Source organism: Microchirus variegatus (genome assembly GCF_963457635.1).
Source record: "Microchirus variegatus genome assembly, chromosome: 12".
In the NCBI taxonomy this organism is placed as follows: domain Eukaryota; kingdom Metazoa; phylum Chordata; class Actinopteri; order Pleuronectiformes; family Soleidae; genus Microchirus; species Microchirus variegatus.
This window is the reverse complement of record NC_139813.1, coordinates 8811802-8870315: the sequence shown is the minus strand read 5'-3', so window position 1 is coordinate 8870315 and position 58514 is coordinate 8811802. Positions and strand designations below refer to the sequence as shown.

The window sequence follows — 58514 nt, the reverse complement described above, 5'->3', positions numbered from 1 at the left end:
TCCTCTTCTGACCTGGGGCAGACAGGTTCGTCTGCAAAGTGGAAAGAGATGTTCAATTACACAGTGATTGAATTTTCAATTTAACAGTCACTTTAGGTCCCATCAAGGCAAAGGTAGTGATTTGATTATTTCGGAAACCACTTACATGATCCAGGATGTAGTTTCTCTTCTTGCGGGCGGCAATCTCAATGAACTTGCCCAGGAAAAGTGGTGCTCGCTGGGAGATGGCAGTCAGTTTAGTGATGTCCTTCGACTGCCGTTTCAGGCTGTTGATCTGTGTCAAATTAAAGGATAAAATATGCAACTTTTACGCAACTGTTCTTAATTCTGTGACCACCCGTCATAGAACTATTGGTTCAGTACTGACCATCATCTTGTCCACAATCGTGTCACTGCTCAGGATGTAGTATTTCCCAGGGTTCTCCTGGATGTGGTTCTTCACCCATGTCGTCTTACCCGAGCCTGGCAGACCCACCATCACGATGATCTATACGGCAAAAAGACAAAAAGTGGAATTAATTATGAACATCAATGACACATTTTATGATGAATTAGTGATATCTGGAGCTATACTTGCCTCACAGTCCGCCTTGGTCTGTGGCCCCTTGAGGCCACGGACACGCTCATCAACGGGGATCTGCTGCAGGAAGGTGTAGTCCTGGGGCTGAGGGAAATATGGAGTCTCCATCTGACCAAAGTTGAACTCCACGGCACAGTTGTGGCAGATGACGTGGGGGAAAAGAGCCTGGCCGTTCAGAGTGTCCTTGCTGACCTGGAAGGCGACCTGAGGGTCCGCACCGTTCTTTGAGAAGGACATCACAACCTCTTCGCCCTCAAAGTCCTGAGCAAAGACAGCAAAAATGGAAGGTTGTCATTTGTCTGATAGAAAACAAAGAAGACTTCAGAAAAACGCTATCAAAATGAATACAATTTAGACGTGGTCGTATCTGATGGAGAAAAAGGGAGAAATGCACATTCTGCTACTCTACATTTCTTTAAGATATGCAATTATGATGTAGACTTGGCTGGTAGAACTGTTGTAAAATGTATATAAATTGTAAAAGACCACAATACAAACACTATATATATATATATAAGTCATTGCTTACAATAAGGCAGCAGATGACATCGTTCTCCTCATAAGTCTCGCCAAAGTCCTCTGTCACACAGTTGACCGTCTTCTTTCCTTTCCCAGAGTAGGCATAAGAATGTTGCTCTTCACCTGGACATTGACAGGAAAACCAATGTTAAATGATTAATTAATGGTGTAAACAGTGGTCACATGACGCTCCTGTATCGCAACACAGAGTCTCTCGGAATAGAGAGCATTGTCCGTGTTGGCACGACGCCAGACACCATTACAATGTTGCAGCCAGAGTTGGAGCCATTTTATACCAACGCGTCATGCCGCGTTTGCACCACTAGAGGGCTCTCTTGGGATAGACGACCTTTCAGAGCACAGCTGCAGGTTTAGAACCATTTTGCAAACAGACAGTGCAGTGTGTTTTGCCCAAGTTCTAAGTAAAAAGTAGCAACTTGCCAACATTAAGTCAACCTGTAAGAAAATGTATTTTGAGGACCCCGCATGAATGAATAATAGCAAATAAGAAGTGAAACATTGATGACTGAAAATGGCGGCTCAAAACAGAATGACCACCATGTTGAATTTGACTGAATAAATGACAATTACATCAGCAAAACAAAGGTTTTCTGCTGGCCATTTTATACCACTAATATGGAATAACAGTACAATATGTTCAGAGCTTAAGTATGTATAAAGAAACTGACCCAAAAGGAGACTGCCAGTAGACAAGGACCAGCCAACCTGCACATCATGGATCTCCATGTTCTTGCTGGAAATGTGCTTCACAGGAATTTTCTCTGTTATCTGGTAAAAGGTAAGTAAAATGCATGAATGAAGAGAGGTAAGGATTGCTGTCAAATGTTCCCAATAGTTTCTCTATTTTGAATTTAATAACATTAACATTGCTGGGACAAGGAAGCTCAGTGTGCAGGAACCGGAATTGTTGATACTGTACCTTCATCTCAAAACAGGCTTTGCCTTGGTTAACACCATAGGTGCCCTTGCCTCCGGACCACAGGTAAGCAAAACTCTCCATTGTGAGAGAAGAAGCACTGTAGCGGTCCCTTGACACCTTAAAGTGCAGGTCGCAGTTGTCTGAAGCACAAAGGAAATGCACATTCAATAGAATGTTAACATGAATAAGTCTGGGCTAAAGCAAACATTCAAGTGTGGTGAATATTCCTTAAGAGTCATCAAAGTCTTTGTAAATACAGTTTTTGACCTTTGAATTCTGTTAACTTACAGGTATCAAGACAGACTTTTGTGTCATCAAACTCTTCATCTTCCTCCTCCAGAGGTGGCACAGGAGACTTAAATGAGGCCCTGAAAAGAGACATCAACAACAGTGAGTGGATTGCTATGTCAATGCAGCTGCATGGAACATTTAAAAGTCTTGGGTATCACTCCCTGAAAAAACATTGAAGGAAAGAATTGGAAAGACAGACTAGGGGAAAACACAAAATAAACAGGCAAACAAGCCTCCAGAATTATGATAATTTGCTGTATAGAGGGCCTCAGCAGTAAACACTTACCTTGAAGAGTCCAGTGAAATCTAAAATGTGAAAGATACATGGAAAGAAAGCAGCTCCGCAATTCTGATTGGTAAAAATAATTAAATTAAAATCTCCCTTTAATTTAGTGTGTTTATGATGTCCATGTTTACTGTGGGGTCAGTCACAGCAATGGAACGTGCAGTTATATTTAACTTCCTATGTGTGGTATTCCAAATGAAAAGGTCATAACTAACTCTGTTGAACTACATAACTATGCAAGACACGTTGCCATCATGCCCAGATGCTTCTAACGGTGTCCTGAAAACTATAGCAACTCGATCATTAGTAGCTTGTGTTTATGTATACACATTTATAATAGGACATAAGAAACTCTAAAAAGGAACACGATGTTCCACCCGAAGAAGATCTGGTGGAACAGAGTAAATTTAAAAGAAAAATACATTAGAGAGTGTTGTAGATATGGCTGCAGCAGGAAGAGTGATAGCTCTGGTAAATAAGTTGGAGCCAATGGTCACTATAGTAAATGTGTGGTGGGCCATACATTGGTAGCTCCACTGTGGGCATGTGGATGAGCAGGGGTAGCCATTTTAAAATGGGGTAGATTAAGCACCAACATTCTAATTAGGATTTGTCTTTTGTCAGACAATAGGAAGGGGGGGAAGAATGCTGCAATATTGTATTCCATTCACTGTGGCACCTTGAACATTGAAGAGAGCTCTAGACTTTGCCCAAAATATTAAAATATCTTTAAAAAAGGATTCCATCTTCTTCTTGATTGTTGCAGTATGTGAACAGCGCAATGGAAACAAAACACTGACCAGTAAGTTGGTAAATGTATGCACACACACACACACACACACTCGCCAACACACGCACACCATGCATCAAGTCACCTGTGCGGAGGTAGAAAATAGCCCTGCAAATACATACACCCATACCATCACACCATGATAAACACTCACAAGACATGATACACGAGACAGATATAGCATTTAAGTCATACAACTAGTGAAAAAAAAACAGAACGGAAAACGAACAAAAGAAACAAAAACAATAAAAGACCATTGCGAGGTAAAACGATGGACGGTCGAGAACGAGCTCCTCCTTGGAAGTTCCAAACAATTAAGGAATTTTGCTACATCTGTGTGTGCTACCTTTGCAGCAATGGAACCCTGCTCCCACAACTCTCAGCTATTCCTCCCCGCCCACCCTCCACTCAAAAGTGCACATCTGCTACTTCCCTCTGGGTTCTCTTTGAGCAGCTGTGATTCACCTTGAGGACACAACGGGCTTTCAAAAACAATAAGTGGCAGAAGGAACAGGTGTGAAAGTTCAGAGACTTGATAGATGCACTTCTGCTACAGAATGCAGTCCATTAAAGACATTGTGAGTGGGCACTGTAAAAGGTTAATGGTAAGGCTCTTTAAGTGCTCAGGAATGACCCTCAAAAACATGTGTGTGAGAGTAAGGATATTGACAGATAGTATGATTAAAAGTGAGGGTTTTCCTCTTTTGCTAGTTATGTGCATTGGCCCTTAAAGCCAATACAGTTCAACAAAGCTATGGATGGCGCTTCAGGGATGCCGAAGGCCATTTTTGCTCTGTCCCATCCTTACCAGCTGTATTTGTTCTCTTCAATAAATTCAAAGTAGCCCCTTCCATGTTCCTCCCGGCGTCTCTTAACACCCTTCTTATTCTTCTGATCAGCATTCGTGTCTTTGTCCGCATCCCCTTTGAAAATAGAACAAAGATATAGAATGAGGTGCTCCTTTTTGTAAGAGAGAGAGGTCGGACTGGCAGTGGGGTTTATGGCCCACATAGCCCGTTCATTAGTTACATTGTGTCGACCATAATCATCATTGTTATAGATAACTAAAGAGGCAACACCTCAAGGTTAGACTGAAACAATACAATCATATTTCATAAAATGTAATGACCAGATAATAATTACAAATGTAAGCTGGTCCAAATGAGCATTATCAACAGTATTTGATGGGGCTGGAAAGACAAGTCTCTGCAAAGTAAATGGGACATTAACCCTGCAAAGGGGATTATTGTTTAATATTTATAATACATTAAGACTAAGAACTGTTGATTGGGACAAATGCATCATCATGCAAGGAAATAGGGGCCAACTTAGCCCTGTATAGACTCCCACCCTCAGTTTACCATGGACTACGTTAGTAGCTATTCAGTGGTTATCTATAGTTTCTTAAATGACCCAACAACAATACACGTTCTACTCAAACCATTGACAACCTAACCATGTGCTAGCTAACAAGTAGTTCCGCGCCTACGAAATATTTCGCACAGCTTATGGTTAGCAACTTCAATTGTTCCCAGTCACTATGGTCAAACACAGTCAGTACTCTAATTGCAAATGTTCCTAAAGGCTTCAGTTTCTCTTTGGATCAACCCACTGCCCTAAGAGAGCTCATGCTACTTAATTTGTCGCATTTGGATGTGGAGCGAACAAACGAACAAACGACTGATGATTTCCAACCGACACAATTTCGCGTTAAATTAACAACATATACGGAGAGCTTTTCGAAAACTACCCCTATCCAATGTTCAAACGTTAACATGGGAACAATTGAACTAGCTAAACGGACGACGAGCTAGTTAGCAATGCAACAAGGACACAAAGAAAATGACGTTAGCTTACAAGCTAACACGCTAACCAAACGAAACGAAAAGCCAGGATAAGCTCGTTTATTAGCCGTTACACACGTCCCTTCACAATGTAAGCGTGTAGAACTACATTCAGTGGTGTACATGGAGACTAAAGGCCTACGTTTGTGGGTAACGTCAATAGTAAACGTTGCTTAACGGTTAACTTTAACTATACCACCGGTGGCGGATGCTACGTTAGCGGGCTAATCGTTTATGCTAGCGTAGTGAGGTCACGCTACCCACAGCTAGCTAACATGGTGGTAACGCATTGAACTGTAGTCCAGCGGGCTCCCTCCCGCGGTAGCATTAACGCTAACGTGATAGCAGAAATCGACATCCAGCCATAGCCCATCCAGCCAATCTCATTTCTAAAACATCAATTCGGTAGACTCACCCTCAGCAGCCTGGTCCCCGGGCTCACCATCCTCTGTGTCTATTTTCTCCATGTCGTCGACATCTGCCTTAAGCATGGGGTCCATGTCGTCGTCTTCATCTCCGTCCTCCTCCCCTTCACCCATTTCTTCGTCCTCGGCGACGCGATCGCCCTCGTTCTCGTCTCCTTCCTCCGTCGTCGCCACCGCCGTCGTCTCCGCTGCCTCTGCTTCTGCCTCTGCCTCCTCTGCCTCCACAGCCTCTTCCTCCTCCTCCTCCTCTTCTTCGTTGGCCTCCATGCTTTCTTCTACCGGGCCCTCGCCCTCTTCTTCCTCGCCCATGCACTCCTGTTCGGCGGCCTGGTCAAAACCCTCGTCGGTTCCTGCCGCTTCTTCTTGCCCCAGCGGGGAGTCACCGGCAAAAACCTCCTCGTCCAGCGCAGCCTGCAGGCGGTCCATCAGGTCGGCCTTCAGCCCCTTGTCCGAAAGATTACGCTTTTTCAGCTCGTCCTTCAGCTCGTTGACTTTCAGCTTCTTAACGTTGATTGAGCTCATCGTGAATGTTTAACGGCAAAGTGTGTCAAGTAAAATGAACAAATACGAGAATATATAAATAAATTGTCGCGCTTTGATCCTGGATGTGGCTCAATTCTGCGCCAAATGGCAGCCGCTCTCCGAGAAATCCGTCGCCGGCTAAAGAGCTGAGCAGTCTGTGCTGTGGGGGAGGAGAATGACGCTACCGTAATTACCCAGAAAGCAGCACGGCCTGCTTTTGTAGCAGACGCGCCATCTGTCGCTGCTTTAACAAGGGCCAAGGATGCTTTGTTGTGGAAAAAGTGGGGCATAAAAACACACACACACAGCTCGTACAAAGAAAAATGGTGGATATTACCTTGCTTATATAAAATAAAAATGTTTTAGGCAAGAGGAAACATATATGGTACATATAAGGACAATTAAATAAGAAGAGCTAAACACTGACAAGAACCCTCACTAATGATACAAACACCATAATGCACCAAGTGCATACTCTACACTAACTAAAGTGAAGTATTACAAAGTATGATATAATATGCCTAACATTTTGTTAAATAAATATGTTCTTAGGTTACACAGGAGTATGGGTATTTGAAGTTAAAATAACCAGCTATTTCACTGTAAAATACTGGTGTGTGGTTTGGTGCAGTTCAATAAAACTGAAAAATGCAGGAATAAATGAGTCTTCTCTTTTATTCACATTTTGTAACTCTTAAATAACTATGCCCACTGTTGAACATGGCAACATTTATTTAATTGTGCTGCCTTTGCAGAGACATGTCCACCCCCACAACCATATGGTCTTATTTGTATTATTTATATAAAAATAATAATAATAATTGATACACCCCATTAAGCTGCTTTGTGTGCAAAGGAAGAGCCAAGAAGATCAAATTATGTCAATTTTCAAAGTGATGCAACTCTGTAAGTGAAAGGCACTCAAAGCTCTCGCTTCTCTGGGAAATACACTTATACCCATTTGATGTTTTTTATTCATCAGCTTTTCTTTCTAAAATAATTCAATTAGGTAAGATTTACTCCCATGGAAGAAACTATATTTTGCAAAACATCACAATGAAATCATCAGTTGTAGAAATGTAGAAAAATGTATGTATGTTTTAAAGTTAAAGTCATGATATTTCCTGTTTTGCACACATTAAAGGATAACAAAAATTATCCTTGATAAAATAATCTTGCCTTTCAACTTTACACTTCTTATTTATTTATCAGGATGCTATCACTGCATGTATGTGATATAGTGCCATCATAAAAGTCACAACATCACAGGGCTTATACTGATATTAGGAACCTGCATGCATTGTGAAAGCAGTCGTATTTAATTGTTCTGTTGCAAGAATCTTCACTGAACAGTTTATTTCTACATAGTTATTTCAAAAGATCCCTTTCCTCTTCCTTTCTATACATAATTTACATTGACTTATCGAGTTCACTCCTTATAACCTGCATGGGTGCAAGAAAACATTGCATTTGTCCAAGTCGGTACAAAATATGAACTCCTCTTCCTATACATTAATAAAAAAATAGTATCCACAGAAATTTAAAAGAGCACTACTGTATGATCACTTATTTAACAGACCCTTACCCCCCTTGTATTAAGTATGATCACCTTTTATATAGTGTATAAAAAATAATGTACTGTAATTGTATGACACCCTTGATTATAAAATTCAGTAGACAGACAGACAGACAGATACCTTTCAGTTGCATTATCAGTAACCATACATCCATCCATCTTCTACTGCTTTAAATACTACTATAGAGTATCTGTCAGCAGCATGCTCCTTGACCACAAACATTCATTAAATGTGGGATAAAGAAAGCCAACAAACCAACCCCAACCATAACCAAGCACATTTCAAATCCGAGCTTGAAACTTAAGTTCCTCAGAAAAGGCTCACGAGGACCAGATGTTGGTCACTTAGACCATCTGGTCACAGTACAGATCAGAGTTTATGCCAGAAAAGATCCTAAAGATCCTAAAGAGGTAACAAATACCAACCAGAGAGAACAACAACAAAACAATAATTGCAGATTACAACAAAGTAAACATACAGCTGATTACTGATTAACTGTGTGTAACTGTTTTTTTAAATTTTTTATTAAACAAACACTGCAAAACTATGTTTTTATTGTGCATTATAATTATGAGACACAGTAGAGCAGTTTTTCAACCTTTTTTGAGCCAAGGTACATTTTTTTCATTGAAAAAATCACGAGGCACACCACCAAACAAAAATGTAGTCATTCTTATCGAAGTGTCTTGAATATGAGTCAAATAAACACAAAGAAAAAAATAATTAATCATCTTTTATATCTCTTCTTTCAAACAAAAAGTGCACTTAACATTTCCACTTTAAAAATACAGCTTGAACAATGTGGTGTTAAAGGTAGTAGAAAACCTCAATAGTATTACATGATTACGCTGCCAGTCACTACTACAGTGCAGACACTTGACAATGGCATTATTTGCGGATAATTAATTATTTGTTTAAAAAAATGTTTTTAGACCAATTAGATGAAATTGGATAATTGCCCACGGCACACTAGTGCACTGCAGTAGAGGCTGTTTACCTGTTTTTCTATTGAGCATTTGGAGGGATATTCTCCCTCACACTGCCTCTTGTGTATTGCATATTTGTTTTTATTCATTTTATATGTGCAAAAAAAAAACCCCCATAAAACTGTTGAACGTCTTGTCCAACCTGCTGACTGTGCTTGCAGGCTCTTTATCGCCCCCCTGAGGACAAGTGGATGAATGCAGGGTATACTTCTCCGGCGCGCTCGCTGCCTGTCTCCGTCTCCACTTGTGCCACTGTCACCGCGCCATCCTCTCAGTCTCCTCACAGGCAGCCTCTGAGTTTTTTCTCATCACTGTCCACCTCTGATCATCATGATGACTGAAATGGTTTTGCTTCACACCCACGGAGCTTTGGCGAAATTAAATAAAAGCGCAGCCCGCCTTTGTTCCGGAAATCTTTTTAAATATTAACAAGTTGTCATGTCATCTCTGACTGGAAGAGGAGCGAGCTCGGTCAGAGGAGCGCACTGGGTAAGTGGCACATTTATTCTTTATCCTCAACATCTTCACGTTTTTAGAACCATGTGTGTTTTGTTCAGACTTTTATAAAAATAACTAGGTTGTTGCTCTGTTGGGAAGAAAAGAAGACAAACACTTGGGTGTGGTTACAATACAGACAGTTGTGCTTGTCGATTAATATCTAATTATCCACAGCTAAAAAGGCAACACGCATCATCCTCTTTATTATGATGATTTATTCCTCAGAGCTGTGAAGTGCAGCATCACTGTGAGACCACTGCTTTTCCTACAAGTGTTAAAGGAACAGACCGTTTAAAAGCCAACAGGGAGCGCCCTGCTCCTGAGGGCGCCGGAGGCTCCAGACAGGGAGACCCACACCGGAATATGTACCAGGGATCGGACGCTGTCCCGGGCTCGTACATGTCCCTGCCCGGGTCCGTGGGGGACCGCATCAGGACTACTATGTGGTTTGGTGCCGGGAGTATGTGCAGAGGCTCCAAAGCGAAGAAACCCGGCTTCGGGAGGTCCGAGGGGAAAGTTGCGTGTTGTGAGAAGTGCTCAGCGACCCTCGTTGCTCTGAAGAAACAGGCTCTGAGTCTGGCTGTTCACCATCACTTCTCCTGCAAGGTCAGTCACAGGCAGGACCGTGAACGCACCATCACACATGGTTTCCAATTGTTGTTAAAATCATCATGGGGTTGGCATGGGCTGAAATAATTATTAATAATAATAATAATAATAATAATAATAATAATAATAATAATAAAAGTAAACACATCACATGATTCTCAGCAGGTGGTGTATGGTAATAAATTAGTAAAATATATAATTGAACAAAATTGGAAATAATATATATGTATATATATATATATATATATATATATTATTATATAAATATAATAATCACATTCATATGCACAATAATTCTCCTCTGTCTCCCCAAACACATTATGTATTGGCAATAAAATCTGGTGATATGATACATTTCAGGTGTGATCATGCACTGTGATATAGTTGGATATTATAGATGATATATTGTGATTTTTCCACCATAATAGTCTATTTTATGAAAAACTACTATAATAGGAAAAATATCAATAAATACAGTTTTCTTTGTCCAGTGAGGCGAGTGTGGAAGAGAGTGAAATGGCTGAAATCCTGCTTCCAACCAGTAGCCACAGAGGATTAAATACACAAGCACTGTCAATAATATTTCCCATTATTTGATACATTATCATGTTTATCCATAATGTTTTAGTGCATCAACATTTTCTTGCACCCCTGCATAGAAATCCACTTAAAATCACATTTACATTTTCATCCTCCACTTCCTCACATATACTTCACACACTGGCATAGTGGAATTAGAAGGGAGATGAGGTGATTATTATTTCATGTAAATAAATAAATAAATAAATAAATAAATAAATAAAAATATTGTATACTGTATATTCAGTCACCGGATAGGCAAATTGAGATTAAAATTTCTTTTAAATGAGCCTTAACACAGACGACGGAGAACATCGCATATAGGACAGCAATATTTAGGCATAATTAAAGCAACTTAATTTTCCGTTCTAGATATAGCATATAGGAAGCTTAAGTTCTGAAAATGTGTAATATTTGGTATTAAATCTTAAAAAAAAATACAAACTAATCAGGAAAAACATTGGAATGATAAAATAATGAGTCATACAGTATAATCTCAAAACTAAAACCATGTACTTCTTTTCAACATGCTTAAAGACACTATAGGCACATTAATGTGGAGCATCAGTGTTTCTGTGCTGTTCATAAGAGGAATGCACATGCCCGCACACTTCTGCATCCATCTGTACATTTGTCACCATTGACATCCATCAAACACTCCAATCGACAGAGTAAACCAGTGTTGCTTCAGTGTGAGCGGTTTCAAATGGGCATGAATATTTCATCTCTACATGCCTGCGTCATCTTCACAGTCCTCTCCAAGGAGGGAAGGCCATTTATTTCCGTCCTCCTTCGAGTGGGTTGGGGCGCATGCAGTTAGCGTTGTGTTTTTAGAGAGAGATGAGATTGTATCCTGTGGCCACAGACATGGTCAGTCGAAATCTGATGAGCCAGTCAGTTTGTCGCAGGTTTATTGATCTAACTAAGCGTGGTTTCTCAAAAACATCATGGCTCTGTAATTTCATCTTTTAGAGGTTATTTAAGTGTTTGCAATCTCACTAAGATGGGAAGTCCTGTCTCTGACTATGTGTCTGTCTTTAAACCTTTTAATGAGTTGCAACCTGAAAACTGACAGTGGCACGTGGTATTTTATATCAGCTCTTTCAGAATATGAATGACTTTGTTTCTATGGAACAGTTGAGAGCTCCTTCACTGCTCCTCTGGGGGAATATGGGTCATTGGTGATGTGCTGGCAGGATGGATGGAGTGGATGGGAGGGGCTAGAGGGTGACCGAGTCCATTGGACGTTGGTGGGTGTCAAGGACAGAACAAACAGGAAGTGACTGCACTGCAGGAGTGTCCAAGATCATGGTTTGGAGGTTGGACATTCATGTTTGTTTGATTTGAAAGCCTCTCTTTTGGCTGGGAATGCAGTGAGGAAAAATACACAAACGCAAAGCAGTATTAGTTTGACAAGACAACATGGATACAGGGTGACAGCAACAGGCTATAAGCAAAGCAGGCAACTCCCTGGGGCCCTGAGATGAGAGTGTCCCCAAAGAAAGGGTACCGCCTTTTAACAGGCCACTAACACTGCTGCCAAAAGCTTCATCATTTCTGTAAGGTATAAACCATGAAGTGTACCAGCGCTTCAGGGACTCCAGGCAAGTGGAGAAGGAAAATAAATTAATGAATAATTTATGACAAGGTTTAATATTATAGCAGCAAAAATGAGTTGGGTTTTCAATTCAGTGCTAAAACAGCTGGGTCTTTAGTGGACGAGCTTCTGTCCAAGTTGTTAATACACAAAAAACAGATGTAATTCACGATTGCTTTCAGTTTGTGGTTTGATATCATGTGGTCTGGGGTTGGTTTGATTCGATCAAAGGGCCCCAAAGTCCTTAGAAACGCACCTGCAGAGCAATTGTATGTAATGTATGTTTTTAAAGTGGACCTAGTCCGGAAGTTCCAATTAACACTGTTTTTTAGTGTGTATCTGCATCATTACCTTGTTTAAGAAGCCCTGAAGGTCCTAAACAACAGCAGATCGTCCTGCTCCGGGCACTAGTCCGGGTACATCCGGTTGTGCACATTGAACCACAGAAGAAGAATAACGTCCGTTGTGGAGGTCTTTCACGAGCGACAGTGTCTTCTGACTCTGGGTCTGACTCCGGGTCAAAGTCATAAAATGGACTGCGGCGGGGAGTCGTGAAGAAGCTATTTTTTTTGTTAAAACAATGTTTTGATAATGAGTAGCAGTGCATCCACCGCTCCAGAGGGGGGAGCTGTGCTTCTGAGAGCGGGTGTGCTGAATATGTCACTTCCGGGTACTGGCCAATCACAAGACAGTTGGGAAGCCTCTACGCTGGCTGGCCAATCACAACACACTCTGTCTTCTGGGTGTGAGAGTTGAGTCTGAAATATCGCGGCTGGGGAACAGCGACAGAAAAGAGGATTTCTATCAGCTCGTTTACAGCAACTAGGAGGTTTTTGACCATAAAAACAAGTTAATGTTTGTAAGTAGACCTCCATAACTAACATACATGTGCAACAGGACCACTCTATGTGAGCTTTAAGTGTTAGTGGAAAGAAGACGTTGTTAAAAGAGATGGATTTGTATTGTGAAAGTGACACATGATCATTGAATCATGACACTTTTCACAATAAAACATTGATTTATATAACACCTTTCAAAAAACAAAGTTGAATTTTAAACAGATAAGTAAGACGTAAAACAAAAGCTTTATAGTACAGTAATATGTTAAAGTAAGAACTAATAGGAATGATATCTGACACATACGACAGCAACAATTTAAACTTGTAAAAACATGTTTATAAGGACAGAAATATAGCTTCCCAGAGCAGTGGGGCCCTAAAAGTGCCAGAAATGCATAATTACCTCCAGTTTTCAAATGAGATCTTTGGATTTTTTTTAATGGGACCCAGTGGAGCATTTAGAATACGTAATTAAATATTATTTGAGGTAAGGCACTGGAACAAGGATGGCAGAGAACTGCAAAGCTCTCATTCATAGAAAGTACCCTTATCCTTATGCTCCCGTTTATATTTTATATTTCTTGCAGCCAGGGAAAAAATTCTCAGATTTCAAACAAGTTGTGGGAAAAAAGATCCTGTTACTATGGCTGCGTGATGATGTGTCACTGTGTCATTCTCCATGAATTAGTTGTTAACTGCAGATTTCTGATTCATGACATGTTTCATGTGCTTGAATGGTGCAGTCGATTCATTTTTTTTGCTTACTGCACTAATAAAGATGACGAGGGTTGTATCAATACTACCGACACAGTGATTACTCTGCTAAGTGCCCAGACCGCCCCCACAGTGCCTTCCCCGGGCTCAATTTTAATATGCACAGTAATCTCAATCCTGATACAGCACATTAGCTCAGTGTGGCTTCATAATCTTTGGTGCAAACTCTGCAAAAATATAGGAAATCAAGTCAGAAGGTTCCAACACTTATAAGTGTAGTGTACCATATGTAAGAATGTGGCCAAAAACGGTTACTACATTCAAATTCAAAATACAGAGGTCTTTTAGGTTTCGTTTTCTGACATAACTGGCAACCCGTGGTTGCTCGGCAGCTGAGACTGTACTGACTGCAATGATTGGTAGACGGTGGTAGGTGGCGCCACATGCCAAAACATGATTTCAAAACATAAACATGATATGCAGTCTGCAAAAAAATGTTTTTAATGCAAATATTTTGTCTGTACTGTTGTTGTTGGTGAGTTCAGTTTGTTATATGAACATTATTCCTGAGTCTCTGTGACATATTAGGAGGATTTCATGGCCAGTTGCTTTAGATTTATTACATAATGCACCTTTAAAATATCAACTAATGATTGAATGAACAATTTGTCACATAAGTTCACACAACTCTTTGTGTTTTTTGTATAGCAGCATCGGGATCCCATGTTGTCCCAGCCAACATTACTGTGCTGCACATAAGTAATTGATTTTATGTCAAGACAGACAGAGCAACAACAATTGTAAGAGTAAAATGAGACGACTGCCGACAGTTTGGATAATGACTGAAAACACAAAGAAGTGCCCAAGAAGTGAATTCTACTGCTTAGAAAACCCAGTTCTTCAACAATACAAAAAGAATAAACATGTTATTGTCCCTGCCTGTTCCTGCACTGCTGCTGCATACACACAAACTGGTCTGATAGTAATGCTCGACAGACCAGAGTTTCTGTTCAGGAAGACAAAAAAGAGGCAGAATGATAACCACACTCAGCTTTAAGTCAAATTCCTGTTTGAAATACACTAATTCTGTCTTCTTTTCTGCTCCTGCAGGACTCAAGTGACCTATCAATATTCCTCAGTGATAACCTCCGCGTGCACAGTCGCTCCACCACTGAATGCAGGGACAGAGACAGGGAGCAGGGTCAGTGTGCAGCCTGTGGTACGAACCTGAACCAGCTCAAACACGAGGCCATCCACCTGGCTCTGAACAGGGGTCAGACGCTGGCTAAGCCTCTGCCTGAGCCGAACCTCAGCAGCAGCAGCACACTGCTGGGACTAAGTGAGACAAGATATGGGGAGCGGGGTCTGAGAGAAGCTGACGTGGCTGCACATCAACCACCTGGTCAAAGCTACAGTCCACAGAGCCCCAGAACACCTCAGAGAACCCCTCAAACCCTCAGACGCAGGGGGCTCAAACTCCCCAACCAGGATATGGACCGCTGGGTGGAGGAGCAGCAGCAGCTCGTCACTTGTAAATCTGTGTCCAATCCTGATGGTGTCACCATCTATCGTTACCATAAGGTAGGCTACCCCTAAAAGCTTTCTCCTGTCAATAAATCTCACACCACACAATCCCCAGCGAGCGTCCCCCTTTAAATGAGCAGTGTGGGTGAAGTATGTTCTTACGGGTACTTGTGTCAGCAATGCAATGATTTACAGAGACTAATCAGAGCCTATTTAGATCCTTTGGCTTCGGCCGTTGTTTAAAAGGACTTTTGCTAATGGAATGGAATGGAATCGGGTCATGATTTAACCCCATCATAAAAGCCAGTGAGTCAAAATGCATTTGTGATCAATAGGGGGATGGTCATATTTAACAGGGTGGTTGGTGATATGCATTACTGTGATGGAAGTCAAAGCAGATTGAGCGCACACTGCTTTCCAGCTCCCAATGAAAAAGCTTTCAAAGTCTGAACTGTTTTATACTGTGTGATGTCGTTAGCTGAGTTTTTGTGGAGTTTTCATTTTACTTCGAAGGACAAAGGCAAAATCTAAATATCTCAACATTGATGTACTATTTGCCCTTTGACCCGCTTCATAAAATATTCATAGACGTGACAACAAACCATTTGCTAAACCACTTCCTTGAGCAGCATGTTTTCAGTCACTAGAAGCTTTGCCTTTCACCATGAAATGAAATAGTGAATTTTTACATAAAAGGTTTGAAGAGTGTTTGTTTAAAATGTTTCTAAGAGAAAAAACATGCACGTTTTAACACTGTGTTACTATGCTCTGGAGTAAGCTCAGCATATTAGCATGTGTGGCTAACAACTCTATTACCTCCATTAACCTAAGTAACCCAACACTGTTCTTTAGTACATTTGTGAAGTGTTACATTAAAATGTGCTCATGACAAAACACAACAAGCTAACCTGAGCTAGGCTAATGTTAGCAGCTCTGTCCTGCTCCTTATGAATTTACATTAGCCAAAATGTGAATGTTATTTTTTTTTCTTAAACTTAAAGAGGCAAGAGAATACTTGTAGGTGTGTTATTGTTTAAGACACAGCAGTGGGTAACAAGGGTATTTTTCCCCACAATAAATACCTGTGAAAGCTATTTTCTTCATTATCTTGGATACAGAATTATGCACCTCCTTTGAGCTGTAAATTAAGTTCTTCTTTTTCCATGAAAAATGTGTCACCATTGCCAAGATAGTCATTTTGAAAGCAGGGATTTGAGGGGAACAATATAAGTACACCGTGCTATTATTTATACAACATGGTGAGTTTGAGCAAAAAACTTTGTCTTTTTTTTTTTACAGCTGGTAAACAGTCACATTTGGTTTATGTATAAAATGACATGTTTACACTTTCTTGATATTTTTGGCCTCCCTTGATTTATTTTATTTTTTTAACTTAAATTTTATGTTAAAAGAAAAATATAAATAAATGAATTACAGTTGTTAGTTTTAATCCAGGAGCTACTAAGCTTGTTAAATGTTTATTGGACATTACAGACCAATAAGTGTAAACCGTAGAACTGCAATCTGGTCATTAAAAGTATTACAAATGGGATTTCTTTCTTTTTTTCCCCCCCTTTTTTTCCTTTGGCGGCCCTCAGTCCAATGTCTGGTTCCTAAATTGGCCCTCAGGTATCAAAACTTTGAGAACCCCTGATTACAGTATATAAACATGTTTGCACACAAACAATATAATGCCTTTATTTTGAAGGGTGTATATTAATATATATTTATATATATAATGTATATTAATTGTCATCCGGACTAAAATGGCCTTTAGGGCAATGTTGTAATTACCCTGTAATGTCTGGTCAAATTCAACAATGCAACACTTTTACACGTCCTGTATCAGAGCAGATCAATACAGGTTTATGCAGCTGAGATGAAATAGTAGTAGAGTAGGGAAAATAGTAAGCAGACAAAAGAAGCAGATGAGGAGAAAGGGAAATTAAGTGTTTAAGATGCACGCTGGAAAAAGTCAGATGATTGAGTGGAGAGTGGGAAAGAAGAAAACAAGATAATAAATGACCACAAGAGCAAATCAGAACAGGAGGAAGGGAGGAGGAATTATAACCCTTATAGTGTTTGCATTTCTTTTACATTCAGTATTTACTTCACTTCAGTCTCGTTCAAAATTAGGACTGTATTTCATCTGCCATGGCATTAATTGACATTGTTGGACATTATTATCAAGGAAAAAAATTTCCTGAAAATGTCTGAGACACCGACGGGAAACTGACGAGTTTTGGAGCGAAGCAGAAGAACAATGTCATACAACAACAGTGACTTTGAGGCCTGTGGCGAGGTTCTGTGACTTGTTGAGCAGCAGCAGATGCATGCTGAATAAGTCATGTTCTGGACACACGCACACACACACTGTGAAACAACTGCGAAAGTGTTGGAGTGACTTGGAACATGACTGCAGGTTTGCGTGCCTGTGTCATGTTTGATTCATGTTTTTAACTCGAGGGCAGTCACCTTTGCCATCACAAGTGCCACCTCTCTCTCCACGCGCAGCGAGCCACATGGCTGTAATATGACTTAATGATTCATGTTTAACCCAGTGATCCCTCAGCCTAGATGCCCTACTTCAGCACACACACACACACACACACTCAGCGTTTCTCCCCAGAGTATTTCCCAAGATAATATCATCTCCTGGAGCGGGTAATGGTGTGCAATTACAAATTTGGATTTCTATAATGAGCGCTATCTCCTGATAGTCTGCAGGTGATGCAACCCAGGGCTGTGGTGATGCTGGGCCTGTCCAGACGAGCTCAAAGATCCCTCACATCTCCAAAGTGGTCAACATCGCCAACACTGCTGCCATGTCCTTTCTGGCAAAGTATATATATCTTCTCTATATGTGAAATATAACAGCACATGTCTTTATCTGCATCCTGACTGTACCGGTTACATTAGAGGTTTCACTGGCATGTCATGCTGCCTCCTCCTCTCCTCCTGCAGAGCGGCCGAGAAGCTCAGCCTGACACTGAGGAAAAAAGGCCAGGCTTCTGATCCAGCTCCCGCGCATCTCTCCACCTGCTTCAGGGAGATGGTCCAGAAAAACCCACCATCGGTTCCCTCCTGCCTGCTCCAAGCTGCCACCAGGACCAGAGACTCACCCAATGTTGGCAAGGTAGATCCTGCAGCTTCACATTCCAGTAGACTTACAGAAGATTGTTATGTTTTTACATGGACCACATTTGTTTGGATTTAACTGGTTGTAAAGCCAGTTATCCTTTTGCAGCTACCTGACTTTATTTTTTAATTAGTCAAATTGAAGATTTTCTAAAGGCAAAAAGCAAATCATTAAACTTGGGTTGGTCATGCTTTTTAATAACTATGATGTGAACAAAAGACAACTGAACTTCCATGTAGATGAAACTAAAATCAACCTCATTATAGGAAGTGGCTCGTAGCCAGTCATGTTCCCTATAATGAGCCTCCAACTGAATAACGTTTCTGTAACAAAACCAAAACAGATTTGATTAGAAATGGTGATCATTCATCATATGTCATCAGAAACACACCTTATTTATTTAACCTTTAACGTAATTACAGTATCAGGGGCAGCCCTCAGCCATTATCTGTGCTCACAAAGGTCAGTGCAGCTAGTATTAAAGGTTCAACTGATTCAGACTCTTGACTTTGCACAGCAAGTCATATATCAAGTCAAGACAGCCACACAAAGAACATCACATATATTACATCTATTAATATTAAAATTCTATGAAATGTATACTGTTTAGCCCAGTGTACATTGTACAATTTTAGGCTTGGTTCTAATGGAAGATTCTCAAATGTAGAACAATTCTATAAAAGACAGCTGTTTCATGCTCTTACGACAAAAGAAGCCTGTGAAAAAACCTGCTATATTCAATTTCTACTGACCAGCCAGTGAAAACATGAAGCAGCACATGGGGGCAAAATGTAAACTGAATGCATGTGGGATGTAATGAGTATGTGGGATGTGTTGCCCCTTATTTGGATTTTTCTCCGTGCACATCACAGAGATTGCTAATACAAGTTAATGCTTGTTGTCGTCTACCATTCAGTATGTGTCAGCATTGTAGCGTCTGCATGCTTTATACTTGATTACTTTGCCAAGTTTATTAGATCCATAATGGTCTTATAAGATTGATGAAATCTCACAGTCTGTAGGAGGCATTAAGCTGCTTTCAGACATGCACTGAAGTCCGAACATATTCCTGGAATTGTATAGAGTGGATTTATATGTGAACGCCAAGACCCTCAAAAGTCACTTTGGACGTTCTGCGGCTCTCCTCCCGCCAGCTTCCTCACCAAATCCCTGGATAACGTCCATGTAAGCTCATGTGTGAACGCAGCAGGAGAAACTTTGGATTATACACAGTGAGTGAGTTTGCAAGTGTCCTGCCTCTTTTCCTGCTCAGACCAGGCACCACCTCCTCGCCTGAATGTTCCAGAGATTCTCCTGCTGTCGTGAACACCTCTGAGCCCGACAATCTCCAGCTCTGGGAAATGTTTGGACCCAATTTTTCGGCACATTTTTCTAAGATTACGCTTGAAAATTGGTCCAGTTTACTCCTGAGACAAAAATAACAAGCCTGGAATAGTGGCGTGAATGTGAAAGAATAATCCATTCTTGCACCACCTTGGAAGTGTTTTCACCACCCGTGTTGCAGAGTAACAAGCTCACAGTCACTTTGGAGGAGATCCTATATCAATCCTCTTTCATGATACACTGTAATGTGGTGCTAATGTCTCCATCTTGTTCCTCCCCTCCCCTCCTCGGGGAGAAACTGGGGGATCAATATGGCTGCCTGCCCTTCCCTTGTCTCATAGATGGACTCTTGGGTTTAGTCTAGAGTTACAGATAAGGGCTTGGATAGACCCCGCTGCAAGCCGCACCGGCCCGAGCACTCAGCTATGTGTGCGTGCAAGAATATACATGTGTGCGGGAGTGGAGCAAGATTTTCCCTGCTTTTAAATTGATCTCTTGAATAATTTAATCCTCATAAATAGAGTTTGACACATGTTCAATAGGGTTGCATAAGGTATAAAAATTATGAGGGGGAGAGAGGGAAAAATCCTTCACTGGAAACTTATGTGGCAGATGGAAAATGGCTGTCTGGTTTTTACATCGTCAATGGCGGATGATGTCATGGTGTAATGTCATCCTGTTTTATCTGGCCTACGCACAATCTTGCAGACCTGAATCCCGATTATGAATAACTTAATAACGGGTTTACATACTATAATACAGCATATTGTCCTTTCTGAGGTAAATGCTGCCTTGACTTCCTGCAGACTGAGACGTATGAGCCTTGTTAAGCGCTGTCAGAGTCAGGGTCTAACTTAATTTAAGACCTTAAAGCCTCTAAATTCTAGGGCTTCCCGAACACAGCTGCATTAAGGAATTAATGTCATGACATGCTGAAATATAAAGCAGGTGGTATGCCTCGCTATGTACTTAAGTACATGCAGTTTCTGCATTCACTGGATCAACTGGCTGTTCAATGCAATCAAAAAGGAAACCGGTTTTTTATCTCACCGAAAAATATACGTCTTTTTATTGTATTTGTGCAAATCAGTTGAAGGCTCTTCAATCAAACTTTGAAAGCTCTTAACAAACAAGCAAAGCCCTCTTTTCACTGTCAGATATCAGAAAAAATAATCTACTCTGATTTAAAATCTCTCGATTTTCAAATTATAAATAGTTTTGCCCCATACCCACTATGTGATTTTGCATACACACACAAGGTAAATTCCATGAGCTCCTTTAGACTGTCATTTATACAGTATGCACTGGACTATACGATTTAATCTGGGCTGTTGGCTTTTTCTGCTGCTGCAATTAAGTGGAACAACCTATTTGATGATGTGAAAATCTGCAGGTGTTTCCGCACTTTTAATGACTTTTAAAGTGGGTTAAAAGCTGCACTCATTTTGTGACTCAAGATGTTCCAATTACACTCAACAAAAATATAAACACACAAAGAAAAACTTGTAGTTATTGGCTTTAATTTGCGAGCATTAAGATCAATTTCAAAACAAAAGTCCTGGAGTAATGGCAGGAAGAACACAATGGGCGTCGATGATCCAAGTTCACAAACTTCAATAACGTGTGTGTCCACCATTAGCCTCACGCAGAGCAGTACACCGGCGACGCATTGACATCACCAGGTTGTCGACCGTGGCCTGGGGGATGTTGTCCCATTCCTCCTGCAGAGCCACTTTGTTGGCGGCCGTTCTGGGAAACTGGAACTGGAACCCGCTGGTGGACACGCCTATCCAGAACATCACAAAGGTGTTCGATAGGTGACATGTCTGGTGAATACGGCGTCATTCAGTTGTGTTGCCACAGCTGTAAACGCTCAACCCAGCACTCAGCATGCCAATGGCACGCTCCCTCATGATTTGTGACATCTGTGGCATATTGACAAGTGACAAAAGTCCACATTTTGGTGTGCCCTTTTATTGACCAGACCATAAGGAGTGTCTGTGTACTGGTCACGCATATTGACCACCACTCTGCCATGCTCCATGACTCTCATGATTTGAAATACTCAATCTGAGATTGTAGTCAATAGGAGAGGCCAAGTGACACTGGACTACTATAAATCATTCCATAAACAAATGCACTATTTTTTAGTATAACTTGTTTTTATTTTTGGTCAAGGATACATCTGAGATGTACTTTATATTTTGTGTGCTAAATGTCACAAGCAACTGCACATGTACATTAGTTGTAAGCTCTAGTCTGGTACAGTGCATCACATGGTAACATTTATGTTTTAACTTTACGCTCTTCCTGAAATAAATGAATAAAAACACGTGTTAAAAAGTGATGTCATTTGCAAACATACTGCAAGTAACAGTTGAATGCGGCATCATTAGCTCACCACACCCAGTGCTTAAACCAAATTATTTTTTCCAATGTTCCCATTTCCAATTTACAAACTACTCCATGCATCATTCACTCAGTCGCTCGCATTCATATTTGTGAGTGAGTCACATATTTGTGCACACAACTGGTTATTTCTTCCATAAAACATTCCATGGTAATCATGGTAAATAAGCTGTTGAGATATTTCAGACTGGACTAAAGGTGGATCGATCAAAGGATATTTAGTAATGATAGCATCTCTTATACAATGTGTAGCTAAAAAACTGGAAATAATAAGTCTCAAAAAATACATGTATCTCGTCAAAAAACAAAAAAACAAAAACATCTTTTAAGTCATCTTTTTTCGTGTATTGTATGTAAAAATCAATATGATTCTCCTTCTAATTTCCTCTGTGTACAGGTCAAAGTCATGCTCAGGGTAAACCCAGAACTGTCATGGGGCCAAGGCCAACCACCTGTTCTCCAGATTGACCCGTCTAAAAAAAGAGTCATCATAATGGAACCAGTGAGCAACAGCCAACCGCCCTCTGCAGTGATCCTAGGCAGGGATGGCAAAAGTCTTCTGAGAACATTCAGCTTTGATGCTGCATTTCCTCCAGAGTCAAGCCAGGTTTGGTTCTTTCTTATTTTGATGAATATTAGTTCAAATGGTTTCTGCTTGAGTTCAAAATGGCTGCTCTCTCTTGATGGATTTGTTTTACATGGACAGACACTGTAACAGCTTTCTGTTTTAATATTGAAAAGGCATTTTTCCACTTCTACGCCACATTATGGTTAGATTGCGCTCGCTGTCTGATGACCTGAAAACTGATAGGGCCTGGATAGCCACCACAATCTTACAGTCCATCAATTAAACTCAACCTTCTCCGAGCTCTGCTTACAGTATCTGAGCCCAAGGGAATGTAGAGAATCAGCATGCATCCCTCCTCCGCTTCAGCACTTTCATTTCATTGGACTGCACTTTCCCAGTGTGGAGGTGAATCATAAGATGCATCGCTGTCCTTTGTTCTCTCCGGCCAGGCTGAGGTGTGTGCAGGCGTCTTGGCTGATGTCATCCGCTGTGTGCTCAGCGGCAGCGATGGATGTGTCCTGGGTTTGGGGTGCGCTGACGTGGGTGAGTAATCGGTCACTGTGTGAGGCCACGGGTTAAAATCTCAAGATGGGAGTGGGATGCTTTTATCTCAGTGGCCAACGTACCCTCCCTCCTCCTCTTGCTCCTCTGGCCCGCTCCTTCTATCATTCACTCTGCTTAAACTCCATTTTACATCTCTGTCCCCCTGCCAATCCTGATACACTCTCTTTCTCCATTTGTCCTTTCTCCATCCTCTTTCTTCCCCACACTATAGACCTAAAGTGTTGCCATCCACTCTGTCCTGCGTGATTCGTCTTGCACCTGTTACTTTGTGAATAAAAGCCTATTCATTAATTATACAATACATGTGCTTTAAAAGAAGAAGCGAGCCATTCCTCATATGTTCCGGCACACCGCAAAAAGACATCAGCTGTGACTGTGGTGAAAGATAATGATCAGAAAGAAAGACATTTTTTTTTTTCTGACACACCAAGCTCAGGGTGCACTGTAAACAAAATGGACTGTAATCCATTGCTATTACAGAGATGGAACCCTGCACTTAGCATCAGTGAAGGGGTTTAATAGATGTGCACCACACGCACACACACACACACACACACACACACGCACGCATGCACGCACACACGCACGCACGCACACACACACACACACGCAGGAGTAAGGACATGGTCTCCTTGGAGCTGCTTGTTCACATGACGCCACTCTCCGTAAATCTGATTGAATTAGTTGGCCGATTCAGACTACACGTGGCCCACAGCCAGGGGGATATCAATCTGCTCCACAGAATACCATTCTCTCTGAATAACAGCAGGCAGCCCGGCCTCTAGTAAACCAATTCTCCTACCCTCATTCAATTTAAGTTTAGATCCGACAAAAAGAAAAAAAAAAGGATAAAAGCACGACTCAAAACTGATGTGGGGGCAAAAGTGCAACAGGACATCCAGCAAGACACCACCCCATAAGAACATCTGTTTGTGGGGATGTTTCTGAATTGTATTTTGTATCAGTGCATTTCTGCCATTAATTATACCATATTCTCTTGCATTTGTCCTCTCTCTGTGTCACAGCCTCGGTCACTGCTCACCTCTGACCTGCAAACTGCAGCAGACATGCTCACATTATCAGATGCTTCTTCCTTTCCTGCCATTAATGGATGTTTTAAAAGGGGGTTGTAATGCCTGGGTGGTATATACCTCACCCTTTAGGCTCCACTCCCCACCATGCACTATGACAGTGACAAGACAAAAACACCAACTTCCACCTATGACCAGATCAACTGTAGTAGTAAAAATGGCGTGGTCTGTGGTACACCCTGTATTCTCAAACCACTTTCTTGCCTGAGAGCAAATTGCACAGGAAATAAACTCTTGTTCAAGATAAAGCTGAGCTTTCCAGCTGCTAACAGTACCTTCATATGTGCAATACAGACTAGTGTATAGGATTAAGTGAGGGATCTATGAAGAGAAATTGAATTCAAGTGTATTTTCACTTATTTATTATGATCTGAAAACATAGAACTGCTTATGCCTTTTGTGTCACAGGGGGAGCAGATCCTCTTCCATGGAAAACCTTTGGCTTTTAATTAACCTCAATGGTTGCTGTTTTTATGGCCGTTCTTTTATGATGTTAGCTTTTAATCTCCAGCAAATTGATGCAGTTTTATGGGTCATCTTGCCCTTGTACCATTTTAGATTTGTTTTGAAATGTTAAGTGAGATTCTGAATATAAAATGTATTTATTTATTTTAAATAAATTATTGATAATAGATGCCAGCAAATTTGAGACACTGGCCATTTAAGGATGGTTTCATTATCCTCACATAACTCTAAAATTCCACAGTTCCACTTATAAAACAGAGCAATACAAACACAGAAATCCTGATTTGTCTCCTGTGTGTTAAGAGATTGGGGGTATGTGTGTGTGTATGCTACAGGGTAGACATTTTGCTATAGGGCGGACATTTTAATATGCTTGGCATGGTATTTATACTGCATGGATGCATCCATTTGTTCTACTGTGTACCTCAGGCTCCTGGTCCAGCATGGTGGGAAGTGATGAGAGCGTACAGAAGCTGGGGCTCATTCCCTGTGCCATCTCCTGGCTGTACAGCACCATCGAGCGGCGGAGAGAGAAGACCTGGACTGACCTGACGGTATCAGTGTCTGCCGTTGAGCTGTGCTGTGGAGAGGAGGACACGCTGAGAGATCTCCTGGGGGAGGTCGTTCCTTCTGTAGGCAACGTCCAGGATAGCCCGAGAGCTCGTATCAGACTCCAAGAAGATCCAGTCTACGGGATACAAGTAAGATTAAACACACTTGGGTATAAATAATAGTATAAATTATCAGCGTATTATACTTTGTCTGTTGAAGTCTGTTTATCGATTCATTGACACAAATTGGTGGTGAATTTCTTTGAAGAACAATTTCTCCTCTAAAACAGGTTATTGCTGGCGTTTTTAGCAGTCTAATCAATCTCTGTGAACACAAATCAGCCTGTGCTGCAGCTGAAAAAGACCCAAGGTTATATCATTTTTTGCAGCCCGTACTAGTTTGACATTTTCCTGGCTTTAGGTCTGCTGGCAATGTGTCAAAGTCTCAATTTGAAAATTAGCTCACAGAGGAGTGTTATTTTATGGTTCTTGCAACAGCCATGAAGCTGAAAATGTGCCCATATTCTTGGAAAAACTTTTTTGGGGGTCAAAGAAATGTCCATCCATTTTCAGAAGGTGGCATTGATATATAGATGGTGTTTTACTAGATTTCTTGTATGGGATCTCTCCTTGTAAGATTTGAGGGTTTGTTTGTTTCTGTAGACATGGTATGATTACCGTCACTTCTTATTAGGAATCAGCGTAACTGGACTACACCATATGTGAGAAGATAATGCTGGTAATGAGAGAACTCTATTAGATTAGATCTGATTACATTATGAGTGAGCAGCTCTCTCCTCCCCTGGACAGAGATGTCTGTGCATTTCTCAATATTCCATGTGTAAATATGAACACAGAGTGTATGAATCATGACACTTTTAGTTCGAAACCTTCTGTGACTGAAATGAAGTTTACAACAAAGTCTTTACAAAGTGCAAACCTCTACAGAGCCAAATCAGTTCTCTAAATCTGATATTTGTATAATCTGGCATACAAATTTGCCTCAGTTAATACTGTTAGATAGTGAAATACACCATGCAGGGTGTTTCACCAAACACTTTCCTCTGAAATAAGTCATGAGAATTCCTGTCCACATTAGATTTTTTGACTGTCTCCTCCAATCCTTCCAGCTACGCAACCACAACCGGGTGAAGGCCCCCACTGCTGAGCGTGCAGCTTCCCTGCTGGATGTGGCCATTGCAGCGCGTCGGCACAGTGACTTCATTACGTACCTGTCCCACACCTCCATAATGTTCTTCACCCTCCATGTCCAGCCCCCTCGTACAGAGAGCAGCACCATTGGCAAAGGTTGGAATAATAAATTCACTCATTTCTTTCCATAGTTAATCCAGAATTTTAAAATTGCATAACTGAGTGTGTTAACACCTTCTTCTGCTGTCTGTAGGTTCCCGTGGCCCCACAAAGTTGACCCTGATAGATGTGTGTAGTGGAATGAGTGGTATGAGCAAAATCAGACCTCCTCATTCTGAACTGGGCCCAGTCATCGTGTCTCTGCTAAGTGGACATAAAACTACGTCCATCAAGTAAGACCAAATATTATTGGAGCAAATATTATGGTAGACATTAGTGTGGAGTCAGCTCTATTAATATCTTGACAGTGACCATTAAGCAAATGATTACCGTTAGTCCTGTAACTTTTTCTAAGAATAAACTCATAAGGCACTCCAGCAACTACATTAAAGTTGGCAGGAGACTGAAAGTGATTGATCTGTCTTTTAGTTAATTTGTGGAAATATTCACTGTCTCTGCGCAGGAGCAGTAAGTTGACGATGCTCCTTCGAGAGTCCTTGGGTCATACTAATTGCCACACCACAGTGATCGCTGAGGTTGCAGACTCACTGGTGCACCTTCAAGAAACGTTATCCACCATCCAGCTGGCAGCACGTATTCGCAGGACACAGAAAAGGACAAAGGTACCATCTATGCCATGTCTAATGTCTACTCTAATGTATACCATCTTTTAATTATTGATTAATACATAATGATTATGATGATCTAGAACTAACAGCATGATTCATTCACATTCAACAGCAATCCACCTCATGCTCTCCTTGCGGAAGGAGTTTAACAAGAGAAAAGAGAGGGCCTCAACCTTTCTCTCTTCGGGCCTTCCACTCTACCGATGAGGTTGATGTTGACGTCCATCCTCTCCGTCTTCGGGGTGAACTCGATGAGCATTCCAGTAGTGACCAGTCTTGTGATACAGTCATCCAAATGGACTCACATGGCTTCATCAAGTCCAAAGTAGCACCAAGACTGACACATCCTGAATTTGTGCCAATCATACCGTCTTTGCCTCCCAACAAACCTGACTTGGATGACCCAGAGTTCACTGCTCTCCTACAAGAGCTTCTGAGAATTCCTCAGCTACAGGGTGAAAAGAAGAAGGAGGAACATGTTCAAGGCCATACGGACATGCTGAAAGCAGACATGAAGCCACCAGAGAGGGATTGTCTTAAATGTGAAACATTTGCTGAACTTCAAGAGCGTTTGGGCTGTATCGATGGAAGTGAGATACTTGAAGTACTTAAGTCTTCCTCAAAAGTCCCTTGTGTTGACAATGTCACAACCAAACATCACAGAAAAGAAGCAGGGAAGCAGACGGACACCAAATCATCAAAAGCACCACAGGTCTTGATGAATCAGGGGTTAGGTTGCAGTCAGCCCTCTGAAGCAGAAAGGAAGACAGATGGTGCCATCCCTGGGGACAGTTTCCAAAGAGAGGATTCAGGCTTGTACGACTGCGAGGAGTGCAGTGCAGCCAGTTCAAGTGAGGAACTCTTGAATCAATCTCTAAGTCTGAACAAGACCTGTTGCTTTGAGCTGCACAACAGTGGAACTCTGAAGTTAGGCGTTAAGCTCCCTGCTCAACCCTCCCTCCCTGCTGATATCGCTGCCACCAATTCCCTTGAACATCAGCCTACAAGAAAACAGCAGAGTCCTGAAACCGCTGAATGGTCCAAAGCAGACAAAAGGATCTCACCAGTTGGTAAGAGCTCCCCCATATCTCCCTCATCCTCCTGCTCATCGTCACACTCCATGGCTACCAGTGTCATACACAGGGATGTCTTAACTGACTGCCCTACAGAGGGTGTCAAGGAAATGAAGGCCACCATCACAGTCACTGTTCAACAGCCACTGGACCTAAAGGGTCAAGATGAACTCGTATTTTCTATGGTAGAAGAGGTGACCATTAGTGGAGCACTGGACAGAGGAAGAACAGGTGGAAACATTATTTGTATCAGAGACAATGGACAGTCACAGGGACATATTCAAGGCTCTGCAAATGCTCAACCAATCAGGATAATCAGCAATGTCAGCGAAGAATCTGTTGCTGCAGCTTCCTCCAATATAACTAAAGGCTCTGTTGTTCAGGCTGCAGTCTCAGAGACTGGTGCTGAAAAGCCCCAGCGTCAGTGCCGGAGGGAAAAAGGCTTCTTACCTTCATTTATTAATCCCATGTTGATTAATACAGATGAAGATTGTGTTTTGGATGGTGATAAAGAAAAAGAAAGTCCTTATGATACAAACACAGGTGTAAAGTCCGGGTCTGAGGTCAAAAGAAATACTGTCAAATGTCCAGAAGATAGGATAAATCACGCAAAAAGGAGTGGAACTTTTGCTGCTGAGACTCATGTCAAAAAGTCTGACACGTTATGTGACTCTTCTTTTACCAAAATGTGTTACGATTCAGTGATTTTGGAGGATTCTGCCTTCTGTGATGATGCAGCAGACTACAAAATGTGTGGAAAGAAACCAAGAAATACAGACAGGAGACACCCAAGAGAGAAGGAACATGTTTATTCCAGCTCCAACTCTACAGGGAACTCAGAGGGGGTAGAAATCACCTGCAAACGTGTTGGGAATGCCCCCAGGAGAACTGGTGTTTCACCTGGTTGCCAAGAAACTGCCCCTGCTTCATATAAAATGGGTAGTTTGCCTAGAGGCTGGCTAAATGCCAACCACCAGGACGTTCACATGGCAGACAACCACAGAGACTTGAGGGAGGTGACATCATCCACCCCATGCAGCCCAGGGGTAACACTGGAAAGGAGGCAGGGCAGACATGACTCTCCGGTGAACCACAGCCTCCACCACGCCTCTCCTCGGAAATATGGAATAGAGCATAAACAGGAAGCTAGTAGCTCTTCAAGAACGGGAATTGGATCTGTATCTGAGACCTCAAGTCCAAGAATAAAACATGATGATACTAGTGGAAGGTTGCATTCACCCACTGAGAACAGTGGCAGGCTTTTCAATACCAAATTGGAGCAGCTGGCCTGCAGGACTAATTCCCTTGGGAGAATTCCTAGAGATTTTCCTACTCTGTACAGAGACAGTAGTAACACATCTATGAGCTCTAAGGGGAGCTCCAGGGGAAGTTATGAAGGGGCTAGTAAGGGAGGTTATAAGGACATTAATGAGGGACATTGTACTTTACCAAGGGCTAGTAGGAGCCCCAGGAAGAGCCGTCGTCCTGACCACAGTCATCACTTCTTCTCTTCTCAGAGCTCTTTAACTCAATCTGCCAAGCAGACCCATAGCAAGCTCTCTGCTGTTGGAAAACTTAAGTTGGCTACCCCCAAAATCCGCCGTCTGTCTGCCCCCAGCGTAAAGAACCTCAATATGTCTCACAAAAGCCTAAGACAGTCCTCCAGTCGTAGTGTCAGTCTTTCCCCGGACAGTAAAACTGTTAGCTTCGAGCGGGGATCCTCCTTTCTCTCCTCTTCTCCTCCACAATCTTTTCAATCCATCAGTCGGACTCCGAGCCAGAGCTCCACATGTTCATCCACAAAATCTGTCATCCAGGGGTTTGTCAACGGCCGGATCTCAGACCTACTAAAGGAGAGAGTCTCCAGCCCCACTGCAGGAGGAGTGGATGAAATAACAACTCTTTCCTCGCCGTACAGTCGAGTGACGGCACCACGCTCGCCCGATCACCTGAGCGGGCATGCGAGTGACACCACCAGTGTGCTGAGTGGGGATCTGCCACCCGCAATGGGGAAGACGTCCCTGTATTTCTCTAACAGAACCAGTATGGTGAGCAGTGGCTATGGCAGCATGCTGAGGGACAGCGAAAACACAGGGAGCAGCATCTCACCCAGAGAATCTGTCAGCGACAGGAGCAGCTCCCTCCTCGGTGTGGCTCGCAGTAGCCGAGCATCGCGGAGGAAAGGCAACACAGGTAAAAAAAAATTCAAATAACTGTAAGTTATAAAAAACTGAACTGAATTTCCACAATTTAAAGAGGATTAATTATGTGTTTGGGAGTTAGCGTTATTCAAAAAAGGTTGTTGTAATCATCTTAAACCCAACCAAATGGCATATTCAAAATTAGCATATGCCTACCGTGTATTTTTACAGTGTATAATTAATTATATTCAACTTAAAACATGTTAATTTTCATGATGGTGCACTCACATTATTTGGTATTGTCATGTGACCACATAACATGTTAATGAAACATTAATTGGAGATGACACATATGCAGTCAGACCTCATTTCATTACAGACATTAAATGTTAATTGCAGGAGGTCACATGATGAACAGATGAACGCAACCAAGGCACTTAGTAATGGAAGCATAACTGCAGAAAATGATGGTGATTGCATGGTGCAGTGAATTACGACGGATGTGTGCATAATATACGTACTAACAACACTTAATTGCAAAAGGATATATGTAGAGTGAAACATTTTATAATATTTTTGATTAAACCATAGTTAACATGGTGATAGAACTACTGGAGCAGGAAATAGACAAAACTTCAAATGATTTCACCCACTTAAAAGGCTTAAAATATGTACTTAATTTTGCATTAAATGCATTTGGATGAAAGTTGCACATGTACTTTAGACTTAAATCATATTCTTAACGTGTACAGATACAGAAAAATAAACCCCTGCATATCTTTATTCTCAAATCGGCAAATGCAGTTTATAGAAAAATTACATCCTGTGACTTGACTATGATGAATAATATTTGAACCCTGGTAAGCAGCATTTGCCCTGAGGCAGACTGTTACAGAAGTGCACATGGCCTGTGTGTTAAAGGGCACTCAGGGACACACGTCTTTATCACTTTCATTGTCGCTGTGATGCATGATGCTTTTAGTGTAGACTCTTTCTGTTGACAGTGTAGCAGCTCAAGATGACTTTGTTTCAGCTGTAACCACCCTGTAGATGTATTAAGCCTCTACTCTGCCTCATGCATTTGTTTAAAAACAAAACAGAACTGTGCTTACATTGCAGAATGTTTCACAGAGGGATAAGAGAGGAACATATCTGTATTGTCTGTCTCACCTCACTGTAGGTTCTCACCAGCGTTGTCTCTCCCAAGATACCACCACTTCCCTGAGACGCTCGGCTAGTGGTCTACGGTCTCACTGGGTGGATCGGGGAATCCCAGAGGCCTACGAGATCAAGGTCTATGAGATCGACCACCGGCAGAGGATGCAGAAAAGAGCAGGTGCTGGGTTTATTTAGACGTTTTGTTGAAGGTTAAAGGGCAGTACACAATATATGACCTTTATCAATTTCAGCCAGCGACCCATAGGAAGTTGGCAGACCAAACCTGAGCTCAGGCTCTTCTAGAGTCCCTGCAGCCTCTAAACATCATATCAACACCAGGGTTGAATAACAAATTCTCCATGTCACAAAAAGTCATTTAAAGGTGCATTATGTAATAAATCTAAAGCAACTGGCCATAAAATCCTCCTAATATGTCACAGAGACTCAGGAATAATGTTCATACAACAAACTGAACTCACCAACAACAACAACAGTACAGACAAAATATTTGCATTAAAAAGAATATTTTGCAGACTGCAAATCAAGTTTATGTTTTTAAATCATGTTTTGCCATGTGGTGCCACCTTCCGCCGTCTACCAATCATTGCAGTTAGTAGAGTCTCAGCTGCCGAGCAACCACAGGTTGCCAGTTACGTCATAAAAAGAAACCTAAAAGACCTCTGTATTTTGAATTTGAATGTAGTAACCGTTTTTGGCCACATTCTTACATATGGCACCTTTTGGAACTGATTCCTGCTGAGATTTTGGCACAAAATATCCATAATATAACTTTTTCTATTCTTACAAATCCCCCTTTTTAAATCAACGACAAAACAAGTAAAACATAAATAGCTATATCTGTGACTTTTGTTCAAAGAATCATACCAGCTGTGTATTTGACACATCTGCTGTAGAGCCATGGAAATTACAAGTCTTTGTGAAGGTTTTCAGTTTTACACAAAACACTGATCATTAATATTGGAATAGCAGCTTGTTGCTAAAGGAAAGTATTAGGGAAATCTGCAGGTTAGCCAATTCGAGGCTAACATCTTAATCATTACAAACTTGCTTAGCATCTGCTGTCACAGGCTGGTGATCTGTCATCTGATCATGGTACAGTATACTGCCCGTTAGCCAATGTCAGCTGGAGCTGGCTCCCCCACCCCCCATTTCAAAGGAGAAGCATCATAGATAATAGATGGATCCGGGGTCTGAAGTGCATAATGTAGATTCAAAATGCGGGAGACATACCCTTTTATGACCAAACCCATTGGGTAATTTAAAAGGTTACCATGATGAAAAATTCAAATCAATAAATCTGGGTAGCTATTCTGTCGTTGTGAGTTGCAGAATCATAACTTTAAAACTTTAAAATCATAAACACAGCTCCAGTGGCTTCACCTCAATATTTGATGTTGCTGCCACTTCTAATTAGTTAGAGATTATAAATGGACCCTGAAGGATGTCACAAGCAAAGACTGGTGGTACAGGGTAGAAGCTGTCTCCTGACTTTAGCATGTCCAAGTCTTAGGGAATTGACCCCGATTGGTCAATAAAGGTTAAATAAATCCTAGCTTGCACATCGAGTCATAATGTGCTCAAAAACAAGACCAGATGCACACGGTGATGTAATGTCCCAATGACAGGAGGTCTGGCCCCATGAGACCACTCCCTGCCTCCTCCTCCGGTCTCAGACACGGCAACTTTGATACAATTTTAATGACCACATGGGGGGAACTGGGTCAATGGTGCAGCTACGAACAAAGAACACTGGAAATACAAATAATATAGCACACCATAGGTTAATGACAGGAGATTTTAAAGCAAATAGCACTCAGTAAGCGAATATGAAAACATAGTCATTTATCTTATAGGGTTATGGGGACTACGGTGTCTACCACAGCACATTTGATCCTTTGTGTACTTTTGGTCCTCATGTATACTGAAGTTTGAATGTTTTTTTTTTAACTTTATCTTATGTAGTAGGGATGGTTTACCAAATTGTCTGAGCAGGGCTGAACAGCTGGGTAAAATATACAATTACATTTGTCCTGACGTGTTATTTTAAACGTCAACATTAATTCATTATTTAGTCCAATATTCCCTGTGTAACTGAACATGAAACATTTGATGGAGCATTTACATGACACCATCAAAATGTTAACTCTATATATAGTCCAATGCCAGGGAGAAAATTAAAACATATGAAAGGGGTTTCCAAGAGATCTGTATCACATGTTTTTAATAATTAATGACTAGGTGTCTCTTCACTTCTTTTCACCCTGTCTGAGGCATATCAGGATGAGGATGAGAGTCCATAATTCACAAAATTCTATATTCAAATCATGTCCACTGGAAATAATTGTCACATATCTGCTTAGAAATGATGTTAAAAGACTTGACAGAGTCATCACATTAGTTTGACTAGTACCACAGTCATCCAGTAAGGGTTGTTGGTACAAACTCATTCAGCGTTATTTTCTGGTGGTGGGGTCACTTTAGTCTGGGTTATATTGTCCATCATTTTTATACTGTGGTGAAAAACCCTATAACAGATTCACACACTGAGAAAATAAGAAAGAATGATTAAATACTCACCAGAACAGACAACTGACAGGGAACAAAGAGACACTCACAGGTGAAAGCTGTTAGGACCAGGTGTGGTTCATCAGGGGGAAAACAAGGACAGGAAGTAAAAATAAACACACACACAAGAGAAGAGATGCTACAAAGTAAAACATGAAGTAAACTACACAAGGAAATACAGAATATTACAAAAATAAAGTAATTTTTTTTGTAAAAATTACTTAAATACAACAGAAAATCTCATGTCCACTATTGTGTGTGTGTGTGTTCAGTGTCTATTTTTTGTTCTTTGAACACAAATTAAAGTAATGGCGTTTGTGTGTGTGTTTTCAGGGCCTGGCATGCTTCAGCGCCAAGCTAGAGCATTTGGAGCATCTTCAGCAGAAGATCTCAGAGGTCTGAGCCTCATACAACAACCTGAGGAGGGAGCTGGAGCCGCCGGTCAACCACAGCCTCATGCTGGAGCCTGCCACATGGAACCAAGAGTGTCAGTGAAATGAGTTATTCTTTTAAAGCAACAAAAAGAACACAATAGAACATAATAGTGGAATACAGGTGTTTCACTTTCTATAGACTTTACAGATTTGGATACAAATAAAAGTGCCTAGAGTAATATCTACAATAATATTTCGTATGACGAATCATTCAGAACCAAACTATTTTGAATCAGTCAGCATGTCCTGTCAGAGTAAAGCAACAAAAACACAGTAGAGAGGCTGGAATCAGACACTGGTTTAAAGATTAACATTTGTGACTTACACGATTAACAGCCATGAATGACTTCCTGGTGTCTCAGCATTTCTACAGAAGGTAAATCAGATGATTTTCCTCGTCCATAGCAATCAAACACGTGTTAGTCTTTGAATTCTATGATTTGCGCCCTAATGACATCATGGCTGGAAACTATAATGTATCAATAGTTTGGATATCGTCATGTGAAAAACACCATATATGTTGATCATTTTGTGAAATCTCAGCAGGGTTTCTTCAAATTTCTTGTGGGATTTAACCATTTTTATTCTCCACATGTGCAGATACATAGTCAAACTGCATGCAGTTAGATTATAGGTTTCTGTCTTGATAATGTGCAAATTATAAATCAATAACATTTTAAAATGTACACATTAAATTCTTCATATAAAAAATTCTGTACATTTAAATTCCAAGCTGTTGAATAAAATATTTAAAATTTGAATAGTGGCATGAATGTTTGAGTGATATGAATAAATTATGATTTGAATAATGAGTTTTTGGAAGTGACAATTTAACATTTAATAGTGTATATCAAACACACACACGATAAAAAAACCTAATATTATTTGTCCCCTTTGTAGAGCAAATAGTTAACAATGAAAATCACACAATCACATATATAAGTGGGTATAATTGATCTAAATTGAGCACTTTTTCCACAAATTATCATATTTAATCTCTTAATCTGCAGATATATTATGGCTAGTCTGTGTTTTCCCCCTTTAATATTTGCTTTAATGTTGTCTTCATACACTAACACAGACACAGTAATGATCTCACTGTCCTCCCTCAGTTGACCTGTGGCAGACCCTCCAGTTGGCGACGGCTCGGCTGGACAACAAAGACTTCCGCTGCAAAGCCATCGTCATATTGCTGCTTTGACATCACCACTGAGAGGCAGCATGAGAGGAAAGGGTGTGAAAAGCATCTGAACAAAGACAAGAGAATCTGAGTTCAGTCATGCAAACTGAGGCAAATTTTCCTCTTGAACGCCTGTTTTATTTGTTACATCCGTCCACCTCTCGACACTCTTTCTTATCTTTGCACACACTTTATGTTTGACACCACAACATCATCTGTGATAGCTAAATGAATAAGTCCTGGATCTTGAATGTCTTCACAGTGAGGACAAAGACAGCTGACACCATGTCTGCACTCACAAAGGGCTGACACTTACGTACAAAGCAACTTCAATCTCTTCACTTGTAAGACTTACTTTTTTTTGCCAGTCACAATAAGTAGTAGCTTGTGTTTTGCTGTTGTAGGGCTGGGTCTTTTGGGCAAGTTATCGCAATAAAACATTTAAAATCATTCAATATCAATCATTACTCCGATAAAGATCAGATAAGCAAAGCTTGATTTTAGCTAAAGTTGAAGAAACTTTAAAGATTAAACATTTAAAACAAGTGTTTGCATGAACAAATTAATATAATGAACTTGTTTTTTAAAAAATTGCAATTGCATATCAAAAACATCAGATTACATCACATTACCAGGCTGAAATAACTGTTTTTTCAGGACTGTAGTTATTTAGAAAGTCTTTTTTTCTCCGTGAGAGTGTTCCCACCTGTCTCTGGCTGGTTCTAGGCTCAGGGAGAGCACACAGTAACACGTTTAACATCCTTATGTGTCACTACCTCATACATCCACACGTACAAAAACAACAACGGAGCTATCCCTTTAAGCCATTTGTCTTAATTCTTTGTTGTCCTGAAATCGTCACTTTTTGAGTTTATGCTCAAAAGGCTTCGTAGAGTAGAAGCTGATGCATGTCTGTGTAGGTCGTCACAGGTCAAGGCCCCAACATTATGCACTTTTTTATAAACTAGGTTATGATGTCAAGCAGATTATGTGATGCAAACATGTACCTCACAGTTTTCAAATACAGGATTTACAGGATTAGAACAGTTCACTGCACTTTTTTACTGTGATCTTTGTTTTCTTACGTTGACATTGCCACTCATTTTATGATCAAACTGACTCATTAAAACTTGAAAAAGCCAACGTACCTAACCGTGTGTGTCATTTGAAGCAAAACTCAGACCAATGATATTGTTCATCTGCCTTAAAGATGACGGCAATCGTCATGCAGATGTAACCTGACGCTATTTTGTAGATAGACTTTGATGACTAATACAATTATGGTAAAAGTGAATTTCACATCTTTAAACTAATGCAAGCTAAATGTTTGTTCCATTGAAAGTGTGCTGTGTTGATGTGAACATTAGGAATCAAAGCTTCTGAAGCTGATGGAGGATTTAAGTCCAGGATTCTCTGTACTTAAAACCAACCGCAAAACACACCACTGTGATCCCCCCCCCCCCCGTCTTCAGATGTGTGGACTGTAATCAATAAACTGGCTGCTATAATACATTAGTAAATATTGTGACTGAACAATAAAAAAAAATGTGGCTCTCAGTCTAATGGAGGTGTAATTACATTAAAGGTATAACGTCATTGTGTTTGAAGAGCCTCGTGGTTCCTGAACCTCTGAGCCAATCAGGGAGAAGGTGCAGATTCAAAGTAATCAATACTAGCTTTTCTACCTGGATCGATTGCACTTAAACGTACAGGGACGACAGATGTACGCTGGATGTTCGTTTCTGTGTGTCTGATTAATCAGAAGGTTGTGTGTTTTTGTCCTGTGTTTGTAGACACTGCAAACTGTGCGTCCTTTGATTTGTGACATTAAAAGTAATAGTGTTTCCACTCATGGTCTCATCATCATATGTTTGTCTGTGTGTGGCACTCATTTGAACGTAAACACGCACGCGTGCACAGCTGTCCTTGTTAGGACACTGCATTGACTTCCATTCATTAGGACAGTCTAAACAAGGAGTTATCTCCATCCTTGGTCAGATTGCCAGTCCATCAAAGGGCCACACATAGGAGACAAACAACCATCCACTCACACTCTTACAGCCACAGCCTAAGTTACCTAATCCTCATATCGCATGTTCTTGGACTGTAAGAGGAAACTGGAGAACCCGGAGAAACCTCACGCACACACACGGAGAACATGCAAACTCCCTGCAGAAAGACCAAACTTGAATAACGCATGTGAGCGCACATCAAAATGAAGAGAAGAAAACAATCTTAACTACTTTTTGATGGTTTCCAAGCTTCTGGAAGCACAAATTAAACCCAATTCAAAGCTACTTTGGAAGGAAGATGAATATACATATCATAAGAGGAAAAAAAAGCAAAACATTGAAATATTTTGCACTATTTCTATTTCATGAGGCCAGAGGCGCAGCTTGTGAACAGGCAAGGCAGGCAACTGCTTGGGGCCCGAGCTGATAGGGGGCCCCTGACACTTGGAGCCCGAGGGCTGTTTTTGCTGAAATGTGCAGTGACCAGCCGGGCGATTTGCAATGACATCTCAGTAGGAAACCTCCCTAAAGGGGCCACACCTCACTTTAACCTCTGTGAAGTTATCGTTCAAGATGGAAAATGAAGGCAATTATTTGCATATCTATCATATTATTATATCTTTCATATATAAATCTTCAGTTTATATATGTTTTTTTTCCAGTTATATACAGTGTTTTATTGTTCTATATATTTATATTGTTTTATAATGTGGGTTCTTTACAGTTTAATGTATTTTTTACTAAGATTATATACTTTTTAAAAAGCTATTTACAGTATTTTATTGTTCTTTACATTTTCAAATACTTTTTAATTACAAGGTTTTTCCATGTTATTTCATTCATTTTGAAAACCTTTTTTTTGTTTAATTCATACATTTTTCATTGGTGATTATTTGTAACATAATGGTGATGAACACTGGTTGGAAGGGCCCCCTGGGAATTTTTGCTAAGGGCCCCTACAGACTCTAGAATCGCCTCTGCATGAGGCAGGTGCGTGTGTTCAGCCTGCTGCACCTGTTCAGCCTCCACCTGTGAGTTGAGCTGCTCCACCTCACCTGTCTAAGTCTCAGACTCAGCTCAGAACTTATGTATAAATAAGTGGACCTGACATAAGCCTCCCCTTGTTTCACAGACCAGCAACTGCCACTGGAGCAAAGGCAGCTCTTGTAATTTCTCACCTCACTGGCAGAGAGAGCAGAGGCCTGAGACACAACGGAACACACACTCTGATGTCTGTTTTTCATTGGCTCAGCTTGAAGAACACTTTTTTTGGTTTCACACAACACGGCTCTGGGCAGAGAAGCAGCACAAGACTGAATAATCTTTAACAGGAGGAGAGGAGAGTAGCAGATTATGCTGTTGTATTATATATGTACTCTTCCTGCCAACAGTGGTTTCAATGATGCAGCTAATTTGCATTAGGTTTGTCAGAGCTATTAAAAAACATCTACCACCACTACCAGATAACCTTGATGTATTAATGGCCATGTCCATCATTAAAATTGATCCTCAAAAAGATGCTAAAACATCCTCACAATGTCAAAATGTCCTCAAAATGATGGGTTTTAAAGGTGCATTATGTAATAAATCTAAAGCAACTGGCCATAAAATCCTCCTAATATGTCACAGAGACTCAGGAATAATGTTCATATAACAAACTGAACTCACCAACAACAACAGTACAGACAAAATATTTGCATTAAAAAATATATATTTTGCAGACTGCAAATCATGTTTATGTTTTGAAATCATGTTTTGAAAATGTTAAGACATGTCATTACAGTTGAATGTGCCCAAATGGCTCCTTGTGTTGGTGCCACACTTGCCAACCACTTAAAAAATAATTTGTGCAGAAAATTCTGTGGCTTGGAAAAGGTAACCTCCCCATCTGTGGCCACCATCTTGGATCCACGGTCCAAACTGTCTTTAGAAATCCAAGTAATGCTCAGGCTGCTATTGAAAGGCTGACACGAGAGTGTGCCAGCCATATCGATGGGTCGACGGAAGTAGGTCGAAGGAAGTGTAGTACTGCTGCTACAAAGAGAGAGATTCAAGCAGGAATAATACACAATTCTTCCACAGTAGATTCAATATGTGCTTGTTTTCAAATCTATACCAGACAAATCGAGCCAGTGAAGTGAAGAAGACCTTTAAACTTCAAATTAAAAGGACACACTCTTGACACGGAATGAGAGGTGAGAATGTATTTGACAGGATGATCAAACAGGTGATGTAAAAAAAAGTAAAGAAAAACAGACTTAGAAATAAATGTTTGATACAAATACAGTTTCACTGATAAGGACAAGCATCATATAACAATTATGAAACAAAAGATGTTGGTAGTTTAATCAAATCTAAAGACACCGCTAGAGAAACTGTGACATCTTCTCAGTGTGAAGTTTGCATGTGTTTCTTTAAGGTATATTTTTGCAGAAAGCCTTTCTCACAAATGCTGCAAGCATAGGGCTTTTCACCTGTGTGAGTTTTTTTGTGGATTATCAAACCAGAATTAAATCGAAAACACTTTCCACACGTTTCACAAATATATGGCTTCTCACCCGTGTGAGTTCTCATGTGTTGAATCAAGGCGCTACTATCTGTAAAGCCTTTCTCACAAATGCTGCACATATAGGGCTTTTCACCTGTGTGAGTTCTTTTGTGGCTCATCAAACCACAATTAAATCGGAAACACTTTCCACACGTTTCACAACAATATGGCTTCTCACCCGTGTGAGTTCTCAGGTGTTTAACCAAGGCGTTTTTTTCTGCAAAGCATTTCTTACAAACGTTGCAAACATGGGGCTTCTCACCCTTGTGAGTCCTTCTGTGGGTCACCAAAGGCGAACTTTGTCGAAAGCATTTTCCACATGTTTCACAGGAATAAGGCTTTTCACCGGTGTGAATTCTTTTGTGGATTATCAAATGAGTACTCTGTCGAAAACACTTTCCACACAATTCACAACTATATGGCTTCTCACCCATGTGAGTTCTTCTGTGCTGTTTCAAATGCGCAACTTGTCGAAAGCGCTTTCCACACGTTTCACAGGAATAAGGCTTTTCACCCGTGTGAGTCCTTTTGTGGATTATCACGTCTTTTTTTAACCGAAAGTATGTATTACAAATGTTGCACATATGAATCTTTTCATTTTTAACATTCCTCATGTTCGCCGTCTGATCTTGACTCTCAGCTACAGCAGAGGGGAGCTGGTGGTCAGTGTCTGGTTCCATGCAATCACTTTCTTCATTATCAGGAGTCAACATAAAGTTATCGGCCTTCTGCTTCAGTTCAAGCTCTTCCTCTTTCTCTTTTATCTGTAGAGACTCTGGTTCCTCTTGGTCCAGACTGGAGTTCTTCTCCTGGTCACAGAGCTGCTGCTCAGTAAGAACCACCTCCTCCTCCTTCTCTTCCTCATGATAGACGTGCTGCTGTGGAAGCTCTTCAGACAGAAAGAGACACCAGAAATATATTACAACTGCGATAATCGCAAAAAACAGTAAGTTTAGCTTCAGATTGGACAGTTATTGGTCGAGTAATAACACTAATTGCACATGCGTTAACGCTTAAAGGGTTAGTCTGTTAAATTCTTTCCTAAAAACGGGATTGGACATCTGGACAACCTGCCAAACCCCTTTATTTAAACCAATTAACATTACAGACCAGGAGGTGGAGCATATGAGCTCCTTTGAGGACCGGAGGACAGTGCTGGACTCGTCTTATACCGGACTCGTCTTATACCAGGATCAGACTGCACAATATGTTTTGTCTTTCAAAATGGTTACCATGACAGATTACCGCCGTGCCTTGTTTGGGGGACTGGCAACACAACATTCAAGTATAAGTTATCAGTGAAAGCTCAGTCACCGAGGAGACGGGGGCAAGGAGTTGTCAATCATGATGAAGGGATGAAGAAAACACTGTGAAATAAGTCCAATATGAGTCACATTCACTTGTCAGTGTTAAGTAAGAACATTGAGATTTCACAGACCTGTCTGCTGTAACTTTAATTCAGTTTCCCAAAGGATCTTCATCAGACTGCGCTGATGATCCTTCTCTTCTTTGGACTCAACAATGGTCATTTCTACACGTTTGCTTCCTGTCCAATCTTGACTCTCAGCTACAGCAGAGAGGAGCTGGTGGTCAGTGTCTGGTTTTGGTTTCATGTGATCACTTTCTTCATTATCAGGAGTCAACATAAAGGTATCCGCCTCCTGCTTCAGTTCAAGCTGCTCCTGCTCCTGACTGGTGCAGATCTCCTCCTCTTTAATCTGTAGAGACTCTGGTTCCTCTTGATCCAGACTGGAGTTCCTCTCATGGTTCCAGAGCTGCTGCTCAGCAAGAATCTCCTCCTCCTCCTCCTCCTCATTATAGACATGCTGCTGTGGAAGCCCTGGAGGAGGAACAAGAAACAGATTACTAGTGATGTCATGAGATGCGCCGAGGCTTGAAAGCGTGTCAAGTAATGAAGGGGGCGTTTCCAGGAATCGCGTATTGAGGCTTGCTTCATTTAGGGGAGGAGCCAAAAATGATGACGTCCGAAGCCTCGTGATTGCGTCGGGAAGTGGTTCAGATTTTGCTGCAAGGTTTTACAGCTATATAGACCCCTCAGGCTCCATTCAAAATGTGGGTTTTTGAAGGAGAGTTGCGGTCAGTTTAGAGTTTGGAGAGTTCTTGTTGGCTAAACAAAATGTATGCATAACAGCCTTATCTGTTCCTTGTGAACAGATAAGGCTGGAAAAACTTAAGGCCACAAAACAGTGGAAAAACTATGCCATGACTGTCTGAGTTACACAAGCACAGCACCTACGTTTTAAAACAACTTTTTGTTTCCTAAAACACACCATCCCTCAATCCCAGATACTCGTCAACATATTATGTTGACGAGTATCTGGGATTGATAGACATTCAGTAGACATATTATGTGATTCAGTAGAACATAATATAGACAGTGTTTATCTACCATTTCACCACTAGATGTCACTGAAATTAACCTTTGAATGAATGAACCCATACAATTGGCAAAGTGCTTCAATACTGCTTCATTTGAGCTTCACTACAGATTACAACTATTGATCGATTTTGATTTGACTGCAAAAAAGATTCAATTATTAATCAGTAACTAAATTAATTGTCAATCATTTTGATAATCGGTTAATCAGATTGTTTTTTCCATTCACTAAATCAAGTTTCTCTGATTTTTCAGCTTCTTAAATGTAAATATTTCCTCGTATATAACAAATACATCATTTCCAGGTTTAACGTTTTTCAACATTTTACGGACCAAACAAGGACTCGAGTTATCGATAAAACAGATTGATGAATAATGAAAACAATCGTTAGTTGGAGCTCATAATAACTTTTGTTGCTTGTAAGAGGAGAAGACAAGACGCAGTTTATTTGTTAAAGCGACCGTGTAATGAACAAAATAAGGGCCACATGAGTCACGTTAACTTGTTCGTATTGATGAATAAGATCAGTGTGCTTGTACAGACCTATCCGCTGTAACTTGACTTGAGGTTGAACAATGATCTCCAACAGTTTTCGCTGACGATTTACCTCTGCCTCGTACTCGGCGACGATTGTTTCTACGTGTGTGAATATTTCTTCCGCAGCAGAAGTTAGTCGCTCTTTTATCAAACCTCTCAAAAACAGGAGCGAAGACATCGCTGTTTCGTTAAAAACACAGACCCACCATTGCCTTTCTACTTCATTATTACATCCATGTTGTCATGTCAACACACCGAGCTAACAGCGCTAGCTCGACGCGCTGTTTCCGTTTCCTGTTCTTTGAGTTTAAACTACCGCCACCTCGTGGTGTGGAAGATGGAACTGCAGCAAAACATGAGAAGGGTCTATCTCAATCTATCTATTACTAAGGAAATAACTTCCTTTTACCGTAAATTATACTTGTCCGTCTTTTTTTTGCAACGGATTCAGACTACTTTTACAACCATATCTAAGATCGTATGTCCTGTATAGATGAGGAGTTTGCAAAGTGATGTGAAGCTGATATTACTATTTCTGAGGTGGACAAAGCAGTAAACAGCTTGTCTTTGAATAAATCCCCTGGCTGTGATGGTCTTACAGCTCATTTTTGGGACTTACTCAGAAATCCTTTTGCTCTGATTTTGAAAGAAGCAACTGATAATGTGTCATTCCCTCCCACTATATAACAAGGTGTTATTACTTTAATCCCCAAACCGGGTAAAGGATTTTGGATAATCTCAGACCCATCACATTATTCAATACTGATTATAAGATTGTAACCCTTGTGTATGCCAATAGATTAAAAAGTAACCCAGTGACTACCAATCTGGATTTATGAAAGATAGATCCATTCACAACAACATCCGTTTGGTGATCGATCTTCTAGATTATAATTATTTAATAGAAGACGAAAGCTTCATTTTGTTTCTTGACTTTTACAAAGCCTTTGACTCAATTGAACGTCCCTTTATATTTCAGTGCTTTGGGAATACATTTCGAGCCACTATTGAGTCTCTTTATGATAATGCAATTGGCTCTATTTCTTTACCAGGAGGTACATCACCAAGATTTGCTATAAAACGTGGAGTTTAACGAGGCTGCCCTATCTCTCCATTTCTCTTTATAATTGCCACAGAAATACTCTCTATTTTTATCAAAAATTCAGACATTGCCTCTCGTCTCGTGCTAACGCGCTTATTTTATAATTTTCAAAATAAAATAAGCGCGTGCGCTTGAGAGGCTGCTATGGCTTCAGTTGTCCCCCAGATGTCACTGTGACTGAAGCGTTGAAGCTTTGAGAATCTTTATCAACACACTTATTAGCAAAGCCTCAGTGCACACACCACTACTGCACATGTTTGTCAGCTGACATTTATATGCATGTTGTCTTTGTTTCGTCCTTTGTAATCTCTTTGTAGTCTTCATCCTCACGCCGACGTCATATGACCGTGTTACATAACCGACCACAAAATAGCCCACAAGGCAAGTATCGCACATGTGCCACCAGATGGCAGCATCGGCCAAATATTTTCGAGTAGTTAAATAAATAACATATAATAAAAAAAAATTAAACGAGCACAAATAAATAAATAAATAAATACGTGCAGAAACACAACAGGCCCTCTTGCTATATTTTTTTTTTATCTCGGATTAAAGTGTAAACAAGGAAGAAGAGGGAGAAAGAGTGATAGAGAGAGAGAGTGAGTGGGTGCAGCTGCTGTAGAGCGAGAGAGGGAGAGAGAGAGAGCCACTTCCACGCTGATGTTGAGGAGAGAGAACAACATCATCCAGCAGCAGTGAGTACATCTCTGTGTTTGTTATGTCACATTAACTTCCATGGAGGAGGGAGAGCTGTTTGTCTCAACCATAGACGGACATTAAATCAGTGGTACTGCTTTTATAAAGGTGTCACTTCTAAAATAGGGAGAACTGGATGTAACGGCGATGTTATTATTATTATTATATAGGATACCCGGAGGAAACGCTCACCTAACCTACTTTAGACACGTTGTCATGGTGACGCACTGTGTTTATTTAATCAACACCACGGTTAGGTCAACAACACGCACTCACGAAACTCGTTTTAATCTGAAATACCAGAGGAAATTAATTGCATGGAGCGCGAGGTGCTGTGTGGCGCTCTTACACGTCAGCTGCACGCGCCATCAGTGTACATCAGTGACTTTATCCCACGCGCACCCGGCCACCCACTGGTGTGATAACATAAAATAATAAAACAACATGAACACAAGAAAAGTGAAAACACTAAATAAAGGTGATGTATGTAAAAGATGCACAACAGCGACCAACAGCGTTTAAATTGTCATTTATTAAATGGTCACTGCAATCCCATTTCAAACATTGCATGAGTTTGTTTCAAATCGGTTGTCAGATTTGCCCAAATATGTAAATAAGATGCTGCACTTTTCGAGCACTGAACGTCACGTGACTCACTTTCCTTACTTTGCCATGTTGGCAGGAAATCGCTTCAGTCAGCAATAAATCACAGAACTCCACAGACTGCATATGTTGGAGCCTGAGAGTTGACCATGTGTTCTTCACATGTATGGAAACAGTCATTGCAGACTGCTGTATTCTGACACCTCTAACTTTCTGATCAACTGTTCCCATTCCTACTCCTGAGTATGATTACACATCCCAATAAAAGCATGTAAAATAACAATAATACAACGATACTGATAATAATCATTTTAATAATATTAAGATGATTAGCTTAAGTGATCACTAAAAGCACAATCTGTATATACATTTCTCGGCTTTAATCAGTGTGACTTTCTGCCAAAATAGCATCGTTTAGAGCTACAACTAACAATTATTTTCATAATCGATTAATCTGTCGATTATTTCCCTGATTATTTTAGTATCTTTGGTCCATAAAATGTTAGACAATGTTGAAACATGTTGATTGGTGTTTCCCAAACCTGGAAATAATGATTTTCTCAAATGACTTTCCAAAATTATCCATGTTCATTATTTAATGATGATTTCTTTGTCATTTGGAGCAAAAATTGTTTTTTATTAATTGAAAAATCATTGTAGCCCAATGAGCATTGCATGATGGGATTGCATAATGTCAGACATTCTGTAAGAACACTGCACAAAACCATGGGTGTTTATTCTAATACCTGCTATGAATAAAAATACCTTTGTCCTCACAGGCGTCTTTTTGCCTCAGTGACTAAAACAGGAACCTCATGGGACACAAAAGTCTGACTGCTGTCCCTTTAAAGAATAAATATAGTGAATTTACTGCAGTGGATCATCTGACATGCTGAAGATCTGTCCTCTACATACACAGATGCAGCCATATGGTGTTACATGTGTGCTTTGAGCAATTTGTGATGTGGAGCAGAATAAAAGTTGAGAATAGAAGAGAAGATGGCCAGTATAGTTGCATGTTTCCCAGTATTAACATGCAAGCTCACACAATTTCTATCATATACACTTGCATAATAAGACACAAATACAGCATGATGTCCGACATCCAGCTGCCAATTAGCTTAGGTTACAACACACAGTCCAAACAACAGATCTGGCTTATTACCACCTTAGATGTATTGATGATGATTTGTTATGCCCTGGGAATTTTCCTGGACCTTACATTTAACTATTATGTTTGGCTGAATTGTGAATTAATTTATTTGTACTTGTAATGACATTGAGTGGCATTAAGTTCACCATCTGCTGGCTCTGGCTCCATACTGTGTCAATATAAGAGATATTGATCCTTTCATACATCTATCATCAAGGCACCAAGTATATTTCTCGAAATGTGAAATCACTACTTCAAGTCTCTTTATATTGACTGCCTTCATAATGATTGATAGCTGCATAAAAGCAAGAAAAAAAGATGTAAGGATTCCCATTGGAAAATGGGCTGCAGTGTTGATAAAAACTGTATTATGTGTAGGCTTAAACCATATTATTGCTATTCTACAAAAGGCTGTTTGTTTGCATACAGTATAACACACATAACACATAAGTTATATTTAATAACTCATCGCTTTGCGACTCCTGTCAGTCAACAGATGCAGGATAAAAGTGTTTTTTGTAGAAGAATCACAACTTTCATTAATCACCTTCACTACATCATTCCTCATTTCATGCTTCACATCCTAATGAGTCACTGTCTGTTCACATGTGTTGCTGTCACATTCCATGTTGTACAAATGGTGAATATTCACATGACGACTCACATGCTGTGTGAACACAGTTCTTCACACAGCTTACATGCCCTCAGACCACTCACTCGGCATGAAAACACAGGCTTCATGAGGCAGAAATGCAGCTTCTACAGCAGGACAGAGTCCACACTTCTGTACATACCTCTGTATGGACCAGTTCTGCACATCTGGTGAGCGTAAAACCAGAACTACATACATACAAATTCAATTAATTTTAGGCGCTAAAATTAATTTATATAAATGATTCATCTCTTGCTGGAGTGTGTGTCTCCCTCGCTGTTGGTCACACATGGATTGTGGGTCTGTTATGTGTTTACTTCTCATAATGCCATAATATACTTTTAACTAATCAACTAAATGTCAGGACTCTTCAGTATATAAATCTGTTGATCCTGCAAATGTTTCACAGTAAAAGGCTTGTTGAAAAAAAGAAAAGAATGGATTCTGGGTACTGAAACAGCAAAATATGTGCTTTTACTTTGAAACAGGAACAGGATTTGTTGTTTGTAGTGATCGATAGGCAAACTGGGCTGAAAGTCTTATATTGTAGTGGCCGTTTATTCAAAAGTCTTAGTTTCTACGACATGTGTCCAATTAGTGATGCTCTTCTTGAGAAACCCAGTGTCACTCACAAGTAGTCCACAGGAGGCAGGTAAACGTTGACGTCAGTTTATTTTAAGACAAAACAAAAGTCTGGTCCAGTACCAGCATAATGCAGTCCAAAATCTGAACCCATAACCTACTGCACACGTGACAAAACTGCCTTAAAGCACCATTACTGTTATAAAGCTCCAACACAACATGCTGTTGCATGAAATAAAAACACTGAACCAAATATTACTATGTGAGTGGCTCTCACATGCAAATGCCTGTTTGTAATTATTCTCCAAATCCACAGCATGGTTCACTGTAACAATAACAAAACTATATCAAATTCATAATAAATAATACTAATGTGTGTTGTGTAGGGCTGAACAGTTCATCAAAATTTAATAAAAATCGCAATATGCCCCACTGCAATTTTCAAATCACAGGAGCCACAATATTTGTTTCAGCCAAATTGTGTGTCAAAATATAATTTTAGATTATTTATTGTCTTTATCTATGTACATCTTGTTTCTCAGATCTGCACACATACCACACAGTAATCATGTTTTTCAAATGAAAATGGGAATAATGATGTAAGAATTACCGTTCCCTCTGATATCTTAAATCGTATCACGATCCCACTTCCTGTCAAAATGATCGCAATTAGAAATGTATTCAAACACATTCAGCACTAGAGTTGTGCGTCTGTTCTGTTACATACTCCCTGTTATTTATTGAATGATAGCATATTGCTGTTTTCACCCAGGGAGTTATTCAGAATGGAGCACTCTGCCATGCCTCAGTGGGCAGTCATGTTTGGACACAAAGACGTCCCTTTCAGTCAGTGGAATAATTACCGTCTCTTCCAGCAGCAGCGCTGCTTCTCTTTAGCTTCTTTCTCTCCATGTCAGAACAGTCAGAATGCATGAAGCAAACATATAAAGCTCACTTACTAAAATGTACCGTATTTTTCTGACAGCTTGCCTGTGTCAGGGAAAGGAAGCTACGCTGGATTCTGCCTGACAGAGAGAAGACACGAGCAAAAATAAACCACAGCGACATGGACTGCTGAAAAGTCAGCGAGAACTGTGGGGGACTTCATCCTCCCTGATGCAGCCTTCATAAACCTTGATGGACATTTCTGATCCCTGTCTTAGTGGCCACCCAGGAGAGAGATTATATCACATGCTCCTTGAGGAGTGATCACAAAGCAAACTTTCTGAGACTCAGGAAAACGTCCCTGGACCTTATAGAGCAGCACAAACTTTCCTAATTTGTTCGACTCAACTCAAGGGAAGCATTTAATAAAAGGAAGTGGTTCATGTTTTAGTGAGGACCCAGAAAGAGACCCAGCCACGGCTCAGTGCAGGGTCTCAGAGACGCTGGCAGGGAACATTGATTTGGACGAGAAGACGGTGGAAGGGACGGAGGTGGAGATGGGGAACAAGAGCACCAGTTTGTCACAAGATCCAGATACTGGACTTTCTCACAGAGAAGACGGGGCTTTACTTGATAACAGCACAGGTAAGTGAATTTACTGTAAAATACAGTATGACTGCTGTGAGCATTTGGTGTTAACACACATGAGGGAATGTACCTTTTGTCCAGCTTGCCCCGACCTACACCTGCTCTACTGCTGTATATACTCAAGTGCTCCCTCAGTCAGGGCTGATAGTTGCTAGCTTTCAAGGTCGTAGAAAAACTGAAAACAAATCTACAGCCTTGCTGCGAGAATATTATAAACGAGGGAACGATGAGATCCAAGCACATGGACTGAGGAATAGGTCTTCTCTGAACAAACACGAGTAACGCACTGACAATTAACAAGCGAAGAAGGGAACTTTTAAAGGGTCAGTGGTAATGAACACCAGGTGCAAGTGGTTACAAATCAACGGGGACACAGTGAAGACAGACAGTGAGCACAGACAGCGGAAACCCATCACCAAAATAAAACAGGAAGTGAAGTAACGGAAACCCTTACTAAAAACCCCAACTTAACTACCATAAACGCGGCTTCGTGACAATAGTATTGCTTGACAGAGCCTCTTTTCAGATAGTGTTATGTTGTTCCTGTTCACGAAGACCAATCACAGGCAGAATAATAATATCAAAAACAACAGAAAACTAATTACCCAAAGTTACGCACTGCAGCTTTAAATGACCCTCGTGTGCCTTGATTAAACTCTCAGCACAGTAGAGACAAAGCAGAACAGATAACAGACACTATCCTGCAGAGAAGTGACTGAAAGCATTTTCACAACAATAATCTCATCATCCATCTGTGGACCCACAGTCTCCCACAAACTGCAGCACTGCACCTGAACAGACTCCTTCTTAAGATGATCGGGATAATATTAAGCTGTAAGGAAGCCATGGTTCCCTCAGATGGGTATGGTGTACTCGACTGTTGGTGCTGATAAATCACGTTATATAAGAGCAACAATTTACAGCCCCAGTTGTGTTGCAGTTACGTCACATGCACATTGTGACCGCAGGAAAAAACAAACAAACCACCAATTGAATGAACAGAGGTTAGCTTTGCAGTAGCTCAGTGTGATCTGTGGTCTCCGTCATGTTTACTTCCTTTCAAGTTGTTCAGTGTATATTTTCATATCAAAAGTGTACATTTCCATCCAATTTCTTATGTCAGCCATTGGCAAATGAAGCACAGAAACAGCCACTACAAACGTGTAGTATGTTGCAGCTTAAAAATAAAACTACTACAACATCTCAGGTGTATTTCACTGAAATGTTTGTTTGTGCCGTGTGTTTCCAGGAAGTGTTTCCAGAGAAGGACCTCTGGGCCTCAGCCCGGAGCTGCTGGCCTCCCTGCAGTCCCTCGGAGAGAACACTGACTACACACTGCTGCCACACTCCCTGCACCAGGTGTGTTTGCACATGTGTGCGTCCATGTAGTCAAGAGAGAATACAGTGTCTCTATAGACAGATTTGTTTTGGTGAGGGATATCTGCATGTGTGCTCACATGACGGAGAGTTAGCTGAGATAAACATATTAAATCCAGAGCTGGCATTTGTCAATGTATATAAAAGTAGTGATTTATATCAGTGTTTTTCAACCAGTGTGCCGTGAGAGATCGTCAGGTTTGCCGTGGGAAATTATCCAATTTCACTTAATTGGTCTAAAAACATTTTTTGAAAACAAATAATTCATTATCTGAAATAATATGCCATTGTCGAGTGTCTGCACTGTAGTAGTGACTGGCAGCGTAATCATGTAATACTATTGAAGTTTTCTACTACCTTTAACACCACATTGTTGTAGCATTTATGTTCAAGCTGTATTTTTAAAGTGGACATGTTAAGTGCACTTTTTGTTTGAAAGATGATAAAAGATGATTAATATATTTGATTCGTATTCAAGACACTTCGATAAGAATGACTACATTTTTAATATAGGCTACAGAGTATAATTTTTTAAACATTTTTGTTTGGTGGTGTGCCTCGTGATTTTTTCAATGAAAAAAATGTACCTTGGCTCAAAAAAGTTTGAAAAACACTGATTTATATGAAGTCTGAGGTCTGGATGTGCGTGCAGAGGCGATTCTAGAGTCTGTAGGGGCCCTAAGCAAAAATTCCCAGGGGCCCTTCCAACCACTGTTCATCACCATTATGTTACAAATAATCTCAGACACCTACGAAAAATGCATGAGTTCAAAATATATAAATATTTTTTTTCAAAATGAATGAAATAACATGGAAAAACCTTGTAATTAAAAAGTATGTGAACATATAAATGTAAAGAACAATACAATGCTGTAAATAGCTTTAAAAAACTATATAAAACTTAGTAAAAAAATACACATTACACACATGGGTTCTTATACATTACACTGTAAGGAACCCACATTATAAAACAATATAAATATATAGAACAATAAAATACTGTAAATAACTGAAAAAACATATAAACTGAGTAAAAAAGATATGCATTACACTGCAAATAATCCTCTTAATTTTCCAACTTGCAGAACGATAACTTCGCAGAGGTTAAAGTGAGGTGGGGCTCCTTTAGGGAGGTTTACTACTGAGTTGTTTAAGGGGGACGAGGAGGCGGCTGGTCACATTTCAGTAAAATCAGCCCTCAGGCTCCGAGTGTCGGGGGCCCCCTATAGGCTCGGGGGCCCAAAGCAGTTGCCTGCCTTGCCTTTTCACCAGCTGCGCCTCTGTGTGTGTGTACACATGGCTAAAGGAGACATCAGCAGCAGCTACTGAGGCAGTAGATTCTCATGTTCTGCTGTGGTTTTATGGGGGCCGGCATCATGACTTGGCTCTGTCGTCCTTTTGTTGTGTGCAACTGCTCCTTATGTGGAGTGGAGGGGATTTGAACCAGCAACCCTCCTACTGCATCTCCGGCTGCCTCAAACCATAATTGCAGCATTCAAACAGACATTCTAATTAGTGGTGTGATAAGTGTGGTTGGGTCTGTGTGTTTCGCTGAGAAGGATCACAGCAACAATATCATTTGTTTCATGCAGCTCTTGCTGTACAACAGTCTGTGTGGCGACACTTTTACAAACAACACTGAGACACAATGATGAATCCGTCTGGTGCATTCAGGAGCTTGTCTTTACTTTGCATTGCTGCCAGTTATTACAGAACAAAAGCATAGCTGCTTTGCCTCAAATACTCAGAAGGGAAAATGAGAGTAGAAAATGACTCCACTGCAGGGTCAGACTCATTTAACAAAAGCAGTTAAAAAGCTTTTAATTTATCACAAATAAGGAGTTTCTGTTGGTGTGACTGATTGCTCACTCACACCAAATAACTATGTTCATCATACAGGCCCATTTCTAGTAGAATGTGGTCAGTGTCTTTCATATTCAAACATGTAAGTCCATATTTGGACATAGCAGCAAATACCTGCTGTACCAAATATGTCAAGGCCTGAATTCACTCATCTTAAATTAAAATCCATTAAAGCAGCGTTTGAAATCTATATGAGCCTGAACACATACTCCATTTGTGTCTTTTTGTAAGACTGCATGTCTGCCCTTGATGTGAGACTTGGCTGCTGGTAAATCATGATTATGATCAATGCAGGATCGACCTACAATTGTAAGCATCATCAGTTAAAAAACGTTGCTTTCAGATATGCACTGCAGACATTCTCTGTTGATTGTGTGAAGATCGTTAGAATGCAGATGTTAAAGTTGCACCAGACATCACAATGAATTTATTTGTACTTGATAAGCTGTTTGCACTTGAAATGTTAAGTAATGTTTCCAAAAACCTAATATTAGTTTTATCCACAAACCAAAGTTATTCTTTTTCAATTTCTTTGTTCTATGTAGAAAAGAAGCTTTTAAGAAGCTGAAAAATGGATTATAAAAACAAGACTCCTAAAGCAGTTAATCAATTATCAAACTATTTTGATAAATGTTTTTAGTTTGTTGCAACCTTTTATAAGTAACTCCATGTTGCGAGATGTAAACATGTTCTCCTAAGCAGGTTTGTAATATGTTAAAAAAAAACCCAAAACATTTTAATGTTGAATAAAATTCAACTCAATTTGCTTTTACTGCACTGTTTGTGGATGTTTGGTCAACCTTACACAGTGTGATGAACATAGAGAACATACATTCATTCATGTTCATCTCTCTTTGAGCAGAGAACTTCAGGCCAATTGCAGGATTTGATGCTCTGCTTGATGCATAAACTGTATGTGTCAGAACATCTGATATCTTCTGGTTTGCGACTGAGATGAAACAAACACTTTGAATAAGGCAGATTCTGCAGCAGGAACTGTAACCTTTCCTCATATTTCACACTATTTATAGGTTTATTAAATCACACAGCAGTGAGTGAGGGGGGGAGGTTAAAAAAAGCACACAGAGACGCATTAATCTGGACCATAAGTGGCAGCATGTGACTTTCATGTCTCAGGTTGTCTGCATGGCTCTGGCCTCGCATGTGATTCTCATCTTTGATGGAATTTGGTGAATTTCTAAGAAAAACATCCACATTAAAACCTCATTAGTGTTTCATGAGACCATTTGCAAATGGTGCTTTGATTCCTCGTGAATTCCTGGAGATGTTTTACACTGAAATGTCACATGAGTTGATTTAAGTTAAGCCTCAGAATAACTATTACTGTAAATGAATCCTGCACGCTGTACTTCACAGTGAGTTTGCATTCTATACGTCCTGTTTAATCAATGGCTGTTGTTTTTTTCAGATTGCTGAGGCCTGCTCACTACAAGAAGACTGTATCCTTTTTTTGCACTTACTGACCTAATTTCTCTATTTCTAGGCATGGTCACATTAGTCAGTCTCTCTCTCTTACACACCCACACACGCACACGCACACGCACACGCACACGCACACACACACAAAAGCTGCTTGTGTTTTTATTGTCTGTAAAGGAGTTTAGCTCTAATATCAGTCTGATGAATATCAAAAACAGTTTCAAGTCAACCACACCAGTCCACAATCTAAATGTAGCAATCACAATGTAAATACAGGATTACATTTTCATCGACGTATCACTGATGTCAAAGTGCAAGAGTCTCTTTGTTGGGTTATCTTTCCGTCAGCCCCCTCACTGAGTTATGTTCTTTTCTATGTGTCTTTGTCCCTGAGTGGCTGGGTGTTCCCCGCACTTTGGCTCAGAGCCCTGAGGGTGTGCAGTGCTAGTTTGTTCTGGTTGTGTTTGTGTTGTTCACCTGGCAACAGCTGACGTCAGATCTCGCTGCACTCGGTGACAGAAAAAAACCCCCCCCTGGATTTATGGGGGAGAAGGTTTTTTGCGACAGTAAGAGAAAAATGGGAAGGACGATGTTCACTGGGAAACATCGTGTATTCACACGACAGAGTGACAGCTCACTTAAGCAACAACTCTAAATTTAAATGTGTTACATTCTCTAAGTAAATGTGTTTTAACAGTAGAAATACATAATTTATTCCCCTTTCTAACTGGTGCGCTGGCTTAAACTGGCACTGACGAAGCACTCTTTTATTTATCTTCACTAATGGGTTTTTCCTTTATCCTTGATGGCATCTGAGGAGTGGAAAATGTTTTTTTCTGCCCCCTTTTCTCTTGTCTTATAGAAATACCCAGAAAGAACCTGGCTTTTGGACCACTTGGTCATATGAGACCCTATTTGCTTCACTTTGCTGCCTTGTACTATGCATCTGTTCTTTATAAATAATTAAAAAAAAAAGATGCATCCATGCTCTGTGGCGAGTCACCAGACCCTTATGGTAGATCAATAATTCCATAATAGCCTTTTAGTATAATGTAATTCAAGTAATCTGAGCGAGAATAACATTTCACTTCTCTCCATTTACAGCCTTTGCTAATTCTGTCCCATCCCTCGAGGCTTTAACCCATCACAGGGCAGTTCAGGGAGAGAGAGAGAGCATTCATACTGGCTGCTCTGCCACAACCACTTAACTTAAAGAACACTTTGCTCTAAAGATCGCAACTTCCTTCAGAAGAAACATAAAACAAGTACATATCAGTATTGCCATAGAGTTTCAAAGATGGAGAGTTTACCTGGAGCTGCTCAGAGTCAGTGACAGGGCTCTGATCATCAAACATTATATAAAACTAGTGATCTTGCCTACAAAAGCTTTAAAGCTATAGTTTGTAACATTTCTGCATTAAAATATCTGTATTTTGTCGAGTAGTGTATGAAAAATATTTCCAACACTCTTTAAATACATAGAAATAAATGGACTGTTTCATTATGGCCACCTTTTAATGACATCACTTTACCCAGTGAGTGGCAGTGACAGTTACCATGATCCCACACTGCTTCACAATAACATCAAACTAGGTCTTTTGTTATTTTTTTGATAAAGATTTCCTGAGCAGCAACACTAAATATTGTGTATTTAAATTAAACATGTTTTTTTCAGATTTTGTTGTCATGAAAAATGGGTTCATGGACATTCCCTATAAACTGAGGATTCTGTTTTTATCTTAATAGTCATAATCTTCTTTTTTGTACATACCTAGATGTGAAAATGCAGTTTATTATTTAGTACCTTTACTGTCTTTGATGCTGTAACAAAGTAAATATCCCCATTGTGGGACTTGTACACTGAATGAAAGTCAGTTTGTCCTTAACTAGTGTTGCTACCAGATCAGTGGGCCATTCAGTTCCTCCAGCTGGAGAAGCTCTACCATGAACGTCTGCTCTCCAACCTTGCTGCCCTACAGGAAAACTGGGGTACTGCATGTATCTATATTTCCCCTCTGTCATCAAAAACCTACATGCAATTCTGTGCAATCCCGAGACAAACAGCACACTTCATTTTGTTTTCACTTGTGTTCACCAGAGAGTCGGTGGAGAGAGAAGAACCCTGACAACAGTGAGGTTCCTGCTGAAACTGACACAGTCAGTGAGAAATACATCAAGGCCTTGATCCAGATCTGTCAGACACATCCCAGGTACAGATTAACAATTTAAAAGCAATTATATGTTTAAAGGTCCCATATTATACCGTATTGCTCCAAGTTAAACTAGTTCCCTGGTGTCCTAATGAACATGTCTGTGACATGCTTTTGTCAAAATACCATAAGGATGAAGCACCACAGCAGTTCAATCACCCTGTCAAAACAGCCCTGTTCAGAACGCTCTGTTTAGTAGTATCTCTTTAGGTCCACCTTAAAAAAAAAGTAAAACGAAACTTAAGGGACAGGAAATGAGCCACAGAGGCTACTGGGAGCTAACAGCAGTTAGCATTTGGAAAAGTGATCATTTGCAGGCTCTAGCAGGCACATTGCCGTCATAACATGTATCCACTGGACAGATAAATCCTCTGAGGCTGGAAGTTTGTGTAGAACTCTGTGCTGCACTGTGGAGAATAGAAGCTAGAACTTTTCGCGGACTTCCGGTTTTCGGATACCGTTGCCCTCGACAGCACTCTCTCGCGTGATTTACGGACAAAGCTGAGCTCCGCGAGACAACAATTCCAGGAATTTAGCGCATTGTGACGTCCCAATGAGTGCAGAAGTCAACATTGCATGTTTTATCTCCTGTACTTAGACTGAGGAGGACCACAAAAACATGAGTGAGTCATCTTTGTTCACACACACAGTTCACACTGCCGACTGATAGGACCTCCAGAGTCCCAAATATAAGGATTTAAATGATTAAAAAGTTGATTTTGCATAATATGGGACCTTTCAACTTGCTACGAACAGACACATGGGAGAGACCATGGATTCACCCACAGCTGTTTTTATTTATGAGCAGCCACAGAAACTCCTCCCTAGGGTGTGGTGAGAGTCAGCAGCAGACTTTTGGCTCTTTCCTGCATCTCTTTGTTATTAAAAATGTCCCCATGCCTCGGCTCATAGCCACAATGCAGGAGCTCAAAGAGCCTTCAGTCGCTCAAATTCCTCTCATGCCGCTCACATTTTCTTACCCCTATTAAGTCAGACAGAGACCCTCTAACTCCAATTCTGCTTTACTGTAACCAACCCCAGTTTGTCTTTCTTGTGGACACATAATCATAATCATCATAATCCAAGCTGGGACATTGATAATGTATGAAGGCGCACCATGGTAATTACTGGGAAAAATCTATAGTTGACTGATTGAAAAGGTTACTGCAGGACAGTGATTTCCACCAGACACAGACAGATTATAGCAGATCTGGATGCCAGACGATGCTGTGACTCTGCTTGCATGTGATTGTAGCCGCAGGTCATTTTGTGCAGGTGGATTTGGTTTGGCTAAAGAAGAGATGAAAAGAGCCTGAAGAATAATTTGAGCTGTTTAATATGTTGAATAACAGAGCAGTAATCTCCTTTGACCTCTCCTCTGCTGACTGTCTTTTTTTCTCTCTCTTTTTCTGTTGTGCATCGCTCAGACCAACCGTCAGTGTGGAAAAGGTAAGACAAGGGAATCTTCTTTCTCTACATTGCTCATGAATCAATTTGACTTTGTTGTAAGAATAATTCATGTCCTGTGTTTTTGATACAACAGAACACAATAGATCTAACGCTGAAGGAAATTCAGATGAAGAACCAGACACTGCAGTGCTGTCATAATGAAGGTAAACAAGTAATACTGCACAATATAACTCTGTGGGGTTGTACATTAACTGTGTCTGCAAGTCTGAAAACAAGTGCAAGTTTAAGAGAAAATTACAAATTTTCATTTTCCTTAGAGGTCCATGATCTCAATCACTAGGTTCTTCAGTGCAATACCATATGATTTCTATTTTGGTCTCTTTAAGGCAGAGCATATTTTGGGGTGTGGAGACCATGTGATTGACAGCTATAAATGAAAAAAAATAAGATGGTTTGCAAAAAAAAAATCTGAAGTAAATTACATTTATTCAAACTGGTTAGTGTGTTCTAAACACAATTTCACATAATTTCCTTACTTTTGTTGTGGTTTGAACTAAATGCTAACTGTGTGCAATAATGTGTCCACAATGAATTCTGATGCCAAGATGCTTTTGTTAGCTAAATAGCAAAGACC

General features: G+C 40.5%; 2 protein-coding genes across 2 annotated transcripts in view; one reads left to right on the top strand and one right to left on the bottom strand.

Moving 5' to 3' along the window:
* Positions 1–6285, bottom strand: part of hnrnpub (heterogeneous nuclear ribonucleoprotein Ub) — an 8708-nt gene extending 2423 nt beyond the window's left edge. Inside the window, exons 1-10 of the mRNA XM_083899188.1 lie at positions 5666–6285; positions 4215–4329; positions 2328–2407; positions 2040–2179; positions 1789–1888; positions 1110–1222; positions 578–841; positions 368–487; positions 146–274; positions 1–31 (exon numbers count right to left, since the gene is read on the bottom strand). The exon at positions 1–31 is cut by the window's left edge and continues 138 nt beyond it. Coding sequence (XP_083755314.1) covers positions 1–31; positions 146–274; positions 368–487; positions 578–841; positions 1110–1222; positions 1789–1888; positions 2040–2179; positions 2328–2407; positions 4215–4329; positions 5666–6197 — 1624 coding nt within the window. The 5' untranslated portion in view covers positions 6198–6285. The remainder of the gene's footprint in view (positions 32–145; positions 275–367; positions 488–577; positions 842–1109; positions 1223–1788; positions 1889–2039; positions 2180–2327; positions 2408–4214; positions 4330–5665) is intronic.
* A 2913-nt stretch (positions 6286–9198) lies between these two features.
* kif26bb (kinesin family member 26Bb) lies at positions 9199–34649 on the top strand (the record flags this gene model as incomplete). Its single annotated transcript, XM_083898504.1, has 14 exons — positions 9199–9249; positions 9484–9864; positions 14707–15177; positions 17841–17962; positions 18085–18256; positions 22410–22619; positions 23030–23123; positions 25130–25401; positions 26382–26559; positions 26657–26795; positions 27026–27185; positions 27304–30457; positions 31586–31741; positions 34483–34649. 14 exons carry the CDS (start codon positions 9199–9201, stop codon positions 34647–34649), a joined length of 5727 nt encoding a protein of 1908 aa, XP_083754630.1.
* Positions 34650–58514: the final 23865 nt, after the last annotated feature.